Source organism: Mytilus galloprovincialis, chromosome 11, assembly GCF_965363235.1.
Source record: "Mytilus galloprovincialis chromosome 11, xbMytGall1.hap1.1, whole genome shotgun sequence".
NCBI classification, from domain to species: Eukaryota; Metazoa; Mollusca; class Bivalvia; order Mytilida; family Mytilidae; genus Mytilus; species Mytilus galloprovincialis.
The window spans coordinates 26576094-26648182 of NC_134848.1; the positions used below are offsets into that span (position 1 = coordinate 26576094).

The following is a 72089-nucleotide window of genomic DNA, read 5'->3' on the forward strand; positions in this document are numbered from 1 at the left end:
AGCAAATAGACCAATGCAACAGAAGATATTACCCTCATGACAAGAACATTAAAAATCACCTAGACAGAGCTATGTCATGCACCAGGTATTTTTCAATCTGAAAATAGAAAAAGTATATATTAACTGTTCTTATTAATACACAACGAGAATGTGTGTCAAGTACATGGATGCCCTACTCGAACTATCGATTATCTATGTTCAGTGGACCGTATAATTAGGATAAAAACATTAATTTGGAATTGAATTAGACAAGATCATATCAAATAAAACATGTGTACTAAGTTTCAAGTTGATTGGACTTCAACTTTATCAAAATTACCTTGACCAATAACTTTGACCTGAAGCGGGACAAATGGACGGAAGAACAAAGGAAAAGATGCACAGACCATGTAAATGTAAATTTCACTTGTATTTTTAATGATTAAGTAATTTTTTTTCACCCGTTTTCCCTGCGTCTTTTGCCGTTTTTGGGGATACATATTTTTCGGTGTAGGAAGGGGCCTTTGCACCAATTAGGGATCATTCAAGGATACAGCAGCCATACTGATTACATGAGTCAAATTTGGTTAAATTATGTCCTAATGTACCACAATAACATTTAATGTGTATTCTAATCTTCTACATTTTATTTCCATCAATGACAAACTTAGAAACATGAACTACTGCAACTTTTCAAAGGTTATTTTGGCCAGATCAATAAAAGACAGTGCAGCAATTGATTATTTTTTTTTAATAATTATGATAATTCCAAAACTACATCAAAGTTTGTAAAAGCAAAGTATATAAATAGTTTGTCAATTCAGCAGAGACATGAAACCTACAACATTTTTATGACAAAATAAAGAAATCTACAGATACCATTATATGACATATTAAAAACCAGCTCCCTAAACTTCAAAACTATGTAACAAACAGCAAATATTTTGTGCATAATGGCAAAGCTGGTGAAAAAATGAGGTTCACTGATAACTTCTCTCTATTCAATTGGCTTAAACTTCCACAAAATGAAAAGTAAAGCCACAAATTGCAAGATTGCTCCACCTGTTTGACCACCCATGGCAGCATATCATCTCTGCACAAGTCAACAACATCAATGAGATTATTGTGCCACCGTCTTCGTCAATTGGAAAAAAAACCAATTCAAAATGTTATAAAAGTTTTAGAACCAATTATTGAAACCCAATATAACATTAGTTTTAAGTAAACGTTGGCAGATGTTATGAACATGTCACCTAAAGAATCGGCTGTTGAAAAATACAACAAAGTTATGACATCAATTCGAGAGACAACCCAACAAATAGCGGAATCAATAACTGAACATGATGATGACATTCAAAATTTGCTTGTCAGTGGGAAGTCTTTTCTACAGTATGAAAGGGAGCGACTTCAAACCTGTTATGTTACAACCGATCAAACTGAAAGACAAGCTGAGGACCTACAGACCAAACTTGCCTCAGGTAAAAAGCCAAAGACACACATAGGCAAATACACCAATTATAGTTTTAATCGACAAGAATTTCTTGAGGAAGTAAAAAATTGTAAATCTACCATCAGAAATTGGACCAGAATGGCTATCAAATACAACGTCAAGTTAAACGGAAAGCTTGCTGGCAATGGGGGGCAAATCCGTAAGCAATTTGCATAGGACAACAATAGTGACGTCAACCAATGTAATCCACATTTAAGGATAAGTGGAAGGGACCATCTTCAAAGAATTAGGAGGTCAAAAAAGCGAGTCTTAAGGGGAAAACTTGCTATTCCAAATAAAAGAACAGCTAAAAAACTTAAATCCATCATTCAGCATAAATTGGAATCAAAAATTTACGACATTCGCCTAAAAATGTCATGAAGGGGGGAAATACTCAAAAGTTCACAAGTGCAAGTTTAAGAATACTTTTGATTATTTACGTTTAATTAATAATTTACATATACTAGTAATAAACATAAAAAGCAATAATGATGTTTGACAATGTTTTCCATTTTCGTTTATATGGAAAATTCTAAAAAGAAAGAAATCTCATTTTCATTCATGTGGAGGGCAAAATTTCCCATTTTGGCATAAATTTCTGAAAAAAGAGTCGGAATACTTTCTAGTTTCTTTTCTTTTTGGGGTAAGGATAACAAGTTGAACAACATATACCAACATAAAAGTGTCAATTGGTTTTTCACTCAACAATTATTTTGGGCCTTTTAGGGCTGCTCGATGTGTTAATGACATGTTGGCAATCTCGTTGTGACCTCTCGTTTTTGCTTTTTGCTGTAATAACAGCATGTATTTGTTGCATTACATCATATCCGTTTCAATTTAACAATGAATCATCCTGTAGTTTTAAGACTTTACAGTTTTATTTTATATAGACATCACAGATGAAGTTGACAGTGAAAAATAGCAGGATATTCTAAATCTAATTTTTAGATTACCTTTTGAACCCATGATGTATTTATCAGAATCAACTTTATTTTCTTCAAAATTTCTTTTGAGTTTTCAGACATGTCATCGTACTTTCTTTTTCTAAAGCAAACAGATGCAGTTTTGTTTAAGGAGTGGATCCTTGTTTCCACTTCTCCGAATCCTAAAAAACTAACCTGCAAATGAAAGCATAAACATTTAAGATAATCATAAGAATCCAGTACAGAAGTTAAACGTGCAGATATCACATCTTCTCATGTTCCATATTTAAAAAAAACATATCAGCTGTAACTTTCTTATTTATGTTATTCAAAAGGATACACAAAAGGATTTTTATATTTTCACGATACTACAAAGATACTGATAACATAAATGCTCTACATCCATCTGGCAAGATAGCAACATATGACTCTTGTGAAGAACAAGACGGAAAAGGATTATGTGATCGAACTACAGCAACAGTAAAGTGTGCTGTGAAAATAAATGATGTCTTGAATACTGTACAGCTGAAGAAGGTAATATATAATTGTAGTAAAATAAATGTTATTTTTTCTCTCTGAAATCCTAACAATTAAGTATTATGAATATCTTCTCATAACATTAAATGCCTTGTTGCAATGCATCTCCACAATATGTCAATTGAACAAATTGACTTCTCTGCTTTACACATTTTGTATTTCTATAAGGAAAGGTAAAATTAATAGGTAGCAAATACCAGTGTTAAGTCAAACATTTTTCATCAATCTCCACATTATCATTTATCCTGAAAATGCCGGGAACAGAATCATTTCCTACAATTGTTCATTCTGTCTCTTGTAAAAATTTAATGGTTAAATGGAAAATCTAAAAGAAAGAAAATGTTGATTTAAAAAGTTTCAGATCTATTCACCGACATATAATCATTTTCTGTCTTGACTATGCGATCACGTTCAAGTTATGATGAAACTATTAAAATGATGGAGAATCTTTACTTCAGTAATGGAAGAAACTTTAGGGGAAGATTGTTATCAATGGTTACAAACCTCAGTAATAGCCATGGGGAAGAAATGCCAAACGTTGTTTTATTTCTTTCAGTACGGGGTAAGATGTTCTACACAGAAGTCCATGATCTATCTATTAACCAGGAAGAAGGTAGGTCTGTAAGAAAAAGAACGATTTGTTGTCTGAACCTGCATCACCTTCACATGTTTTTCAGTGAAAAGTTAATCAATCAATTAATCAATAGATATCCACTAAATTGAAGTGCGGGTTTGGAAGAGGGAACCATGCGGGTTTGACACCCCTTACTGTGGCCAGTATTCGGACTCTCAGATTTCAAGATGTAGTAAATTTGCAGGAAGTCTTAGTTTAGCAATAAAATACATGTTCAAGGCAGCCATAATGGATAAATATGTGCATAAACCGAAAAGCAATAGTTACAATAATTCAGAGAGTATTGCCAAATGTATCAACACATACATAAAGGAAGACCGGTTTCAAAAAATAAACACCGTAGACACGAGGGATATGAAAATTTCAAAAACGTTATCAATGTAAAAAACATGAATGCATTGCATAACAGATTGATAAAGTATTCTATTGAATTAGAAAAGGAAATCTTTGTGTTAGAAAGTTAACCGAAATTGTTAAAGGACACCGGCCACTTCACAATCATGTGTTAATAAAACCCTCATATCAAATCGATATCTTCATGTTGTTTTGTGAATTTATTTTATCAGGGAATGTGATAATCAATAGTGTAAACACAGATGGCCTTGATCGCCCTTGTATGCACATTTTCAGACATGATAACGAGACTCACCGCTTAAAATCGCTAAGTCAGCTTGTCTTTTAACATATCCACCCGCAGCATCTTGAGAGCCTACAGTGAAAAATAATTGATTCAATTACCGACAGATATATTGAAAGGATTAATGTCATATACCTATATTGAAAACTTACCAAAAAATTTCTGAAAAGTCGTGTATTCAAATACAATCGTTGGCAGAAAGGTTCGATATAATAGCCTTGAGTTGCTGGTTTTGCCATGCTGCTCGGAATTGGTGTGAGGGAAAGGTAGATAAAAGCTCCAGTAGAAATTTGAAAAGTGTTCGTATTTTTGTTGGTTTTTTTACTGGCATAAGTTTTTTTCTTTCCAGATTCCCCTTTGTACAAACATTAACATATTCAAACTTTTCCCATGTCACCTCAATAGCTTCATCAGTTGCGTCATTTTCCTCTGGCATTAAAAGGAGATTTGCAACACCACAGTTTTGGCATTTTCTGTTCAAGCATTCTGTTTTATAATGCTCTTTATTTGTACCTTTAGGACATAAAGTTTCAGCAAACATATCTGCTTGACTTTTGAAAATGGGATAGCGTGCCTCTACAATAGCGCGATCGTGTGTAGATTCGAGAATCAATTTTCTTTGTTTCATACATTCTGAAAAAATAGTTCTGAACTCAATATGGTACCGACAGCAGGATGTTGTGCGATCCTGTTCTCTAACAGGGCGTATAAAAAAAAGGTTTGCATTTCTCGAAAAACCTTTGGGACATTTTTAAATCAGGATACTCGGCCAAGAAAGCAGTATACACTTCAGTTTGTGTTTTTTCTTAGATATGAATCATATGACTCGCATATACAAGGGGCTCTAGCCTTTCTATTTTAACGTCTTTTTTATTTCCTGTTGGTCTAGATATTTCCGTCGACAGCCAAAAATTGTAAGCTAATCGCTTGTCCTCATCGGATATTGCGTCTGATCGCACTTTTCGTTTTGTTATTGTCCAGCAGGACTGCTCTGAACGGAGAACGTTTGTCCGTATCCGCTTAACCCCCCCGACAATTGCCTTATCGGTACTTCAAGTTTAGAAGCGAGTTTTTTCTTACATCTGTTTTCCGTCACGCTTTCACCACTTACAGCTGCTAAATTATGTGTTTGGTCACTAAGGAATCTTTTGATCTTTGAGCTTTTGTATGAGTCAGGACTTTTTTAACATCAACTAAGACATGTTTTGCTATTTCATCATTTTCAATTTCGTCAGGGGATTTAACAATGTTCATTTGCCTTAATTTTGTCATTGTAGGTGACTGCTTAGATTTTTTCCCCGTCAAAAGGTTTATCAAAAGTTCAGCCTTTTTTCTAGGAGTCTGAGGAAGTGCTCTCTTGAGTTTTTTCATTGCTCTGGATTTTTGCATTCTATTTGTAAAATTCGTTACATCTTCAATTTCTACAATTTCAAGATTTTTTTCACCTTTTCTTTTTTCCCTAAACCTTCTGACATTATGCAAGTTTTTTAATATCCTAGCTTCAGCTTTTTGCTTAAGTGAGTTGTGTTTTTCCCTTTGTCTTCTCTTTTTTTACAGCAGTTATGGAATTTTTGTATTCTTTTATTCTCTCATTTTGTTTCATTTCGTAGTATAATTTATTTCTCTCACTTTTTTGTTGTTTTTTCCTTTCTTTATACATTTTCATATTGTCAATTTTACCTTTTGATTTCATGATGGAACCTACAGTTGCAAAAATATCTTAATTTAAAACACATCGCAAATTAAATACGTCGAATTGACGCATAAGGTGACGTTAAAAAAGAATAAATTTACGTTGAAATACGAAAAAAAGACGTAGGGGACATTTTGTAAGTCTCAGAAAGTTAGAAATATTATTAATTAACTAAACGGCTATACCAATACAATGGGTACTATCTTAACGCTTAATCCATGAGCAATCTGATAAGCATAAAGTACAAAGTGTGAAAGCTTCGCATTCTGAACTGAGATGATACAATCTAAGAAAATGTGTAAGGAAACGTTGAATGTAGAATAAGGGGACATTTTGTAAGACTGAGAAATATGGCTTGTTTGGTTTTCAAAACAAACACGATTTTGAGCAAACTTTTATACGTTGAAGTATAGTTTATGAGCCGTCTTTCTATATTTTTAAATAGTGTTAGTCATCTAAAATATTGCAATTATTTAGAGAAGAAACTTTTATATGCAAAGCTAGTGCCGTTAAAATCAAATGATTACAATGCTTACCTTTATTGTTTTCCGCCACCATTTTGCCTATTGACATGACTTTTTCGCCAAAAAAAGACGTCACAATTAATTTGTTAGTTATGACGTTACTGAGTGAAATTTGGCGGAATTTATGCAATGTTTGCAATATTTTTAAGAGATAACTATTTTCATAACAATTTTGGTTTAAACAGGCGGATTGACAAACACACATTTTATAAAACGACTATCTAATTTAATAATGATAAAATACAATTAAAACGGAATATTTTGGTATATAATGATACAGTTTTGTTTTACTAACTGAAGTACATATTCGCCATCCAAATGTTAATACACGTCAAAGTAAGAAGTGACACCAGTATCGTGCGTAACGTCACAAATGCTCGTAAGGGAATAAACCAAATGAAACACCTATCACATATACAAAAGAAAAAAAAACATTTTTAAGATGGACAACATCTGGGGTTGGTATAATCTGATTATAACATGCCTAAATATTCATTATTGTGTTGATGAAAAGGCCAAATACATTAAAGAGCTGAGTGTTGATAAACTCAATTTGATATTTGCTTTAGGGGTGAATTGGAATTGATAATGCAATTAAAAAATTGTATCACTCAATTACACTAAAAATAGTGGGAGAAAAATTGACAACACGTTTAATAATTTTTGAACTTCAATTTGTGATTTCTTATCTCGAGCTGCAAACGTCTTCTGCGACAGGTGAAAACAGTGTTAATTCATTTCAATCATTTATCTGAACTACGGTCTAAATGTAGTTTATAAAGATCATGCAATTATCAAACCTTTCCATCTTGTCTTTGTGGAATCCTGCATTTGATCATAAAATCAGTGTTCGTCTTTTCCAGAATACCTACAACATCTGTAGACTTTCGTTTTTTAACTTCTCCTACACTAAGTGCGATTTTTATACCTTCTCCCTGTTCAATTGTACTCTTAATTTTAGGTGCTGTATTTTCATTTTCTTCCTTTTCTTTGGAGTTTCTATTATTATCTTTATTTTGAATAATTCTTTCTTTTTCAATTGTATGAAGAAGGTATGCAAGTTTGACGTTTGCTTTCGTACCGTGCATTTGATCAAAATATACTTTTAGTCTAAAATATTTAGTTTCCGATCGTAACCCTCGTGCACCTGCACTATCAAGTACTTCCTTCCACCGCTTTTTCAGATTGAAGTACTTGTTGATAGCCTGAGTTCCTGAAATGTTACATTTCAAAATGCTACTAATTTCTCCTTCAATTTCCTTCCAAAATGTACTATTATTTCTTATTTTTTCAAACTCATCACAATATATAATAACAAATAATAAATGTCCAAATGAAAATATACATATACCATATGAGCAAAGGGGAATAACTAAAATTCATATTTATTTCTTAAGATATCTATTTACTGAAATAAGTCCTTTAAGCACACACATCTAACTCTCCTATACAATATTCATATGTAGCTCATAATAATAAATAATTACATACATCTGAAATCTATTAATGATTTGTCCATTTTATAAATAGATTTGTATACAAAAATTCTTTTTATCTTCCAAAATAACAACGTCATTTTCCATTTTCAGATGTTCGTTTCTTGTAAAATAAAATCTTCTAAGAAGACAAAATAGCATGATCACCTGAAAAACTTACCTATATAACTAATTGGTGATGAAATGACACAAGTTTAATCGTCTTAAATAATAAATTTCTCGAAAAATCACACGTACACGATGTAAACAAATTACCGAGATGGCGCGATACTGTCGCCCTCTATGTAAAAATTGCGATTGTCGCCCTTGATTTTGTGGCCGTCACGACATATGGAAGGAGGCGCAAAATCGATCCGTGGCTTTCCCACTGATTGTTTTTATTTTTCAACCATTGCCGTTTGTTGGTATCTTGATGTTGGTAAATCGAAGATTAGTTCTTCTTGAGTACTGCTCTTGCTTTTTAACCCTTTTTTTTAAGATCAGTTACTTTGGTTTGCAGCTTATTGGTTGTATCCTTTGATCTTTTATTTTTTAAGGTTTAATTTTGTCAGATACTGTTTGATCGAACATGGATTTTATATCTAGAAACACTTTTTCTAAAACCATTGGAAATATTGCCTGGACGAACTGAGGGTTGTTTATTACGGACAATACCTCTTCTGATAGCTGAAGCACAGACACAGAGCGGAAATAATTATGGGTTGTGACATCTCAGAGAATTTTAATGAGATATTTGGAGATGGTGAATCTGGAATTGTTTTTGCTGATTTACCTACTTGTATCTCTTAAAGTAGCAATGATATATTCTGATATAACCAGTTGAGTTGAAATTTTAGGTTTAAAAAAAATCATCTTTAGAGCAAAGTAACCACATTTTAAAGGTCAAATCATTTTATACTTTTATTATGTACTGTCTACTGCACCATTATTAGTTGGACAAGCTCATCATAATTTGAGAAGGTTAAGTTATATTTTTCCTGTTATTGCAACTTTTTTTCGAAATCATGTACCCATATTTTTAGCTCACCTGGCGTTCGTCGTCGTTAACTTTTACAAAAATCTTCTCCTCTGAAACTACTGGGCAAAATTTAACCAAACTTGACCACAATCATCATTGGGGTATGTAGTTTTAAAAATGTGTGGCGTGACCCGGCCAACTAACCAAGATGGCCGCCATGGCTAAAAATAGAACATAGGGGTAAAATGCCGTTTTTGGCTTATAACTCAAAGTCCAAAGCATTTAGAGCAATCTGACATGGGGTACAATTGTTTAAGAGGTCAAGATCTATCTGCTCCAAAATTTTCAGATGAATCGGACAACCCGTTGTTGGGTTGCTACCCCTAAATTGGTAATTTTACTGAATTTTACTGTTTTTGGTTATTATCTTGAATATTTTTATAGATAGTGATAATCTGTAAACAGCAATAATGTTCAACAAAGTAAGATTTACAAATAAGTTCACATGACCGAAATTGTCAGTTGACCCCTTTAGGAGTTATTGCCCTTTACCGTCAATTTTTAACCATTTTTCGTAAATCTTAGTAATCATTTTCAAAAATCTTCTCCTCTGAAACGACTGGGCAAAATTAATCCAAACTTGGACACAGTCATCTTTTGGATATTTAGTTTAAAAAATGTGTCCGGTGACCCGGCCATCTAACCAAGATGACCGCCTCGGTTAAAAATAGAACACAGGGGTAAAATGCATTTTTTGGCTTATGACTCAAATAAGGCAAATCTCACAAGGAATAACATTCAATTTGTTGATAAGGTCAAAATCTAACTGCCCTGAAATTTTCAGATGAATTGGACAACCCGTTGTTGGGTTGATGCTCCTAAATTGGTAATTTTAAGGAAATTTACTGTTTTTGGTTATTATCTTGAATATTATTATAGATAAAGATAAACTGTAAACAGCAATAATGTTCACCAAAGTAAAATCAACAAATAAGTCAACATGACCGAAATGGGCAGTTGACCCCTTTAGGAGTAATTGCCCTTTTTAGTCAATTTTTAACAATTTTCATAAAATTTGTAAATTTTTACTAACATTTTCCACTGAAACTACTGGGCCAAGTTCATTATAGATAGAGATAATTGTAAGCAGCAAGAATGTTCAGTAAAGTAAGATGTACAAACACATCACTATCACCAAAACACAATTTTGTCATGAATCCATCTGCTTCCTTTGTTGACATGTGAATACTACCAATAAATTAATTTCCAACAATTTCCAAAAAGTAAGATGATATACCACGACACAAAATTGCAGCTACATTTCATTATGTTTGTAAGAATGCTATAAATAAGTGTATGCACGATGCAACGTATTATTATTTATTTTAACCATGATAATTGCTTCGTACCTCAAGATACACGTATTTGAAAACTAGATTGATTATTGAATTATCTGGACTATGGACTTATATTGGGCTGCACATCCATCTGTTATAATAAATGTATTGTCAATTTTAATCTTTTGTTGCTGTTTACAAAGGATGGTTTATTACTCACAATATCAATACATTCATCTAATATTTCTCCATCTTTTGGGCACCTGTATTAAGCAATGCAGGGATAGATTGTGACATAGTCTTTTGCCAAGTGTACCTCTTGAATTTCATTTTGGCTGAAACAAGAAAAGTTCTTAACAAAGTCTATAGTTAGAACAATAGAATTTTCAGGGATATTTTTACTCAATTCAGCAAATTGCTCTTGTTGCCAACGAGCCTCAAACAAGTGGGGTGAAAAGGGGGCCTGTTCCAGTCATGTTTTAAGGCTTCTCTTTATAATCAACAACAAAAACCCCAAAAAGGGGGGGGGGACCAGGCCACCTTCCACCGCAATAGAGCAAGGTCATTGCTTAAAAAAATGTAGAAGTAGCTCTAGATGCTGGTAATATACATAAGGTTTAACTTCCTGGCATTTGAGAATATTTGACTAAATCAAAATGCCGAGATATACATGCATGAGCATCTCAATTGTGCGTTTAGGCAACCTCTGAAATATGTAAAAACTGTAGTTCAAAAAATGAGGAAGCAGGACAAAACATGATATCTCTCCGCATTTTATAAGAACATATATCCAACTACCTTGCATTTTGTGGATATTTTCTATTTTTAAATTTCTATTTGCTGTATTAAGAAGAAGCTAAACATATTCCTAAAAAACTCTTTCTCCAGAAGACCCTGGCTCCAGACACAGATAGACCATGAGTTCAAGGTTAGTAAAACTGCATATAATAATTATGGAAATCAATAGAATTTAAAGGAAGAAGATAACAAAGAAAAAGATAATAAAACATTGATTTGAAAAAGAAAAGATTCTACACTACATAAAAACAAGGAAATGTGGTTATATGAGTGCCAAAGATGCAACTAACATAACAGAATTTCAAATTTCAAAGATTCTATCAATGATATAATAGGTCCAAACAATAAGCAATAAAGATAACCAATTCATTTTGAGCATTTAACTGTAGATTAAAAAGTTGCCAAAGGTGAAATTGTCGATCATTCTGACCGACCTGTCAAAATCTTGGTCTTTCTATGAAACATTTGGGTTTACTATTTGTCAATTCGTAAATTTAACTGGTATTATATTAGTCTCAGAATGATATGCAGAGGTTATGTGTTTTGAAGTTGTTTTTGTCTGTCATATACCAACTGTCCATAACCTCATTAAAATGGTTAAAGTTGTTGGCTCTTATGAGTTTTGGTTTTATCAGATATAAGAGTAACAATATATCAAGTTGCAGATTTGAGACCTCATGTATTATATAGAGATTAATACATGGCCTTTTCCATATTGCCCTCGGTATCATCCCGAGACCCTAATATCAGCCCGAGACATAGTCAAGGTGCTGATACTGGTCGAGGGATGAAACCCGGGACGATATTGAAAAGGTCATGTATTAATCTCTTTATCATATCCTTAAGACAATTGTTTTATGTATGAAAAATAAACAAATAAAATAACTAAAACAGTTAAAATGTTTATAAAAAAGTTCAATTATGAATTTTAAGTTAAAATGTTTATAAACAAGTTTAATTATGAATCCAACATTTGCACTTTACCTCCATATTTATTTATGTTACATTTCCTATAAGAGGCATTTCAAAACATTGGAAATTTGGAAAAGTTTTATGATCATTATTAAATCCATGTTTGTTGTACAGCTATAAAATGATTCATAATTGTCAATGGCATTTGTAAGCAACTAAACTACGAATGTATCCCCACCAAAGTTCCCGTAAACTTTGACGTCGTCATAAAAAATATCTGACATTACAAAGGAAAAAGTAAACAACCGATACCGGAGGTAACTTAGACAAAAGGCATTATTATGGGTTTTGCGCACAAGATGCCCCTGATATGGGTTATCAGCTCTGGTGGGAAATTATGGCTTGTGTACTTCTGCTCATTATACATATGGAAAAGCTATCATATCAATGCTTAGTATATGATGATTTTACTTTTTATCATCATTTTCTTTGGGAATAATAATGTAATTCCCATGACGTACGTCTTGTTAAAACAATATGATGTATATCGTAACTCTATCGTATTCCATGACGTTCTTTTTGTTAAAACAATATGAGGTCTATCGTATCTCTATCGTATTCCATGACGTTCGTCTTGTTAAAACAATGTGAGGTCTATCGTCACTATCGTATTCCATAAAGTACGTCTTGATAAAACAATATGAGGTTTATCGTATCTCTATCGTATCTCTATCGTATCTCTATCATATCTCTATCTAATTCCATGACGTTCGTCTTTTTAAAACAATGTGAGGTCTATCGTATTCAATGACGTTCGTCTTATTAAAACAATGTAAGGGCTATCGTATCTCTATCGTATTCCATGACGTTCGTCAAAATTGGAAAATCACAACAAAACTTGCCAGCTCTGAACCCCATGATCGAATTATTTGGTGAGACATTCCAAACAATCCCGATACCGCATTCTGCCCGCTATACCCGTTTTCATTGGTCGAAGTACAAAAGGTTCGCCGGACAGCGTTAATGACATGTATCGTTTTAAAACGAAAGCGTTAACACCCGCTTAGGATTAATATAGATTAATCTATAATTAAACCGTAATCGACGAGACGCTAATCGATCGATAACCGGGATGATCTGCATCTGCAACTTGTCACCTCATATCTTTTTAACTTTTTTAACAATTTTAATGAAATTTTGCAGACAAAAAGAATAAATACTGTATACGTAGAAATCGATAAAAGTTGTGAAAAAATACAATGAGTAGAACTTTACTCTAAAACTACCGCTCCCAGATTTCCTGTAAATATTTAGATATGTGGATGGGTAATCAACGAGACGCTAATCGATCGATAACCGGGATGCTCTGCATCTGCAACTTATCACCTCATACCTTTTTAACTTTTTTAACAATTTTGATGAAATTTTGCATACAAAAAGAATAAATACTGTATACGTAGAAATCGATAAAAGTTGGGGGAAAATACAATGAGTAGAACTTTACTCTAAAACTACCGCTCCCAGATTCCCTATAAATATTTAGATATGTGGATGGGTCTCACTACTTATATCAGAGAACGGTATTTTGGACTTGTATTGACTAGAACAGCCATCTGTTAATTGAATACATAGCTTAAGTGACCAGTTTTTTGTTCGCAAGAAATTCACACAGTTTATAAAACAATAATCTACAAAATTTGCATCGCGAGTGAGGTCATTCGATATGTATACTGTATACTGTTTCCCGTAAAGCATCACTGTAATAGCACACACTTGGATGTATTGTTATTTGATCATAACACCAATGAGTACTCTGGCATTCATCTTGATATCTTTTTTTTTTTTTTTTTTTATTCAACAATATATTGCTTGCTGTTAACAATTGACTCCACTAGTCCAGCCTCCTAGTGAAGAGTACCTGCATTTTAATATAATTTCTCTCTGTGTAACAATGATAAAGTACAATTTATCTAGACTATAGTGTATATAATTCATTTTCAACCGTAAAATAAATAATTATATATGAAATTCTAATTTATCAATATGTATATCTAGTCTGTTTAGAAATAAAAAGTTTCCGGAAATAATTCACACTTGCCGTTATCGGTTTCCTATTATTGAATTGATATCTCTTCCTGGTTTGGAAATACCAGTTTTAATAATGATTTATGATTTATATAAGCAATTCACAGGTACGTATAAACAAATATTACAATATATGTGTATCGATTCTGATAAAAATAGAATGTAAATAATTTTTTTCCCATTTTTTTAACGATAAAAAAAGTGGAGAGCAATACCGTTATCTCCACGCTTATCGGTGAAAGGTGAAAATATTTCTCGAAATCAGTTCCTGATCTGGACATTTTAAATTATTTATCTTTTTCTATTCTTATTTTTTGCTAGATTATACATTTGCAAACATAAAAACTATTACAACAATTTGACAACTTTATCAAGTAGACATTTATTCTTAGTATGTTTACTAGTTGCCTGCATTTTGTAGCTGTACATGAATTCTGTTTTAAATACAGTATATACATCTAAAGATTTTGTTTTCTGTTCAGACATATAGTTTGCCTTGTATATACAAAACATTATAATTGTAATCAAATAATTAATTTCATAGTATTGTTCATCATTTATTTTATAACCCCAAACTAAATTTTTTAATGTTAGAATATTATTATTAATATTCAGTTTTTCTAAGAGTGTTTTTACTTTTCTCCAGAAATTATCAAGATAGTGACATGTTAGAAACATGTGATCATAATCCTCTGTGGTGTTGCAATAATGACAATTTGAAATATCGCATATCTTCCACTTTTTCAATAAAACTTTACAAGGTAAAATAAAGTGTAGCAATTTCCAACGGAACACTTTGTATTTATTATCTTTTAAAAAATAATGAACAAACTTTAACATATTACATGAAAGACTCTTAATGTATACAAGGTTAAGCTTTGTCTTCCATTTATAAAAACCAACAGGTATTTCAATTTCATTCTCAATTAATATATTATAAATTTTTCTGGTATCTACATTTTCTAATTTTTCTTTTTTATTGCAATTATCAATAATATGTATTGCATAGGGCGTTTTTACTTTAGTTTTCTTTGAGTTTTCCTGTTTTAAAATCTTTAACCATTCTCTTGGAAAAGCTTTCTTTAATTGGTAAAATTCTGACATCCAGTTACTTTTTATTTTAAGCTTTTGTAAAATAAAATTTTCTTCTATATTACCATTTTCATCAATGATGTCATTAATAAAGATAAAATTACTATTTATCCAGTTTTGGAATAAAAGGCATTTATTTTTTATCTTTAAGAAACGATTTCCCCAAATAACTTCTTGACGTATAGATCTAAAGTTTTTTGGCTGTTGTACTTTTTTATTATTTATCCATGCTTTTACAATGTTGAAATAAAATTTTGGCAGCTCCTTTAACTCTGGAATAGAGTCAGTGTTATCAATATTCATGTGAAAGATAAGGAAATCTTTTCCAAACTTATTAAAATAAAAAAGTGGAATAATTTTCCAATTTTTTAAATCTCCATTAATTAACCTTTTGATCCACCCAATTTTGATAGATTCTATATATTTATCTATGTTAATCATTTTTAAACCCCCATCTAGTTCACAAAAACTTAGTACTGTGCGTTTAACCTTTTCTCTTTTGCTTTTCCATAAAAAATTATAGATAATTTTTTTAAATTTAACAATATATTCTTTTTCAATATGTGAAACAGACGCTAAAAAGGTAATGTTTGGTATGATCAATGATTTGATAACTGTTATTTTACCGATCATTGTTAAATGTCTTTTCTCCCAATTTTTTATGATATTTTCAGACTTTGCTATTTGTTTTTCTGCATTTAGTTTTTGGCATTCATTTTTGTTACAACCGAAAAAAATTCCTAAACATTTCACTGGTTTGTTTGTAAAGTTGATATTTTCATATTTTTCTCTGCAATGTTTGTGTTTTCCTAACCAAATTCCTTCTGTTTTTGATCTGTTTAATTTAAGCCCTGACAAAGTGCCAAAAATTTCAATCATGTTTAATACTTTTGAAATGTCTTGTTTTGTTTTTAAAAAAAGTGTGGTGTCATCTGCAAGTTGACTGATTTTTAAAGAATGTGTTTTCCCATCTATTTTGATTTCAAATCCTTTAATATTATTGTCTTGTCTTATTCTACATGCTAATATCTCGACAGCAATAACGAAAATTAAAGCACTGCACGGACATCCTTGTCTAATCCCTCGAAAAATGTTGAGGGGTTCAGATATCCACCCATTATTGATCACTGAGCTTTTAATATCTGTATACATAGTTTTTATCCATTTGAGCATAGAATCTTGAAAGCCAAATTTTTTTAATGCTGAGAACATGAAATCCCATTCTAAAGAGTCGAATGCTTTTGAAAAGTCTAAAAATAATAATGCTCCTTCTATATTAAATTTTTCTGCATAATCAATTATATCCTGGATCTGTCTAATATTATAACCTATATACCTATTTTTAACATACCCATTTTGATCTTCATGGATAATTTTTGGTAAGACATTTTTAATGCGCTGAGCTAATGAATATGCTATTAATTTTGTATCAATATTTAATAAAGTAATTGGTCTATAGTTATCTAAACTCAGTGGATCATTTTTTTTATGGATAAGAGAGATAACTCCTAATTTCTGAGAAGTTGTTAACTCCCCTTTTTTATATGAAAAATTAAATGTGGATACAATGAATTCTTTTAATTCTTCCCAAAATGTTCTATAAAATTCTACGCTTAAACCATCAATTCCAGGTGCTTTGTTCAATTTCATCTTAAATAGAGAATCTGTACATTCATCTATAGTTAATTTGCCTTCCATAATATCACTCTCTTGTGTTGTTAATTTATGATCAATATTTGTATCATTAATATAATCATTTATAGATTTTATATCTGGATTTGTACTTTTATAAATATCTTTATAGAATTCTGTCTCTAATTGTAAAATTTTGGATGAGTCAGTTTGTATCACTCCTTCTTTATCTCTTAGTGCAGTTATAGTTTTTCTTGTTTGTCTAGCTTTTTCTAAACCTAAAAAGAATTTAGTATTTTTTTCCCCTTCTTCTACCCATTGAGTTCGTGACCTGATTTGAGCTCCTTTTGTTTTTATTTCATATATTTTCTTTAATTTATTCTCATTGTTAATTAATTCTTCATGAAAATGCTTTATTACCTCATCTTTACAATGTTTATTAATGTTTTCATTTAATTTTTTAATTTTATTTTCCAATACATGTATTTCACTTATATTCTGTTTTGCTTTTCTTTTACAGTATTCAATGGTGTATTCTTTGACCTCAATTTTGAATAAGTCCCAATGGTGTCCAATATTTTTGGTAAGTTTTGGATTGTTTTTATATTTATGAATTAGGCCATTTATTATGTTTTTATATTCAATATTATCCAAAATGCTGTTATTAATTTTAAAATATCCTTTCCCTTTTGATTGTGATCTCCCTTTCAACTTTAGTGATATAGCTTGGTGGTCTGTGTGAGATATAAGTGCAGGTCTTATATCTGCTGAGTATATATGTGATCTTATTTCTGGGCATATAAGAAAGAGATCTATGCGAGAGGCTTCATTTATATTGTTTTTGCGTCTCCATGTAAATTGTGTATTGTTACTATGTGTCTCTCTCCAAATGTCTATCAACTTTAGTGTTTTAATTAGATTTTTTAAACTGTTAACTGGTTTTTGTGTTTTTTTATTTGTGCTGTATTTTTTTCTGTCAATAATTGATAGCGTATCATTCATATCTCCACCAACAATTACCATCCCTAAGCTATTCTCTGATATCATATCCTTTACTTTTTTGAAAAAAACATTTCTGTTCTTTGGTAAATTTGGAGCATAAATATTCACTAAAGTATAAATGCTATCTTTAATTTCTACATTAAGCAAAATTATTCTCCCTTCTTTATCTTGAAATTTATCAATAAATTTATATTCTATTTGCTCATTAATATAAATTGACACCCCTCTTGATTGTGAATTACCATAGCTATTATATATATCACCTTTGAATTCTTCATTCAAATCTTTCTCTAAATTAACAGTGAAATGGCTTTCTTGTATAAATAAAATATTACAATGTTGATGCTTCATCCACATATGAAGTCTTTGTCTTTTATCTTTTGATCCTAGTCCCTGACAATTCAATGAACATATATGTACAGTTTCACTCATTATTTGTCATAAGTGTTTTAATAATAATACAATGTTTACCCAAATCTAATGTTAACAACATAATAATAATATATTCAAAGTCAATAAGCATTTTTGTAAATCCATATATTATACACCGTCTACATATACTTGTAAATTTAATAAAAAATATTTCATTATGTAAGCAATCCATATACAAACTGTAAACTATGCTATTAATGTGTATCTCATAATATTGTGACATTGTACTAATTGTTGTTTTATTGTCTATTTTCAGTCGGTGTTCGACCTTGCCTTTAAAAATAGGTTGACCCAATTTCACCTGTGAGGAATTTAAATTCCACATGAAGTTCTTAATTGGCCTGGTAGAAAATTTATGTGATAGTGGATGTGTAAAAATACGTAATCCATGTGTTTTGGAAACTTTAAATCTGCACGTATTATTCATGGATTTACATTGGAATACTAGAACTGTGTGAACACGTGTTACTATATATGGCCAGTGGTTGGCTAAAAATAGAATTGGACTTTCCCTTGCTATACATCTTGCACATAGCGAAGATTTGCGATACATGCTATCACATTTGATAACAAATGCTTTTTCAGTGAATATTTTAATAAGGAATAATAAGTATTGGAAAAAATGATTAATTATCAACTTCATATTAAGAATAATGTCTTGATATCTAGTGCTAAAATTTTCTGCATAGTCCATTATGCATACCATCACATTTTCTGAGATTTTTTTCTTTCAAATTAGAAAATTGTCTGTGTTGCCAGTTGTCTAGGAATAAGTGAATGGACATTTGCCAAATTTTGATTACTAGTATATCTTTTGTATGGGCAGTTGGCATGAAACACGGGGGGTTACAAGCTCAGTTTTTGGTGATACCCATGACATAAACAAACCTCAAAGACTGTTATGCTGTAGCAATATGCGAGGAGAAGAATTGTAGACGAACACTGGCTTACTTAATTATTTCCCCGTATTTTAAAGCAAATTTGATTGAAGATAATTGCTATTTTAAGGCAAAGTCAGTAGCGAAGGTATTTAAATACCGTACTGGTCCCCAATAGAAAATAAACGTTAAACGTTGGTTTCTTGTTTAAAGACTTCAACGTAGAACATTTACAAAAATTACTTGTAGGACATAATGTTCATATACGAATATTTTAAATCTTGATTGAATTGAAAATTAATATATCAATATTGTTGTTTTATAACGTTTTTTAGTAATGCTCAGTAGTAGAAAAAAAGTTTGGACCAAAAATGTTATACAAGGTCCTAAGGGAAATAAAGGATAACCGCAGGTCAATGATAAAAGCATCAGACTATTTAATAAACCAAAAACAACAATGAGTGACAAGAGTGTCAGGAAGTCAGAAAGAAACCGATGTTTAACAAAGAGGACGAGGGCAAAGTGTTTCGTACGCTGTAAAACGAGCATCCCTATGTATTGGGTTTGACAAAAAATACCGTAGGTATGCTGGACAGTAAGCTTAGAAAAGAGGGATCGTTTTTAAAAACAAGATTCCATCTGGCAAGTGGTAGAGACTTCGCAAAAAGAGGTTTCCTGGTACATTAGCTCTCAGAAAACCGGAGGCGACAACAGCTATCCGCCATAAGCTACTGAACCAAGAAAATGTGGGGTCATATTTTAATGCTCTAAAAGAAACCCAATTCAAGCATAAACTGATAAATAGACCAGAAAAAAATTGTATATGGACGAGACCTATTTTCCATTGACTAGATTCAGAAAAATTATTGGGTAAATTTGTATTCCAGTATATATATTCTTATATAGTGCACGTGATTGTAAGCAATTAATCGAATGACCTTCAACAACGAGAAAAATCCATACGCAATAGTCAATTATTAATTTTGCCCCCATTCGACATCAAAATTGTAAAAAAAAAACCAAGAAAACAAACAACTTTATACGAAAACAAAAATATATGACAGACAAGAACCAAGGACAATAGATATCAAAGGTACCAGGATTATAATTAAGTTCGCCAGACCAATAACCTAGCAATTTAAGGTAATTGTCCGAAAGACCTAAAAGATCCTGCCCAAGTGGCAGCACCCCTTCGAAAAGCGCGTCCCCCATAATTTTGAGGATTACAGCCAAGGTGTTGCAACATTAACAAAGGCATTGGAGAAAACAGTATAAGACAAACTCTTTTTGTCAGACAACCTAAAAAAATCATCTAAGCGATCACCAGGTAAGGCAAGTACGCAGGATAAGGCTACATACGGACAAAAAGTAAAATCACAAAAATACTGAACTTAGAGGAAAATCAATTCGGAAAGTCCATAATCACATTTAATGTTAAAAGCAGCACTTCTACCCTTCGCAAATTGATTTCTGGATCAAAACGACCTTTGACTAAAAAATTATTTGGTCGCAAAAAACCTTAAAAACCTGTAAGACAGCCTTACATACAATATTATTATAACATTCAAGATTTAAAATTGACATGTTCTGGCGTAAATAAAGGCAACAGTAGTATACCGCTGTTCAAAACTCATAAATCCATGGACAAAAAACAAAATCGGGATAACAAACTAAAACCGAGGGAAACGCATTAAATATAAGAGGAGAACAACGACATAACACTAAAATGTAACACACAAAGACAAAATCCCACGAGAATAACAAATATAACATATATATGTAACACTCAGAAACGTGTCCTTCCCCCCCCCCCCCCCCCCCCCCCCCAAACGTGTCCGATTCCCCCAAACATGTCTAGTTTAAAACAGCGCCAAATTGTGTCATTTGTATAAACGCCCAAACGTGTCCATTTCTCAACTAACCCCCAAACGTGTCCAATCCCCAAAACGTGTCCATATCAAGCGTTATTTGGTTATTGCTATTTTATTAACGTATACTAGTACTAATTTTACCATTTCATTAAAAATATAGATAAGGTACGTTTACGGTTAGTACTTTTTTAAACCTGCCGAAAAATTTTAAACTGGGTAAAAGTGGGGGCGTCATTTCGGCTATGTCGTATGTAAATTGTAAGCAAAAATGTTTAGTTAAACCGTACAGTTAACGGGTCAAAGTGTCCCTTTCTCTGCACATTAAAATTTGTATGTTCTCTCTAAATATCGTGAAACACCGGCAACTGGACAATCAACAGTCTAAAGTAAATGTGTACAGTAAAAATGTAAAAAATTAAAAACTTGTAACCGGATAACCAGTTTATGATTTGATGAGCTTTTGAAATACACACAAACTATTGACAAAAGTGAGAGAAAAAAATGCTGTTAAAAGCCCGCCATGCAATATTCGGATAAATATAAAAGGCATCATCGGAGTTTATAAGTACAAATAATTAACAAAGTTAACGATTAATTCAACTCCAGAATTATGTGTATGTTCGCTCTAAATGAATATGAAATACTTGAAACTGGACAATAAGCAATTTCAGTCAAAGTTAATTAATAGTAACAGATTAATTTTGCAATTATTATAATCATTAAAAACCTACATTGAACTAACTAAATCTGATAAATGACAACTTCATCACCTGTGTCTCCCATCATAAAATTGCCGTAAACGTTATTAGCGATTTTATTTAGGAGATACATGTATTAGCGCTAAAAGACGTGTGACGTTTTGGCGTTAAATATTGGACACGTTTTGGCGAATAACAATTATCGGACACGTTTGGGGGTTATGCAATCGGACACGTTTGGGGAATATTGTACATTTCGGACACGTTTAGGGAGAAAAGACACGTTTGGGGGGAAGGACACGTTTGGGAGTGTTACATATATATAACATCAAAACCAAATACATGAATTTGGGATAGACAAGTACCGTGACACGTCTTATCGCAATGTGAATTTACACTCAAAAATAAGAGAAAACAAACGACACAACGTTATAATGTAATACACACAGAAACGAACTATAATATAACAATGACCATATTCCTGACTTGGTACAGGGCATTTTTAAAGGAAAAAATGGTGGGTTGAACCTGGTTTTGTGGCATGCCAAACCTCGCACTTTTATGGCCATAAGAAATATAACATCAAAATGACAACACAGGACTACAATATAAATAAATTGGAGAACACAATTGACAAAGAATCACACGAACAACAGCCAATAAAAGGCAACAAGTTCAAAATTTTAATACGCCAGAAGTGTAACAGGTGCCTTACAATTTTGAATGGTACCAAGTTCCCGTGTGACACCAGTTAGTAAATACCGGACATTCCAACAGATTGCAATAGGGTCTGGTTTGTCGTGCGATTTAAGCAGCACAGAAATAATGTTCAAATACTATCGTATCAAGCTTAACGCAAAGTTGTTCACATCTACAACATCTACAAGAAAAGCAATGTAAAGTTCTTCAGTTTCGGTTGTGCATGGCACTAGTTTTTATGTCATAATTTTCCACGAATGCGAGATAAGTCTTGAAATGGGTACGGTAAGTTCCTGAAGTTGAACTAGCTCACCCCTTGCTTTTCAAGCGAACAACGCTTTTCTCCAACATTTGCGTTTCCATTGTTCCTCCATCTGGAATTAAAAAGTCAATAGATATGTGATTTAGAAGCTCGATCGTCGTAACCGTTACATATAAGTGGCTCACAAATTTATCATAAAGCCTAGATAATTGTCCTGGTTCATGAAGTCTTGACGCGGCGTCAGCAATCACATTATTACAACCACTGAAAAATGTTGCTCTGATTTCGAAATTGTGTGTAACCGACAACCAGAAAAGTTCTCTCAAATGAGTCATTAAGGTTTTGTTTTTGTTAATGATGCATTTTGTAGTCATGTTTTCTGTAGATACGACAACACGTTTATTAGTCCACATCGCGGACAACACAATAGCCATAGTCTCTTTAATATTTATGTGATAGTTCTTAAAATTCGGTAAATCTGTGTCCCAATTCGCATAAAAAAAAATCACCTTCATAATATCCAGCACAACCATGTAAACAAGCATCAGTTTGAAAGCAAGTAACTGGTTTAGAATCTAAAAATGTTACTGTTCCATTGAACACATTCATAAAATTAACCCACCATGCAATATCAGAAAAAAAATATGTAGAGTAGTAGTATTTTTACATTCCTATTTGTTGTATTTACATTTGATAGGTTACCAATTAATCTCCTTACACAAGTTCTACCTCCCTTTACCATCTGACAAGCCCAATTTAGTTTTCCACACAATGATTGTAGTTGTTTCACACTGGCTCGTTTGCAGTTTTGAAATGATAAAATGACATCATGGAATTGTCGTCGTTTTTTTATCAGGCATAGCGAGAGACGGAGAACAGGTTTTTGGCTAGGGACAGGTATAACCAGGAAGATTTGGAGTATTAGCGATTAGAAATAAATTAAGATCAGACAATTTATTACCATTAAAGTCTGGTGATATGACTCTCAATGAACGATTTAGATTGTTTATCGCAGCGTTGAGAATGTGGATCTGATGGAGTAAGTTATGGTCTTGTTCAATAACATCCTCAGGATTGGGTACCTTTAGACTTTCGTTGTATTTGAATATGGAGTATACTGGGATATACAGGATGGTAACCCGGCAACGATCAGATTCAAGCTCAAATATGAAAAATCTACCAAATATGCCAAAAAATGTCACTTTTCAGATGGTTTTTGTCCAAAATGAAAGTGGCCGCATCCGTGTTCATCCTCAACCTTTATATATGTTATGTATTATCATAAAATACAATTAACATTTCAATATTAAGGATGAACACGAATGCGGCCTCTTTCGTTTTACACGAAAACCGTCTAAAATTTACCTTAATTGCTAGAATTGTGAAGATTTCAGTAATTTAGCACGACTTAATGGTGCCAGTACCTGACATATGTGTATTGTATTGTCAAAAAGAGCCCATATTTATGTACCAGAAGCATTCTACTGTCTCCCCAAGGGTGACTGGGGTATAGAAATATGGTCGCTTGGTCTTCTCCCGACCGGCAGTAAAACGCTTGCTGAAGTGGGGCGTCCGTTTGGCTGTGCGGGATGTATCAAGTTCGCAGTCACGTCCGTCAGAAGGGGACGTTAAATCCGATGCCTCGTGTAAAGAGAGTGCCACGCTCTTTGCACGTTAAGAACCCTTGCAACAACTCTTTGAGGGGTCCGTAGGTGGCCTGTTGCAAGGCAAAATTTCTGTCCCTATCCAATATACCCTCATTTTCCGGTGGCAGTCCAAATTTCCCCGACCATCATCCTAGATGGCCTCTATTACAACAACTTACCTATTGTATTTATTGTGAACTTGTTCTCGTCCTGAATATGCATGAAATATTTGCCACTGGACGTTAAGCAACCAACAATCAATCAATCATTCTACTGTCAAATAAATAATTAAAAGTTTACATTTTAACAATTTTGTAAAACTTATTTTTTGGGGTCAAAAAGGGGCCTTACTGGACCTACTCCTTTTGTGGACTACCCAAAGAGAGATTTGAATCTGGAAGGATCTATTATGCTTGAGGCAACTTCATAATTTTTCATCAAAGCAATGTAGACTCAAACTCAAGTCATTCAAAGAAAAACAGCTGAGAAACCAAAACCTTAGCGACAAAAGTGGGGAAGGCTATCATGAAAAAGACACCATTGATGAAAAGCTGGATGCGTTATTGTCAAACAAGCCTGATGAAAATCCTGTACATGTTCTCCAAAGTGAAAACTGCTTTGTACTTCCAGTGCAGGAATCAATGCATGAACTGAAATATGCTGCAAGGTAAAAAATTCGATGATCATCGACCGGTTTAAACGGATGATTCCATAGTTTAATATGAAGATTGACGTTTCCAAAGGACAGCAAAAAAATGAAACAAAAAGTCCCTGTATAATTTATCAGTTTTATTGGGTCATTTCAGATGATCATTGTTATTTAGAGAGAGTTCATGGTCCAATATCAACATTAATACTAGCAAGATACCCCCAGTTTAAATCCTATGTGGCCTCTAACGAAAGAGATGCCCAAATATTTAAACAGAAAGTTGGACCACAGATATACCAGTAATAACCAAAAAAAACATTAACAAAGTTCATTCACAAATAACTGATGCCATCAATGATATCAATCCAAATTTGTTTAATTTGTTGATAGATTGGTGTCCCAATTTTGAGAGCTTTGTTAGTTCAAAACCTGTTCCAGGTAAATTACTTAGAATGTAATAAATGCAGGGTTTAGGTTAGAGGTATGGATAGGATAACAGGGAAGGTTAAAGGTTGGGTAAGAGTAAGAGGTTGTGTTAGGACTAGGGAGGGTAGGGGGCTACAGATAAAGATTAGCGGTAAAATTGAGGCTAGGTTATTCTAAGCATAATCTTAACTCTATTCCTACCTCCAGCCTTTTGTAGTTCATTTTTTAAAAAGGATTCACAGATTTTTCAATTATACAAGCAAATAAAATCAATTTGACACTATTTACACAATTAAAAATCAACAAATGTGGGTATACCGTTTGAATCACATTTAATATTTGTTGTTTGAAAACAAACCCTGAAAAAAATGATTTAGTCACTGTGCACTACCTATTCAAGTTTTTCATCTGAATGAGATGAGTTTTTCATACATTGTGAACCACAAACTATACCAAATGATTAAGTATTGTATGGTGTTGCTTTACATGTTCATATCATTGTATTCCGAAGACCAAGTACCATAGGGTTATGAATAACTTTTTCTCTAGAGAAATTTTTGGCCTACCAGCCTTGAATTTTAATTTATGTGCATCCAAACCACCCATATAACTTCAAAGGTGCCTCTAGTGAGTCGAAAATGCTGGCAACAATCTTGACATTTTTTCCTCATATTTTCATGTCGACAATGTTTAATTACATACAATTTAATTGTTTCGACTTTGTTTATCATTTTAGTGTTCATGAACACAAACAGCCTTTCCTTTATTAACGTAGGTATATTACTAACAACCCATTTATTGCATTGGTGTACTTGTAAATAAATACATTGAATTAACAAACTAGAACCTCCTACTTGAAGATAATGCGGGTGTAGCATAACGTTATTGTTCATATCTCTCATCAATCTATATTTGATTAATTGGACTAGTCAAAAAGTATATTAATTTAAAAGTTAATTAATTCCTACATTTGGAGAGTAAATAAATGTTCCAACAAAAATATACAACAAGCATAGCGTATTCCCATATAAGGAGATTTGTCAACAAACATAACTACATCGGTGATTTCTCTCATATTTAACGCACATGCTACGTATTCGGAATGTAAGTTCGAACAATTAACTTCTGCATGCACATTGGTACATTTTATTCGTGTACTTCATGACCCAAATGATTCATTTCAATTCATTGTGTTGCTATCATTACAGCCAGCTAACGAAGAGATCATTATCATAAAATATTTTTCACGTGATATGTAGAGAAGAAATTCCATCACTACGTAATATTTTTGATATTTTATGTTATGTCATAAACATTTCTCTGAGGTAACGACCATTTAACCTCAGGATAGTCCATGGAAATTTGGAAGAGATTTATCCTGAAAGGCGAGTCCGCTTCCAAGAGTGTGACGTTATAGTGTTTTAACCTCGAAAGTGTGTTCAAAAAGACGACATATCACGCTCCTAAAAGGTCACAAAGAATGTTTCGGAGACTCCAGCGGTATGATATAGAACTAATGTACAAGTAGGGCAAATATATGTATATAGCAAATATATTATCTAGCGCGTATTTGAGAAACACCGATTATACTGCATATAGTATAATCTGATCTTATACCTCTAAGTATAATTTTTTTTTACATTCCGAAACAAAATGATTTTGCTCTCCACAATTGTCGCATTTTTTTCAATGCGTGCTGGTGTTTTTGCCTTTGGACTGTTGAATCTAGTTTCAAGCGGTTGGTGATCGGATACCAATGTTAATGGTTGTCCGTACAAATAAAGTTGAGTATGTTCAATTACCCATACAATTGCCAATGCTTCCTTTTCTGTTTGCGAATAGCGTGTTTCAACGTCTGTCAATGATCGGCTTGCATATGCGATCATTTTCCCATTTTGTGTTAATAATCCTGCTAATTCAACGGGACTTGTGAATTATGATGGTTCTCTTCAAATTATTGGAGCTCCATTAGATAAAGTGGCAAAAAATAAAACTTTTATGTTTACTGAACAAAATTAAAAAGGAGGGGCTACGATAACCGCTACATCTTACCAGACAAATAGGCCGGATTTACTTTTGGAATATCAGGATGAAGATAAAAGACTGCCAAATCCTAATGAGAGACTGTAAAGGTGTAAAGACTAGAGATGCCTTAAATTTTATAATTAATGAAGACAAGTTTGCATAAAGAAAACATTTCGACTACTGTATCTACCACTATAAATGAAATATATCCTTTCTGGTTGACACAAACACAATTGGAACATGGACAAATCTCCCGACTGATGACTTGACTTGAAAAACAACATGTGAAACAAATAAGTTTTATAAATATAAATCCATCCGAGTTGTCATAATCTAAGTTAACTTATCTTAAAGTAAGAGCAGTCCTAAATCCAGTCATAGGTTTATAAGTTTGGTCTAAAATTTGAGATCAGTTAGTTCAATTTTACTTTGAGTTATGATACTTTTTTCACGTTTCAAAAACCCCAAGGGTGACTGGGGTATAGAAATATGGTCACTTGGTCTTCTCCCGACCGGCAGTAAAACGCTTGCCGAAGTGGGGCGTCCGTTTGGCTGTGCGGGATGTATCAAGTTCGCAGTCACGTCCGGTCAGAAGGGGGACGTTAAATCCGATGTCTCGTGTAAAGAGAGTGCCACGCTCTTTGCACGTTAAGAACCCTTGCAACAACTCTTTGAGGGGTCCGTAGGTGGCCTGTTGCAAGGCAAAATTTCTGTCCCTATCCAATATACCCTCCTTTTCCGGTGGCAGTCCAAATTTCCCCGACCACCATCCCAGATGGCCTCTATTGTATCAACCTACCTATTGTATTTATTGTGAACTTGTTCTCGTCTTGAATAGGCATGAAATATTTGCCACTGGACGTTAAGCAACTAACAATCAATCAATCGCGATTCAAAAGTCAAATTATTTACTTGTTAACATTATTAGAAGTTAATATTTGTTTTCTTTATTTTTATGCCCCACCTACGATAGTAGAGGGGCATTATGTTTTCTGGTCTTTGCCTCCGTTCTTCCGTCCGTCTGTGCTTCCGTTCGCTTCAGGTTAAAGTTTTTGGTCAAGGTAGTTTTTGAAGACGTTGAAGTCTAATCAACTTGAAACTTAGTACACATGTTCCCAATGATATGATCTTTCTAATTTTTATTCCAAATTAAAGTTTTGACCCCAATTTTACGTTCCACTGAACATAGAAAATGATAGTGCGAGTGGGGCATCCGTGTACTTGGGACACATTCTTGTAATAAAATTTACTACAAACTATCTTGACCACAGTGGATAAGATACCACACCAGTGGTCGGATGAACTCAAAATTTATGTTGCATCTAGAGAGTCATTATTCCAAAAGAAAAACGCAAACTAAGAATTCGAGTAGATTTTAGAGGCTTAAATCCAATGACCAGAAAAGATGCCTACCCATTACCTCGGATTGATGAAGCGCTCGACGCATTAAATTGCACAAAATACTTCTGTAGTCTTGATCTAGCACAAGGTTCCCACCAACTTCCGGCTGCTTCAGATGTCTTGGAAATGACAGCATTTATAGTAGGAACAAGGGATATCCATGCCGTTGGAACAAACTGGGAGTTCTGGGACGTTATCCTGTTAATGGATAAATATGTCGATGGAACCCTAGAACGTTTAGAAAGGATATTGTCTAGAACATAGTTTGAAAATCCGACCAGAGCAATGTCAATTATTTGAAGAACAGTAAAGGTACTTTGCCCATTTCATCTCTGAAATATGACGAAAAGATAAAAGCTATTTGAACATTCTATTTAAGATGTAGACCGATGTTTTCCTGTATTTCAAATTCAAGATGGAGAAAGACACCCTATCTATCTTAAAGGGGATTTTTCAGATTGTCAGGTTACTTAAGAAGTTATGTAACTCAGTTTGTAAACTTTTGTTTTCATTTTTTATTGCTTTTCTTTTTATAAAACGGTATTCTAGATTTTCGACCTCGACCTTATACGTGATCATTTTGTTACCTAAATGTAAATTGATTAAGCTTTATCAATTACTACTATCTTAGTTTAAGTCTTCCAAAACAGTTGTTATAATTACCAGAAATCACATATCACGCTAGTTGCTGTCCTAGATTTAATTAAATTTGTAAATATTTTTAGATGTTTTTGAGTTTGTTTATTTTTCTTCTAGGGAGGCGGTACTTAACGCAGTGAAAAAAAAATGTAAGTTTCCACTATTGCTGGTACTGCTACTGTTGTATTGACTGGTTTGACATGGGTTTAGACTTGCGTTTTCACTAATACCGAAAACTGATGAGTCTTATGTAGACGAAACGCGCATCTGGCGTACTAAATTGTAATCCTGGTACCTTTGATAACTATTTACACCACCGGGTCGATGCAACTGCTGGTGGGCGTTTCGTCCCCGAGGGTATCAGCAGCCCAGTAGTCAATACTTCGGTGTTGACAAGATATCAATAATGTGGTCTTTTTTTTATGTTTACAAAACTTAAAATTTTTCGAAAAATTAAGGATTTTTTTATCCCAGGCATAGATAACCTTAGAGACGATGGGACAAATGGTTCAGAAATTAACATTTAAAGGTCATCGTACGACCTTCAACAATGAGCAAAGCCCATACCGCATAGTCAGCTATAATAGGCCCCGAAATGACAATGTTAACCAATTCAAACGAGAAAACTAACGGCCTTTAATATTTACCAAAAAAGAACAAAAAACAAATATGTCACATATAAACAAACGACAACCACGGAATTATAGGCTCCCTACTTAGTACAGGTACATACATACATAATGTGGTGGGATTTACCTTGTTAGCGGGATCCAAACCCTCCCCTAATCTGGAACAGTGGTATAACAGTACAACATAAGAACGGAAAATCAGTTGAAAAAGGCTTTACTCATCAGATGGACAAAATTAAAAGTGGACGTGGCCGGATTTGAATTTCTGAGGAAATTACACTTTATATCATTTCTCCTACAAGTTGTAGCTTTAGTATTTGCCTTTAAGTAATAATTAATACAAAAGGTAGGTCTATCATAATAGAGGACATTTGGAATGATAGCCGGGGAAATTTGGACTGCCACTGAAAAATGAGGGTATATTGGATAGGGACAGAAATTTTGCACCATCTACCCGTTGTTCATCTGACTGACTGACCATAGTACCCTCTATGTGTGGTTTATCTGTGTGACTGACCATAGTACCATCTGTTTGTGGTTTATCTGACTGACTGACTGACCATAGCACCATCTAGTTGTTGTCCATCTGACTGACTGACCATAGTACCCTCTAGGTGTGTTTCATTTGTATGACTGACCATAGTACCATCTACTTGTGGTTCATCTGATCACAACTGCTTGACGATAAAACAGTCCATCATCAAGCTTTTTCATCTGGGAATAATGTTTCTGGAATTTGTATCCTCCAATAATTCTCGAGTCACACGGCATATTAAAAATAGCTTCTCCCCTTTGAATACACAAGACACAAGATTGATTTATGTCCATTAATTTCAGATTCCTGTCTCGCACCAACAACTTCACAAGTGTGATTGTTCAAAACAAAAGCATTATATGGTTTCTTGTTGCATATATTGGGAATAACTGTTTCAACTTTTTTCGATTATAAATTATCACGCTCACTTATTCTTTTAACAATTTGGGATATCGGATTTTTTCAAGATCGTATCATTTTTTATACGACCGCAAATTTTTTTTTGCGTCGTATCATGGTATCATGTATGCGTCGTCCGAAGACACATTTCGTAGGCAAAAATATAAAGTTCTAATTTTCATTAAACCAATGAAAGGTCTGTTTTTACTGTCAATATAATTATCTATAGAATACGGTCGATTTCTAAAACTATTCAAAAACTTATCAAATTGATAGGCAAATGTAGAAAAAAATATTATTAAACCAATGACAGGTCTGTTATAACTGTCAATTTAAGTCTTTATAGAATATGGTCGATTTCAAAATTTATAAAAAAAAGGTATAAAATTTTAGGCAAATATAGAAAAAATATTGTTGAACCAATGACAGGTCTGTTTTTACTGTCAATATAATTATCAATAAAACTATCAAATAAGTTATCAAATTGACAGGCAAATGTAGAAAAAAATGTTATTAAACCAATGACAGGTCTGTTTTTACTGTCAATGTAATTCTCTATAGAATATGGTCGATTTCTAAAATTAACAAAAAAGGTATAAAATGTATAGGCAAATGTAGAAAAAATATTGTTGAACCAACGACGGGTCTGTTTGTACTGTCAATATAGTTATTTATAGAATATGGTCGATTTCTACATTTATCAAAAAAGATATCAAATTGTGTTGGTTGCTTAACGTCCAGTGGCAAATATTCATCTTCAACTACTATGAAAAGGGAAGTATCATCAGCATATACTTTTATGTTACAGTCTATGTCGTTTACAATGTCATTTATATATACTAAAAAAAGTAAGGGGCCTAATATTGATCCTTGAGGGACGCCAGCATTTACACCAAAAGTATTAGAGGATTGACCTGAAATAACAACGTTTTGTTTCCGATTTGATAAATAGCTCATAAACCACTTTAATAGGTTTCCTCTTATTCCAATATTTTTAAGTTTATAAATAAGACCTTCATGCCAGACTCGATCGAAAGCACGACTTATATCAAAAAAGACAACACGAATCTCTTTTCCTGCGTCAAGAGCTTTGCCAAATAAATCTGTTATGTGTAAGAGTTGGTTAATTGTAGAATCTCCAGGCATGAAACCTGACTGGGCACTTGTTATTATTTTATGTTTTGTTAAAAAGTTAAAGAAGTGCTTAAAAACACAACGTTCCATACTCTTACCAATGATCGACAAAAGTGATATCGGTCTATAGTTTGATACCAGTTCTCTATCACCACTTTTGAAAACTGGTATAACGCTTGCTAATTTCCAGGTTTCTGGATACACAGCTTCACGTATAGATTTATTGAAAAGCTGAGCCAGGGGCCTACTTAACTCTCGAGCAGCATACTTCAGAAGCCTACCGTTAATTTCATCAGGGCCCGTCGCTTTAGTGACATCTAACAAAGACAAGTGATCAAACACTTCCTCTTCGGTTATTATAATATTGTTTAAAATTGGTATATCATCGGACATGGGGGTATTAGGAAAAGACGCTTTAGAATCATCCACGGTAGCTTGCTTACAAAAAAAGAGATTAAATGCGTTTGATTTTTCATTATCGTCTTCTATATATTCATTATTTACTAACAAAGGGGGGTAATTTGACGCTTTCGAAGGCTGTCCAGATAAATTTCTTAAAAGCTCTCACCAATTCTTAACATTGGTTTCTGGATTCTCTAATATATTTATTTGTTTGTTGAAAAAGTCAAGTTTAGCTTTTTTTATGAAATTTATGCATTGATTCCTAACATACCGAAATTGTCGCCAAGAATCAGCAGTATTTTTCTTTTTTGCCATTTTATGAAGTCTTTTTCGGCGCCGAATTAGTTTTTTTATATGACCAGTTAGCCATGGCGGGTCTTGAGATCTAAACTTGACAAATTTACAAGGTATATGTTTTGCAGCTATTTTTAATATAGTTTCTGTAATTTTTGTCGCGGCAACATTTACGTCTTTATTATTAATAGTATCATCCCAATTAACTTCACTTAGATCAAATTTATATTTAGTTAGGTCTGCGTGGTCATAGTCCCAAATCTTCCTATTAAAAACTTGGATTAGCTTATTTAGGCCAGCGTCCTGAGACTTGTAACTGATTACAGATTTTTTCTAATTTTGTTTTTTTATTAAGAGAATAAATAAATAAATATAAATAAATAGATGTAGCAAACTAAGTTATTTTCTGTTAAAGCAGATTGCTATAGCCATAGTGAAGTAAAAAGAAAAGAATAATATTAACAAAATATAGAAAAAATCAAAATTGACATTTAACCTATTATAGTGCATAGCAGATAATAAGGATAGGACAAATTGTTATAATATTAAGAGAGAAAAAAAAACAAAACAAAAAACTTTATATTATTGAAGGAATCAGGGCATCAGAATTTGAGGTCAGCGTGGTATTCCGCGCTATACCATAACATTGACTGGTTATCCAAATACTGAGTAAGGTCAGTGTGGGACTCCGCGCGAAACCATTGTGCTCACTTGGAACAAGTGAAACTGCGAGCTACTGCTCACTGATGATACCCCCGCCGCAAGTGGATAATATTAATAGTGTAAAAATATGCAAGTGTTCGGTAAACAGGAAGTTGTCAAGTGATGAATCTGAAAACGCATCACACGGTATAGCTGACTTATATAAATCCTGAAACCAAATTTCAGAAATCCTTGTATTGTAGTTCCTGAGAAAAATGTGACGAAAATTTTCAACTTGGCTATCAGTGTAAAATCATACAAGTGTTCGGTAAACAGGAAGTTGTCGAGTGATGAATCTGAAAACGCATCACACGGTATAGCTGACTTATATAAATCCTGAAACCAAATTTCAGAAATCCTTGTATTGTAGTTGCTGAGAAAAATGTGACGAAAATTTTCAACTTGGCTATCATGTGTAAAATCATACTAGTGTTCGGTAAACAGGAAGTTGTCAAGTGATGAATCTGAAAACGCATCACACGGTATGGCTAACATATATACATGTTGATACCAAATTAAAGAAAGGGTGGATGTGTAGTTCCTGAGAAAAATGTGACGAAAGTTTCATGGGACGGACTGACTGACGGACGGACGCACTGATGGACGGACTGACAGACAGAGGTAAAACAGTATACTCCCCTTTTTTAAAGCGGGGGTATAATAACCTATTTAGATCACAGTCCTGAAGTCTTTGATAAATAAAGCAATTTCTAGTGAAATACTTATAATAGGTATTTGATTGTTTTAGTCAATATAAAAGACTTGCAACTTTGTTAGGTATTTCATAGTATAAGTCAATATATACAATCTAATTAAAATTAAATCTCTCACTCGCTCATTTTTTAACATGTTTAATGCTTGGTCGCTGACCAAGCATTAAAAAATGAGCGAGTGAGAGATTTAATTTTAATTAGATTGCAATATATAAGATTTGCGTACATATTGTAATGATATAATGAGAAGCTTTTATATGCTGTTTTTTTTTAAAGAAAGAATAGATATTTAGATAAGAAAAAAACAACACTTGAATATTAATATTTAAGAATTAAATAACAATAGGTAAAAATATTTTAAAGATGTTGGTCATATTTTAAAGTATTTAAGTATAGCTATTTGTAAGATCCAGGCAGGGGGTGATTCGTGTATGTCTCAGAACTGCTTTATTCTTTTATATAATAGACAGCTAAGATAGAAATAAAGGTTGCAGGCTAAATTTTTTGATTTTGTTGAACAGTTGCTATGGAAACATGCAGCCATTTTTTTGAGGAATTTATGATGAAATCAGTCATGAAAATTGAAAAATGTCTACTTTTTGGTTGCAGCAATTTTATGATAATGACAATTTCAAGAAAAAAAAATTTCAACATATAATTAGGCATTATTTGAAGTTTATATTTTGATGTTGAGGTTGTGAAATTTTTTTTTGATATAAGGCTAAAATGGTATTTTAAAAGGTGCAAAAATCTGTATTTTGACATTTTCTGAAAATAGCTTAAATATCATATTTTAAATCAAGAAAAATTGACATTGAGCAGACAAGTTCATTATAAAAGAGGGACGAAAGATACCAAAGGGACAGTCAAACTCATAAATCTAAAACAAACTGACAACGCCATGGCTAAAAATAAAAAAGACAAACAGAAGAACAATAGTACACACGACACAACATAGAAAACTAAAGAATAAACAACACGAACCCCACCAAAAACTAGGGGTGATCGCAGGTGCTCCGGAAGGGTAAGCAGATCCTGCTCCACATGTGGCACCCGTCGTGTTGCTTAAGTGATTACAAATCCGGTAAATAGTCCAATTCGGTAGGTCATATTCATGAAAGGGAAGGGGATTGTAGTTACGATGTAAGGAACATATCCGATATCATTTGTGAAACGGTTATTCCCTAACGGTCAACCAACTCGTGATGGCATCCGTAAAATTTACGAAGGGATGATTTCAACTTAACCATTTGGAACTCTTGGTTTAATAGCTTCCTTGTGAGCAGCAAACCTCTATCAAGAAAATCATGATAGGAAATGCAAGCACGGGAATATCGTATCAATTGGGAGATATATACCCCGTATGCAGGTGCTGCTGGAATGTTGCTACTTAGAAATGGAAAGTTCACAATTGGAAAGCTGAAATCATCTCTTTTGTCGTAAAGTTTTGTTTTCAACCGACCCTCATTGTCAATTTCTAGATGTAAGTCAAGATATGAAACCGACTTAACTGTATCTGTAGTATCCTTTATCTCTAGTTCGATTGGATAGATGCGTTCCACATAGTCACCAAATTTTGAATTGTTTAGTGAAAGAACATCATCTATATAGCGGAAAGTAGAGTTAAAGGATATTGCTAACTTCTTATCTTTCTTCCTAAGAAGTTCCTGCATGAAGTCTGCCTCATAATAATAAAGAAACAAGTCGGCGAGTAGAGGGGCACAGTTTGTTCCCATTGGAATGCCGACAGTCTGTTGAAAAACACGTCCTCCGAACGTAACAAATATGTTGTCAATCAAGAAATCAAGCATCTTGATAATATCAGTTTCAGAGAATTTTTTGTTTGAATCAGAGTGATTCTTTACAAAGTAGGATTTATCCCTCCCTAAGACAAGATACTTGTATCTACGTTGGCCATTCTTTTTTATGAAGCAAAGTAATATCAACTCTTTCAATTTGTCTTTTAGTTTGGAATGTGGAATACTTGTGTACAGGGTAGAAAAGTCAAATGTTTTAATACTGTTACAAGATGAAAGAGAGTTAGATTGTATGTACTCTAAAAGATCTTTTGAATTTTTAAGTATCCACATCTGATTCACGCCACTTCTAGAATAGGCAGTTTCACAAACTATGATTGCATCTAAAGTTCATACATTGAATTATTAAAAACAGGAAAAAAACATCTGGGTTTTTTTAAATTTTTTGTTACCATGGCAACAAAAATTGGTAAAATTCATAAAAATGACAAAACACAATACTTGTTCATTATCAAAGATTTTGCTATTTTTTTTATTAATGTAATTCAACAGACAATAAAACTTATAATATGTTTTGAAAATGATAAAAAAAAATGCATTAGCTTTAATTTAAATGGCTGAAAGACCATAGCAACATGAAAAAGCCCTAGCAACCGATCTGAAATTGCTGAATTAATCAAGAATCAGCATCAAATACATGGATTTCTAGGTATTAGATACATATAAACAATAGAGTTTGAATTCTATACTCAATAGTTAGATAGTTAACACTAGATCTACTTTTGGTAACCATGGGAACATCATCAAATTACAACAAGACATGCATAGTTACTGAAAATTAAGAAATTATTGTGTTGTTTTTTTTTGTCCAATTGGAAGGTGTAATCGGACTTTGACCTCTTTCGTGGTTCAGTGGTTGGTAAAGTTTTAGTTTTGGTATTTTTTTTGCATACTATATGTAATAGGTAATCTTTATTTGGTGTATGGAAATATTTTATGATAAACATGTCTGTCTGGCAAATATCATCGACCTTGACTTTAATTTCATGGCTCATTGCAATTGGTCAATGTAATTTTAATGGTTAAATTTGTTTCTAACATACTGAGAGAAATATGTCTATATTAAATGCATAGGTTGGTTGTTAGGTGTAAATGTCTGTCAGGCATGGATCATCTGACCTTGAAAGCTCGAACTCATTTTCATGGTTCATTGTTCAATTTACAGTATCATCCAGAAACAACTTTTTCAGTGAAAGATCCATTTTTAGATCTATATTGTGATTTTACTGTTGACCAATAAAACTAAAAATCATTATGTTCTTCCTAGTCATCTTTCAATTTTTATTTAAATCATTCAAGGTAAAATTATGACCAATTGGAAATTTTAGAATTCTTCCACCTAATAACACTTGTAATAATGTATGTATACTGAGTTACAACAGTGCACTTGTCATATATTATTTTCTCTAATTCCAGAATATTACCATTGTGTGAAACACAGGGGTGTCTGACAAGAAGTAAGTTATGCTTACTTTCTGGAGCACCTGATGTTGCCTAATTTTAACTATGAAATAAATTGAAGTCAATGACTTACTGAATATGTAAGGGCTTTAAATTCAATGGATACTATAAATCAACCACATAACAATTACCATTGACTTCACATTACTTGTTACCCTTACACTAAGCGTCTAACTATATAAATTTTAACCATGTCAATAAACCATCATGCATGACTTAATGTGTAGGCAAATCTTTTTTTAAGCATAAAATAAACATAGAATATATATATATATATGATGTACCTTATCAAATGACATATGAATTACAATTTATAACGATAAATTACCAAAAGCCAGATATAATTTGCAGCAGGCCAAGTTTACGAGCTTATTCCATCTTCGCCAGTGACTTACAACCTTACGACTTTTCACAGTGCGCCAGAGGGTTGCATCCTGTTCTGCAAATCACATTTTGCTTGCATAATGGTTTTTTAACCAAATGATTAAATAGACACATAAAGGTTTTTTCAGAGTAAAAAAAATGTTGCTGAACTTTCCAAAAATATATGTCATTTGATAAGATATAAATTTATTAAATATTGCCTTCAAATAATTTGAACATTCAAATCAGATAACAAATACTTCTTTTACAATAACACAATGCTTCAATGGACAGGAATAGAAATACACAAATGTACATAATTTCTAGATATTGCAAAAAAATCCCTTAATTAGCACATAGGGTTGTGAAAAATAGATCTTTATATGATATATTCAAGATTTTGATAATTTTGTGTAGAATTTACCCAAATCAATAATATAGGTCATTAAAATTTGATTTTTTTTAAATTGTCACCATTTTTGAATCATCATGCATATATAGGTTTAAATGTTGTTTTCAATTCAGACTTGTTTGTATATATTAAAATTATGGTAAAATCAAAATTTGAGGATAATTGTGGATTTCATGTATCTGAAATTTGTTTGGCTACTCTTAAAGTTTGCATAACAACAAACAAATTCTTATTTACAACTCAGTTTATATCTCTATCCTAATGAAACTTCTCTTTTCATGAATATATCTTTGAAAATGGCTATCAAAAATCTTCAAAATAGTGTCTTAAAAAATCATAGGTATAAATAATGGAATGTATACCTTGAAGTTGACTAATATATATTTAAAAAATTAACAAAACAAAGAATTTTGCATTTAAATGTTTTTTCAATTTCTTAACATTTTCTTAATATTTATAACCTAAAGTAAAAAAAAATAAACTTTGTTTAAATTTATACTTCTTGGGTAATTTGAATTTTAAAAAGGCAAACTTAAGGCAATATTGTTTGTAGTCATTTGTCCTATTCTGTAATTGTTGCTGCAATAAGGTTGCTAACATCCTGTTCTTCTATAGCATGAATGACAGAATTCAGATCGTCATCAATTTCTGTATTGTTCTCAATATCCTTTCTTCCAAAGATAGACAGGCGTGCAAATAAGAGGCAATCTGGGATGGTTGTAACCAATCATCACTGTTGAAGAACTTTTCCCCATTCTCTTTGCGTAATGATTTCATATCTTTAGAAATATCTGATGCATTTGCCTTTCTGCCAGATTTTTCACCTTCTTGAAATCTATTTTGTAAATACTCTTTTACCTTTTTACTGAAGCGCACAAATTTTCGATCTTTTTCAAAGCCCAGCCATACTCAGTAGGTGTTTCAGTTTCTTCTGAATTATTTTGTAGTTCATCTGAACAGTTAGTTGGTCTCAGCATTTCCTTAGATGTTAATAGATTGGCTTGACAGTTTGCAACCCAGCGATGCCTAATCTTATCATATGTTGACATTTTTTCATTTGAATGATGTGAAAGGTTTATATGATCCTGCAGAGATTGGTAGGATGAGAACTGACCAGTGCAACCAAGTACTGTACAATAGAACAATTCATCTGACTGATCTTCATTTTGTTGGGCCCTAGACTCAAACTATTAAGTTAACTTTGACAACTATGTTCCAAAACATTATTAAAATCCCACTAATTTTTTTTAAAAGTAATTGTACAACATGTTGACAGACATTATTATACAATACCATGTTCTCAAATGAGTACAATTTGAAAAGTATTGTTTACTTTAATTTATCACCAAACTTATTATCTTACCTGTTCGTTCACTGATACCATTTAAACTCAACCACAGACATCCGCAATGATAACAACCAGCATTATCTGAACTTAGAAAAACTTCCTGGATCTGTGGCATCTGTTCTTTTATTGTGTTCAAAGTATGCTCTAAAGCAGAGGCCACTGCAAACCAGTCTTGCTTTACTGTACCAAACAGATGAGTGAAAGTTCTATGCTGTAAAATATTAAAATTGCTTCAAATAAATGTGAAAAGTCAAGTTAGTTTCAGATTTTTAGTTTGTTTAATAAATATAAAAACAATATAAACTAGCTTTAGATGCATATATATGCAAAAACATGTTCTGAGTTACAAATAAACAAATGTGCCTGTCCCAAGTCAGGAGCTTGTAATTCAGTGGTTGTTGTTTGTTTATGTGTTGTTTAAATTGTTTTACATTGTCATTTCAAGGATTTATACAGCTGATTATGCAGTATGGGCTTTGCTAAATGTTAAAGGCCGTACGGTGACCTATAGTTGTTAATTTCTGTGTCATTGGGTCTCTTGTGGAGAGTTGTCTCATTAGCAATCAAACCACATCTTCTTTTTATATAAGAAAGAAGCTGCAGTGGTCGAGAACAACTTTCATGAAAATCAAAAGACAGTATTTTAACTGTGGAAATCTTCAAAACCCCTTACTTTGGGTCAGGGAAATAATTTGCTGATGTTTATCATATTATAACATGTATTATGCTTTAAGCTTACCTTTAATGATCCATCTTCAGCTTTGAAAATGGCAGCTGTAACATGCCAGCTCATGCCCTTCTGGCCGAAAATATCTGATTGCTTTTCCCTAAACAAGGCAGGCAAAAACTTCATGGCCCAGTCCATAACAATCAATGTCTGGTTAGATGCCAGATCCTCAAGAAGATGAAGACGACATTTTTACTGGTTGTTAGTCCTTAGAACATGCGCTTTCCATTCGAAGATTTTTTCAAAATCTTTAATGACTAAATCTAGAAATTCAACTCTGGTTTCATTGCCTGAAACATCAAAGAGATATTTAGTGGGTCTTTAAAAAAAAAAAAACATTTTATTGAGAAAAATGACCGCTACCATCTTGTGTACAATGCATAGTTATCATCATATTCTAATAATATTTTAAATTAAATTTGATGCTGATATTTTTGATAGTAATAGCATGACAAATTCTTGAAAATGCCAAATTCATAATAAATATAACAATTTCATCATTAAACATTACATTTTTTGTATTGCCATATATTCGAGTCTTCTGGAAATGTACTGGACATTTACAGACAAATATTGAGTAGATTTTGCCAATTTCTTTTAATAATTCTTATATGATTTGCATAAAGATCTACAAGTACAAAAATGTACTTGAATTACATTGGTCTGTTAACCTTTTTTTTGTTAAATTTATACTTCCATAAACAATTGAATGTTAATGAAACTATGTTTGTAACTTCATTGTGATCTATTCATACGTAATACAGTGAGCTCAAGAAAAATATCTTTAATCCTTTATTAGCTTACTAAATATTGAGAAAACAATCAAGAATATATGATCATTGTATTTTTGTTTTCTCAGTAAAATCTTATTTGGATTCTGAAAATGTCTGTATTTGCAGGAAGAAATGACCAGTCAAAAGAAATATAATCTTCTATATTTAAAAAAATACTTACATTGTATTTTCTGAATTTCATCTTCAAGCTGAGATCTGGCATTGGTCAACAGTAAACATTTGGAGCAGTCATTCTGATGTTGATGGTCACATTTTTCCTGAAGCAGAACATTTCCTGGATTGCTCAATGCATACTTGATACAATGGGTTTGGCATGAATTCGACATAGTTACATAGAACTTGTACTCTGTTTTTAAATACAATTTGAAATTTGTCAAGGCTGTTTTGAGGGACGAAAGTACTGTGATATTGGATCCCAACTCTCTTAGAGTTTTTGTCATTCTGATAAGATTTTCAATTGCAAAAGTGCCATCAGTAGTAATGTTATCAAGTCCACATAAATTAGACCGTTTTGCTGCTGAACAAGTAGTTAAAATTTTGAATAGAGTACTGTCTGACAGAGGAGTAAAATCAGCTTCTGTGCATACTGTCATGTACATATGTATCAGTGCAGAATGACAAGTTGTTCGTACAACTTGGGGTATATTTATGACATCTCCATTATCAAAATGCAAGTCCTTATTTCCAAAGGAACAAATTTGTATAAAATTCTAATCCAGAAAAAATGCCATTGCATGCTCCAGTTTTTCCTTATCCATCTTATCTTGGTAGTTTGGAGTCTTTTCAGTTTGTATTGTCCCAACACCAAAGCGTGTTGCATGTGTTCTACTCTGGTCAACTTTCCATTTTGATATTCCAGGTATCAATTCTAGCAGCTGTGATTTACTGTTTAATGATGTGGTTGATATTATTGAAAGTAATTGGATTTTTAATGCATTACTGTCAGCTTCATCATATAATCTCAGTATCAACTTCATTAATTCATCTTTGCTCTCATTTTGCTTGTCAACAGCATTATTATTACAGATATCGTCCACGAGTAGATCAAGAAGTTTTGATGACTGTCCAGGTGCAATATGGTCAAGCACTGTACAAACTGCTTCTGAGGTTTTTCGTCTAACATACCTGCAATTGAAATTAAAAAAGAGATAGTATTACAAAATAAATGGGAATGGGTATATGGGACACAGATGATGCTCCTGCTTGCATATCGTATGCATATCTCAGGAACAGTTAAAGTGTTACCATAAAAATCATATTGTGGTCTATATTTTGTGGTACTAAGCATTGTGTATTCATAACATTTAGTTGAGGCAAATTTAAGTTTCATAACATTTAGTTGAGGCAAATTTAAGTTAACTCAGAGAACAGGTACAAAACTCTATTTTTTGATTTGTAAAGGGGCATAACTCTAGATTAATATAAGTGACATAACCAAAATTTAATCTTGATCTGTATGTTGTGGAAATAAGCATTATGTATAAGTTTCATAGTATTTGGTTGAGACAAACTAAAGTTAAAGAATGGATACAAGAATTCAGCAATTTTTCAATTTGTAAAGGGGCATAACTCTAGAACAGTTAAAGTGACACCACCAAAATTCAAACTTGATCTTGCGTTGATAAGCATTGTGTATAAGTGTCATATCATTTAGTTGAGGCATTGAAAAGTTTTAGAACGGAAATCAATTTTGGACAAGGGTGCAACCTAATGCCCCTCCTTTTGAGTTATTGTCGAAATCCCACAACTCAGAAACCTTAAATCTAAAATTAATAAAAATCAAAAGGGAGACTACATTAATAAATTTAAACAATTAACCAAAGTAATTCAGGACAGCGTGTATAGTTTTTTTCAATTAAAAAGACTGTTGTTATATTTGTTTATTTAATCCCTGGCTATTGCTCTGTTTGAAATTTAAATGTAATATATGCAGTCAATGGTTATATGATTTATATGCCACGAATTGTTTCTATAATGACCTCTCTATTGTTTAAGAACTCTTTAAAAAATACCTCTTAGTACTATCTTGTACACATTCCAATGGCTGTTGAAGTATGTATTTGATAGGACTCATGTTTCCACTACTTAGATTTTGCAGTGGCTCATTCAAAACATGTATTCCGCTGTTTAGAATTATTGTAATATTTAGGTACTTGTATTTTCCAGTTCTTGATTTGTACTTAAAATATTGGTAGAAAAATAATACCAAAAATGATCACAGTATTCCATGTTTGAACATCATAACTTTATGAGATTTGAAGAAACAAACTTTCAAAATGCTGAAAATGTAACCATGCAACAAAAAATCTGTAGTACTTTAATTTCAAGTACAAATCAAGTACTGTAAAATACAGGTACCTAAATATTACAATAATTTTGAAGTAACAAAATAGTACTGAATATTAAAAGTAGATTTCCAGTACTACAGATTTTTGGTACAGAAATAGTACCTATGCAAAAGTAGCTGTGTACCTACAGACTGAGTACAAGCTGCATCTTGAAAGAGGGAGTTGTCTCATTGACAATCATACCACACCTCCTTTTTTATGCTATATATATATCATATACCTTTATACAAAGCCAACTGATAGACATATATATGTTCACAGCAAATCATGCCATCTAAAAAATGTAAAAAGGGCAATTCCGTACGGTTTAGCATTACGATTAAGAAGAATTTGTGAAAATGAAAATGACTATCAAAACATAGACAAGAACTAAAATTACAACTGCGAAAAATAGGCTACAATGGAAAATTTATTGAAAACCAACTGAAAAGAGCAGCAACTTAAATAGAAAAGAGCTATTACAGAGAAAAAAAAATAAAAAAGCATCAGAACGCATACCTCTTGTTGTAACCTTTACTGATTTACTACCTGATATTCATGACATTGTGAAAAAAAGAATTAATATTTTACATAACTGTAACTTGATGAAAGAAATATTTCCAGAACCACCACTGATAGCTTATCGAAGAGATAGAAACTTAGCAGACATAATTGTACATGGAAAACTAAATAAGATCACCAAAAAAAGTACCAACTACAGCAGCAACAAAACATGTAAAGAAGAATGTGAAGTTTGCGATATAGAAAGAAATGAAGACAAAATTATACTCGGAGATAAAACATTCAACCTCAAAAAGAACATTCATGGATGTCAACTAGTAAACCTTATTTATGAACACTGTGAAAAATGTAACAATTATGTCTATGTTAGAGAAACAGAAAGATCACTCAACGAAAGAATAAAACAGCATCTTGAAGATATCAGAATAACTAATCCAAAAAGTGGTAAAATTTACTGAAAAAATGATTGTTTTTAATAAAGCTGTGGTTGGTTCACGTTTACTTCTCATACAACTGTATATACATATAATAAAATTATCTTGATCAAATGACCGATTTTAGGAAACATCAAATACAATTATCAAGAAATTTAAATTTACATTATAATAAGGAAAAAATTTCATTACAACGATGACCGGTTTGGTGTTACATTCTATACAAGTATCTTTAGATTATGGTCGTTTTAAGTTAATATCTGAATGAATTATCCAAAAAGTGGTAAAATGATTGATTTATAAATCACTTCAAATACTATTATCCAAAAATGGTCAAATTTATACTAAGATGTAGAAAATATCAATAATCGGATTGCAGGTTTCATACCCAAAAAGTGGTTAGATTAACTACAAAATGTAAAGTTTTCAACACAGCTATGATAGGTTCATGTTTACATCCGATACAACTGTCAGTACATGTAAGAAATTGATCTGGAACAAATGACCATTTTAAAAGAGGGACTAAAGATACCAAAAGGGACAGTCACACTCGTAAATCTAAAACAAGGTGCTATCAAATACAATTATCAAAAAGTGGTAAGATTTACAGAGATATGTAAAAGAATTATCAATAAACCGATGGTAGGTTTGGTGTAACATTCTATACTAGTATCATTCGAATATGGACGATTTAAGGTAATATCTGAATGAATTATCCAAAAAGTGGTAAAATTTTCTGAAAAATGTAATATTTTTTATCAAGCTGTGGTTGGTTCAAGTTTACTTCTAATACAATTGTCAAATTTTGCCAATTTTTGAATATTCATTCAGATGTTAAATGTACTAATAATTTTCAACTTTTTACTGTATAAAATTTGATAACTTTTTTGATAATTGTATTTGACTTTACTTTAAATCGGTAATTTGATCAAAATAATTTTCTTTTATGTATTGACACTTGTATAAGAAGTAAACTTGAACCAACTGCAGCTTTATTTGAAAATTGCAAACTTTTTTTTTCAGTAATTTTGCCAATTTTTGAATATTCATTCAGATGTTAAATGTATTAATAATTTTCAACTTTTTACTGTATAAAATTTGATAACTTTTTTGATAATTGTATTTGACGTTACCTGAAATCGATCATTTGATTAAAATAATTTTCTTTTCTGTATTGACACTTGTATTAGAAGTTAACTTAAACCAACTGCAGCTTTATTTGAAAATTGCAATATTTTTCAGTAAATTTTGCCACTTTTGAATATATTCAGATGTAACCTATATTGATAACTTTTCAACATTTAACTGTTAATTTGACAACTTTTTTAATTAATGTATATAGTGTTACCTTACCGTACGTTCCTATATCAATGAAATTAAGAGAAAAGTAAACTAACTTATGAAGGATTTACTTGATGTGGGGTTTATTTGAAAGGGTGGGAAAATGCCGAACAATATAAATTGCTAACTTAGACTTGCATTACTGGTGGTAATTTTTACAACCTTTGAAAATTATTTTTAGAGGTATTTTTCAGCCAGGATCTAAATTTAGAAGCTTTCCAGTGGTTGTTATTTCTAGCAATCTTTAGTGGTAATATCCTCAAGAAGTATGGTGGCTGTTTGGTCTTAATGGTTGTGTCAACCACATCGACTCTCTTCCCAATGTAATATGTTTCTTTGCTGTTCTTTAAATCAAACCACAAACTCATAAAAGAGGGACGAAAGATACCAAAGGGACAGTCAAAGTTTCTTTAAGATGCCCAAAAGGATAACATGCATGTAGTCAATTACAACATGTGTTGTGACATCAAAGTATGGAAGGCAAGACAGGACTGACTCTGTGTTTATACCATAAACCCTTTTCCACTGGCAAAATTGCTTCCTGGGCATTTGATCTGATGTTTTCTTTCCTAACTTAAATTTGCCTCATAAAAATTATAAAAAAATACTGCTAATTATGTGCCGGCTAGATGACCCAAAAAGCTCTTTAAACACATAGTTTTAATTCCTTGTTGAAACTGTTTCTGAATATGAATTAAGGTGTATTATCTTCTAAGAAGTTACTTTAATCTGTTGTACAGACAATAGCAAGCTGTCAATTTTGGACAGAAGTTATTCCTCATTATACAAATGCTCGTGATGCCATTATATATAGGTTTCTTTTTTGAGAATATTGTAATGTACTTCCAGATAGCAATATTTCTGAGGAATTACCTAAGGTTCTAAGCAGTATTCCTGAGGAATTACCTAATGTTTAAACCTTTCTATAGCTAGGAGATTGTGACTGTTGTAATTGTAGAAGAGCAAGTACTATAGCGGCACCTAGTACAATTGATTCATCTGATTCTCTGTTTGCATTAATCAACATGTTTTCAGATTCAATTGAACTTTCATGGCAATCACAGGATGTTCCTACTTCACCATCACATTTTAGTGATAGTGAAAGTTTGATAACCTCTGAAGTTCCTCACCAACATAATGAATCATTTGCTTCAGTATTTGTTGATTCACAGTTGATGAGGAATTAGATTTAGATCAACATTGGTTAACTAAGTCATCAAATATTTCAAAGAGTTATGATTTAGATAGCCAATGTTTGTCTGATGGCAAACACATGTTCAACCAACCTCTTTCAGAATCAATTGCTCTAAGTTTTGGTAATGGCGAAACTCGGTGCTCAAATGATTATTTTGGTACACCATATCCAAAACTAGTTAATGCGTGTTGCAGCAATACTGAAACTCATCCGTCCATTTATTTGAAGGATGAACTACCTTCAGCAGCAGGTGTATTAAGTTTCAGTGATGCTGAGACTCAATGGCCAACTGATTTTGAAGGGAAAATACTTCGTTTCCAGAGTTTGGTAAGTGAACGGGACGAAGATAGTGATACAGATGGTTCGTCCCATTCTGTTTCCCTAATCAAATTCAAGAAAATGAATTAAAGTGGTGCAATTTTATGTGTTCATTTTATAATTTAAAAATTACGTTTTTCAAAATGTAAGCAATTAGATATGTAATCAGTTTTAATTTCTTATTTAACTTATGATTACATTTTTTTTTTATAGTTTTTACTTTGAATTATTTTTTTCTGTAATTGCATGTTTGAACAAATTGAAGAAATAGATTTCTGTTTATTTCAGAACTCTTGTTTACATCTTATTTGTCTTCTATCAATGTCTATACAAACACTAGAGTATAACTATTATTGTGATAACGTGACATTTGGATTTAGATTTCTTTTACTGTACTCTGGTTTTTATGATGAAATAGCTACATGCAATTTTCCTACTATCACAACATCTCTTTATTTTAAATAATGGTTATGAAAATATTTTGTTAATTAAAATACATGTATTTATAAACATTTTTATGTGTTGCCAATCTTAGAAATCTAAAACCCAGACGAAGATATGAAGAAGCTGATGCATATGAAAAACATGTGTTCCCAATTCCCAAGAGATTTCACATTAAACCAACCAGCAATAGTGTGGACACTTAGCATAAACTAATCTCCCTGAAGGAGAAATTTTCGGTTTTATACATACAATTGGCGAATGAAAAGAAAAAGGTGAAAAGAAAACATACTAAAATAACAAATTTGAAGAACATACACACAGATGCAGTAAAAACAGTACCAACAATCAGCAGGGGCTTCCAGTGTTATTTGACAAGGCTAGACAGCATGAAAATAAAGAATTAAATTACTTACTGGCAAAATGAAGTCATCAAAATGAATGAACCAGATCAACCTGTAGCATCGTTGAAAGAAAACAGTAGAGGGAATCCATTCTACCATAAAATCAAGGAATGTGTATTGGCATGCTAATAAATGTGATTTCGAGTATATGCAAAATTCTTAATATAGAAGAAAAAGACACTTTTCCCTCAGTTGCATCAATTCATAACATTTCACAAGAGGCCAAAGCAATATGCAACTTGTAGAGGCAGTAAAACATTCTGAACATTTGACAATAATGAAAGATGCTACAACAAAACAATGGAGACAATTTTATTGTGCGAAATTAAATTGCATCACAAGAGAATTTACTTTAAGTAATTGATATTACTTGTTCATTTGAAAAAAAAAATGTGGTATGACTAGCAATGTGATATCTTTAATCTGCCATAAGATCCACACAATCTACAGTGCATAGATTAAAAATAAAATTGTTTAAGTAATACACCTGGCCATATATAGGTGAATGTGCTTTGATTTTACCGTGTTAAATAAAAGTAGTCTGAACAGTGATGAACAGGAAATGTCAGTGAAAAAGTAAATTCACAAGAAATACTGAACTAAGCGTAAAATTGAAAAAGTCCCCAACATAATGGCAAAATAAAAATGATAATTCACGTCAAACAAATGAACAAGATTTTTTTCAAATTAGAAAATAGTGGCTTGAACCTGGTTTCATAGCGCTAAACATCTTACTTGTATGACTTGCGTGAAAAAATTTCACAAGTATGGGTACAAGAACAACACGGACCCCCCAAAACAATGGGTAGTTTCAGGTGCTACAATGAGGAAATCAAAACCAGCTCCACATGTGGAACATGTTATGTTGTTGATGTGGTTACATTGATTGATTGATTGTTGGTTGCTTAACGTCCAGTGGCAAATATTTCATGCATATTCAGGACGAGAACAAGTTCACAATAAATACAATAGGTAGGTTGTTGTAAAAGAGGCCATCTAGGATGATGGTCGGGGAAATTTGAACTGCCACTGGAAAATGAGGGTATATTGGATAGGGACAGAAATTTTTCCTTGCAACAGGCCACCTACGGACCCCTCAAAGAGTTGTTGCAAGGGTTCTTAACGTGCAAAGAGCGTGGCACTCTCTTTACACGAGGCATCGGATTTAACGTCCCCTTCTGACGGACGTGACTGCGAACTTGATACATCCCGCACAGCCAAACGGACGCCCCACTTCGGCAAGCGTTTTACTGCCGGTCGGGAGAAGACCAAGTGACCATATTTCTATACCCCAGTCACCCTTGGGGAATGATGTGGTTACAAAGCATGTAAATAGTATAATTCGGTTGGTCACACATAGGGGTCCAACAACAACACCGACCCACCAAAATATAAACATAAACTGGGTGCAGGTTTTGCATGATTTTTAATTATAAAGAAATGGAAAGTTCATATTTTAAGATTTTCTATGTGTTCTGTCATATAATTTAGTTGTGAACTGTGAACATATTTCATAAAATTGATTAAAAATATGGGATAGAAATGAAGCTAATAGTTACATGTATCAAAAGTACCAGGATTATAATTTTAGACGCCAGACGCGCGTTTCGTCTACACAAGACTCATCAGAGACGCTCAGATCAAAATAAATAAAAAGCCAAATAAATACGAAGTTGAAGAGCATTGAGGATTCAAAATTCTAAAAAGTTGTGCAAAATACGGCTAAGGTAATCTACTCCTGGGGTAGGAAAATCCTTAGTTTTTCGAAAAATTCAAAGTTTTGTAAACAGAAATTTTATAAAAATAACCATACAATTGATATTCATGTCAACACCGAAGTACTGACTACTGACCTGGTGATACCCTCGGGGACAAAACGTCCACCAGCAGTGGCATCGACCCAGTGATGTAAATAGTTATCAAAAGTACCAGGATTATAATTTTATACGCCAGACGCGCGTTTCGTCTACACAAGACTTATCAGTGACGCTCAGATCAAAATAGTTAAAAAGCCAAATAAAACACTAAACCAGTAGCATATATTTCATGCATATTCATGACAAGACCGGATGAACACTAAGTATTATTTTGATGTGAGAATCACCAAACATATGCTTTGCAGGATTAAAAGAGATTTCAAGTGGAACAGCCGAAAAATATGTTAAAGCGACAATATATATGGTCAATGAGGCTTGAACCACTAAGGAATTTGTTGGGAAATTAACAAACTGCATCACAAACAGGAGTGCGACCGAGTTGAAATCCAACAAGCTACTTAGTGAACTAAAATCCGAGGAAAATGACAGTGAACTGAATGAGGTTGAGTGCTCCGTACCCCCATTGTTAAAATTTGCGGATGAAGTAGAACAAGTTGCAAAGGAAAGAAAAGAAGTACATGTAGGATGTGAAGTTTAAGAATTTATTCCGAAACAAAGGCGAATCTTACTCTCATATATTGTTTTTCCAAGTTATTTCATAGTGACAAAGTTGGAGACCCCCTTTTTGTAGAACATTTTTACGTGAAAATGATATAGTACATGTCCCTATATTAGACTTTGTGGGAAATAGGTTCAAAACTATTTAAAATGCTTGTAGTACTTTTTGCCTTAAAGATCTTCTGACAACATACATAACTTCTTCAAAAGATAAATCGACTTTTATGCTCACATCTAATCTGCAACTGTTTGCAATAATAGAATCTATTTGAATCATCTACATCAAAATTACTGCTCCTTATTTTTCTTTGGCATCCAGAACAAACCTGGACTGGAAATGGCAACTACTTACAACACTTTGGTTGATGAAAAAATCGTTAAAAATATCGGTTTACTTTTAGATATAGAATATATAATGTTTCCAGGTCATCCTTCTGAAATTTCTACTTTTCATATGGCAGTTTTAAAACCACTGGTAGTATATTCTACAGTTATAAAATGTCTTGGACAAATGGCATTGTCTAACTTAAGTAAATGTCGAAAAATGTTCACAAATTAAACATTTTAATTAAAATTAAAATTAAAAAACTTTCAAGAGGAAACTTTCATAATCAATCTCTTAAAACAATTCATGAGTCATCAACTTGTCTGTTTTAATAATATTTCTTTAGAGAGGATGATGGGACACCTTGACCGCCAAGAAAAAACATTTCGCCCAACATAAGTTTGACCACAATTAATGCGAAGTTGATGTTAAAAAACAAGACAATGGCTTGGCTAGGGGAAAAAATGAGGAGGATAAAATTATGATTATGGGCCAGACAAGAAAAGATGCTGAAATTTTAAGAGAATATAAATAGGAAATGGACATAGGGATGGTCCTCGAAATAGAGGATGTAACCCAGTGTGCATAAGGGGATACCAATGTCATACTGACTGCCGATAATTTATAAATTATAATCTTTACTGCAAAAATGTTTCTCTTTCTCTTTTATTGTTTTCAACCAAATTGTCCGAACAGTAAAAGTAAAAGAACACTCTTTTTTTTTTTCCTCTTAATAAGCTATGAATAAAAATCAATGTAAACTATGGTGTTTTTATTATCATGTTTTCACCTGGTACTGGCACCTAAATGATTATTTTTATAAACAATAAAATTGAGAATGGAAATGGGGAATGTGTCAACGAGACAACAACCCGACCATAGAAAAAACATCAGCAGAAGGTCGCCAACATGTCTTCAATGTAGCGAGAAATTCCCGCACCCGAAGGCGTCCTTCAGCTGGCCCCTAAACAAATATTTACTAGTTCAGTGATAATGAACGCCATACTAATTTCCAAAGTGTACACAAGCCTATTCAACATTATATAAACTTTCACTACTATTAAAAAATTAAGTTGGTATAACTGGTTTTTGACACAAAAATCAATTAATACAATGACAAACTTGTTCAGGTCGAGAATTAAAATGAGGACTAATTTCCTTATAATCAAAATTAAACATTTTATAAAATTTTGATTTCTCCTATGGATGTTTTTGTTGTTGGAACAAAGTTTAATCCTTTAGCAATAACTAGTGTTTCTGGTTTTGACAATGTTTTAGAGGATATGCTCAGCACAAATTATTATGCAATTTTAAGCTTGATTTCTTTTTTATGTAGTTTTATTTTATATTTAACGGCTTTGAATTTTTCAATGTTTTTATACTTTTCTTGTTTTTATTATAGTATTAATGTATGGACTTTTTCATATTGGCCCTGTAACATGCCCAAGGTGTTAATAATGGCCAAGGATGGTTGTAATGGCCCTGAGGCAACGCCGAGGGCCATTACAACTGTCCGAGGCCATTATTAATATCAAGGGCATGTTACAGGGCCAATATGAAAAAATCCATATATTGATACTTTTATTAACCAACTATAAAGGCAACTTCATTCAAGAACAGCCTTCGAGTCTCGGATCCAAAATTAAACAGCTATCCACAAACTACAACAGGACCAATACAGAAAAGCCCGTTTCATAAAATTTTTATTAAATGGTTTTAATTCTTCGATTAAACAAAGAGTAAAAAACTTACCGTGAAGAAGATACAGGAATTTCATAGCTGAACTTCAACTTGTCTTTTCGCATGGAATTTTAGTCAACAATGTGACTGTCAGATGTAATTTCTGATTTCTCATCCAAGTACTTAATTTTATGCTATTTAAATTCATTTCATCTAGCAAATAAAAAGTAGCTGGGAAGAATTAATCAGACAGTTTAACTATTCTAAAGTCTGCATTCTGAGGATTGAACAACGGAAATGAAACAGTGATAATAATCGAAAATCGTTCTCGAAAAAGGCTGTGAAATATTTCCGTTTCAAGTCGTTACAAAACAATGTTAATGAACATCATTTAAACTTATTTTTATGATATTAAGTTTAAAAATGAATACAAAAATGTCACACTTATTTAAAGAAATAACCGACATTTTGTTTAATCGATGTCCCGTTTCATCTGTTCATAATGCATGTCTGTGATTTCGTAATGCACGGGTGTGGTTTCGTAATGCATGACTGAGATTTCGTAATGCATGACTGAGATCTCGTAATGACTGGCTGTAGCAATTTCTCCGTTCATAATGACCAGATGTCGATATTTTCCTTTTATAAAGCATGGGCATTTCTATACATATTGTAGTAAGTTGGTTAATAATAAGTCTTCTATGTTTTCCCATGCTTTTCTTTTTGTATTGGTAATAATTTTATTTTGTAGTATCTCAATGCGGGTAAAATCAAAAGTAGAGTTTAGGTATTTTAGTGATCATTTGATAAAAGATAAAAGTTTGATATCAATTCTATACAATTTAATTAGTAATGATTAAAGATTTATCTCACATGAAATAATTATGAAATTTGTAATTACTGTTCGTTCAATCCATATGTATAGGAATGAGATATTTCCTTGTTTATTCATAATTACTTTTCACCTGATGCATGTAATCAGTTACTTGTGTTTTGCTAGTTCATTCAATACTTGTCCACTTCCATTCTTCTTAGTTTCGGGTTTCCTTCTGCTAGGAGTATTCTTTCTGGTTTCATATTTCAAGCTTTTTGAATAGTTTCTTAGGCGTTTTTCGAACTCATCATTTATTTCCCAAGACTTTCTATTTAACATATTTCTTGTGTCACCACTTTTTTCAGTAGTTACTCCAACGGATTTTATTGTTTCAGTATATGCATCACTTAGCATTACATTCAGTTTATAAAAATGTTCTTTTAGCATTTGTATTATGGAATCCTGAAGATTGTCTATTGCAGGTTTCAAATGTTTTGTTGATATCTGTGTTGACCTGATTGTTGGTCTTCGGTCCTACGTTTTCATTGAAGTGCACGGATATTATTCCAAATTTAATGGAGTGTTTCATTTGGAACTCCAACAAAGTTTTCATTGTTAAAAGAGAATATCTTCTCTTACTGAGTTCTGCACTCCCTCTTCATATTTAGGTTTTTGACTGTTTGGGATTTGACTCCAAGGTATGGTGAAGTCATCGTTTAAATCCAGATTTTCATCAGAGTACAGATTTTTTGTGGAAATTCATTACCAGATGATTTAATATTTATCTTTCCTCTTTGCTTACTTTTATTATACAATGTTAAACCTGTTAACATTCGAGATTCTGTTATATCATCTGACTTTATGTCAATAGTACCATCCCCTTGTATGGCAAAACCATGACCACCACTTGAATTTAATGGAATATCGTCCTTCTCTTCTTCAGATTCAATGTTATGGTTACCTATATAGCAAAAGAAACCAGTCCAAAATATTTATTGTTGCCTTTTTTTGGCTGTTGTTCGTGTGTTTCTTTGTCGATTGTTTTCTCCAATTTATTTATATTGTAGTCCTGTGGTGTTGGGTTGTCATTTTGATGTTATATTTCATGGCCATTTGTATATTATAGTTCGTTTCTGTGTGTGTTACATTTTAACGTTGCGTCGTTTATTTTCTTTTATTTTTGAGTGTAAATTCACATTGCGATAAGAGACGTGTCACGGTACTTGTCTATCCCAAATTCAGGTATTTGGTTTTTTATGACATTTTTTTTCTCGTTGGTTTTTGTCTAATGCTTGGTCCGTTTCTGTGTGTGTTACATTGTAGTGTTGTGTCGTTGTTCTCCTCTTATATTTAATGCGTTTCCTTCAGTTTTAGTTTGTTACCCCGATTTTGTTTTTTGTCCATGGATTTATGAGTTTGAACAGCGGTATACTACTGTTGCCTTTATTTTTCGTTAGATCTCCCATGCGACATATCAGAAAACGGGAGCGACGAGGGATCGGCTTTTAATTAGATTGGTGGAAAGAATGATTGTTGGCGTATTTGTGTTCTGCAGGATGGATGTTCAGGGACTGTCTGAGCGGTTGTATTATTTTGTCTGTTTTTGTGATTGCGATGAGATGGTATGTGATTTTGTAAAACATGACAAGGCGTGCATCTACCTCTTCAGTGTGCGAGGTCTCTCCATTTAAAGTTATCAATCATGCCACTAACACTCGAGTTAACATCAACCAGTAAATAAATAAAATAAAACAGGACTGTATTCGGATAAAGAATACTAATTTTAACAGGGAAGGTAAAGTAAGTACGTATATAACTTATAGATAAAACCTTCTGTAGGGTCAAACAATTCCTGTTTTGAAGTATCCAATAAAAGTGGGCTCTGCAAAGCGACGTCCTCGGAATGTAAGTCTGTGTCTATACGAAAATGAAACTTCAATGTAATATTATGGCATACCCCAAATTGTATAGATTTATACATATACTAAATACTTATAAGTATGCAGATGTACGAAAAGAAGAAAAAACTATGTTTAAAAGTATTCAATATTTAAATCAACGCACATTATGTTAAGACATTTGCTGGTAAATCTTATTATGTGAGTCTTCGTTTACTCATTGGTTTTGATTGTTTTTGTCCATTACTAAACTGGCAACTAAATTCGAAATAACACTTGCCGATCATTAAATGCCTTAACAGCTCTTGAAAAGGAGAACAGTGTGCATCCCTCATTTTCACCCTCTGAACATGAAGTATTGAGAAAACGCGACTACTTTTTTTCTAGAAAACTATATTAGATGTTACTATTAATCATTAAAATGAGCACTCACTCTCTAACAGACGTTTGAAGCTTGGACCTTAATATGCTGTCAAACTAAAAGCCTATTCCGATAATCCTGCCTACAGCTGTGTTTTTAATCCGATTAATGAAGATATTTTTGCAAAACATAAAAATAAAATGCCTCCGTTAGGTATACGTTTAAAACCACATTTAGCTTCTTTTGATTTAAAATCTGTTGCTCAATTTAAAACTTGCAAATGTCCTCCATGGGAAGGTCCCAAGCCAAAAATGATAACTGATCTCCGTGAACACAATAAAAATAAAACAAATCCTCTTTTAATTCAGCAACACTATGCTGAAATTAAAGCCGATTATCTAGATTTTTCAACTGTCTATACTTATGGATCAAAAGATGGTGACAGAGTTGCATCTGCTGCTTCAGGGACAGAGCCGCAACTCTCCGTTTGCCATCTGATGCATCCATCTGTACTACTAAAGCAGAAGCAATAGTTTTGGCTTTGAAATTTATTGCTTCTTCAGATAAATCAAAATTTACTATATGTTCTGATTCACTTTCATGCTTACAAGCTATACATAATAAAATTAAAACCCAACAATTCTCAAAATTTTATATGTCATGAGGAATTAAAAAGTTCTTCTGAAAGAAATAATATTTCTATCGGTTCCGAGTCATGTTGGAATTCTTGGAAACACAGCTGTAGACCTTGAGGCAAAGAATGCCCTAGATGACCCTTTATCTAACTGTGATATACCCTATACTGATTTTAAATCTAATATTAGAGAATATGTTTTTAAGATATTGAAAAATTAATGGAGTAATAAAGATGATAATAAATTAATAATCAGTATTAGTGATATTAATTCTAGTTGTATCTTTTTACAATTTCTAAACACCTTAAAAAATTATCTATTCCAAAGTTATTGCCATTCCTGATAAATAATATCTCTACACTGTTCGTTTATCAAGTATGCAAGAGATACAATGATGGGTCGTTCTCCATCTTCAACGTGATTTTGATCAACAATTCATTCAACTCCATAATTTTGAAGATTTGCTGCACCATCCAGCCTAACTGTGTTCTGCAGTTGCCCAGATGTCCACAAATTCAACGGTGAAGATCTTGCGGTACGAAGTCTATGGCCAGCCCAAGCGTCTCGCCAAAATTCTAGTTCTTTTGTTAATTTCTTATATAAATATATAGTGGAGGGTAGCTAAATGGATCTGATTTAGTGGATCAAGAATGCCCTGATCTTGCATGTGGTAAAATATGTTTTAAAAAAACTTAAAGACTCCATCATATATATCTCGCCATAGTCTCTCAATCCTCTGGTTGTGCGTGCTCTTCCCTGTGATCATAGATGGTCTGCAATGAGGCCCTTCCGGAAGGATGAGCATACAATTACTGTAAACAATCACCCATCACCTACAAACAATTCCCAGGAAACACATGACGTCCTTGCGACGTTATGTATTGGTCGCTGGAAGGTCATGGCTGACGTTACGTTAGTACGACGTAAAACCGACGTCAGGACAACGTTATTATTGTTTTAATAACGTTTATAATTCTTTATTGAAAAGCACTTTACGCCCATATGGACCAATGGCTTAAAACATTATACATAATATACAGTTTACATAAAACAATGAAAATAAACAATGGACACACTTTGAACTATAATTTGTCTTTTTTTTAAAATCAATATATATATAAGAGATTCAAATTATATCAAGGACTCCCTGCCCTCAGTCTTAGTGACTTTTTTAAAAAGGAGCCTAATTTGCAAGTGTCCTGTTTTGTTTCAGGATTGAGAATATGTTTTAATTTATCTATATCATTTAAGTTATTATATTTATTTTCATTGATAAATTCTTTTCTTAATTGTTCATTTATTTTACATTTAAAAAAGAAATGAAACTCATCATCTAGTACATCACAATGTGTACATAGTCTTAAATCTCTGGGAATTTTCCTGTATCTTCCAGTTTCTATTAATAAGCAGTGGTCACTTATTCGAAATTTAGAAATTAGTTGTCTATATTCAAAGTTTTGAGAAAGTAGGTATGGTTCAAAGTTATAGCTTTTCTTTATTTTTTTAAAAAGTTGGAGTTTGCTATTCTCTTGTAAATTTAAAATTTTATCATTATATAAATTTTCATAGGAGTTTTCTAGATTTTGTTTGTATATTAGCCTATTATTTTTATCCTTATTTTGGTTAACAATTTCTAAATCATTTTGACTTCTGACATGATTTACATAGGAGTACCAAGAATAAATACCTGCATTATGTAAAGTTTTTGCCAAATTTAGTGTCTCTTTTAGTAAGGGACTAGTTTCTTCCCTTAATAGTCTATCATGAAAAAGAAGAGTTTGTCTTTTTATAAAGCAATCAATAGGGTAGCTGCCTAATTCAGATCGAGCAGCTATATTGCAAGAGCATTTTTTTACTCCTAAAGTTAACTTATTAAATTTATTTAGTACTTTATCAGGTGGACTTTTGTCAATGAAATTTAGAGTATCTACTTTTTTGTTATTTTTATCTCCTTTAATTGAAGCTTTATAAAAGGATGAGTATGCATCCATATACCATATTTCACTGTTATAAGTTAATATTGGTCTGACGAGAGAGTTAAATACATGGTTTGACAAATTAACAGGAGTCTGATGAATCGAATTACAATATGTTTTTATAGAATACATTACTTTCATAGATTTTTTGGCTAATTCTTGTGCTGAATGAATAAGATTTCCATTCTGACTAATGATATTACCAAGAAATTTAAACTTTTCCATTTGCTCTAATTTATCACCATTATAATTAAAAGAATGGTTAAGATTTTTCCTATTGTTACTTGTGCTTAAAATCATAGTTTTAGTTTTTTTTACAATTTACAGTTAACTGCCATTTATCACAGTATTGAGACAAATGGTTTAAACTTGACTGAAGACCCTCTTTAGTTTCAGACATTATCAAAATATCATCAGCAAATAAGAGGCTTCCAATATTTGTCTGTTCTATTTTCAAGGGATCACAGTCATCCTGTTTAAAAATTTGAGGTAGATCATTTATGAAAATATTGAATAGGGTGGGACTTAAAGAATCCCCTTGTCTTACCCCTCTAGTTACTTCAAACCAGTTAGTGAGTTTATTATTAATCTTTATTGAAGATTTAGTGGTTGAATACATATTTTTATTACTTGATACATTTTACTGCCGATACCCTGGGACAAAATTTTATATAATAAAGCTGTTCTCCAAATGGAGTCAAATGCTTTACGTAAGTCAACAAAACAAATATATAATGGTTTCTTTTTTAAATTTAAATATTTATTAATCAAAGTTTTAAATACAAATAGACTATCTGTAGTTCTTAATTTAGGAAGAAATCCAAATTGTTCCTGGCTAAATTTGTTTTCCATATATTTAATTATTCTGTTATTTAAAATTGAGCTAAATATTTTGGCAATACCATTTATAAGAGATATTCCTCTGTAGTTATTTGGGTCTTTGGAATCTCCCGACTTAAATATTGGCACTAATAGAGAATATTGCCATGTTTCAGGGGAACATCCTGAATCAAGAACAAGGTTATATAATTTTGTGTAGCATTTAATAGTTACTGGACTACAATATTTAATCACCTCATTTACAATGGAGTCTGGTCCAGGGGATTTTTTCATATTAAGGGATTTTATAACTTTATTTACTTCTGATATAGTTATTGGGCTATCAGTTATTTCATTAAATCTATTTTCACTCTCTTTGTTTTTCAAAAAAAGGTTTATCTCATCTTCTGCTTTGTCGCAAGGTTTGTTCCAAAGACCTTGCTTTTGAAAATGGTTTGTTAGGTTATCTGATTTCATATTAATTTCTGTGGTATTCATATTATTTCTTAGAGATTTAAGTAGTTTCCAAAATTGTTGAGGGTCTTTAGTTTGAAGATTTGATAGTTTTTCAATCATTTGTTGTTGATATTGGATTTTTTTCTTTTTACTTGCTTTTTTTAAATATTTTGCAGTTTCAAAAAATTGCTGTTTTAAATTTCTATCAAATGGTTTATGTTTTAGTTTTTTACCTAAATTATTGATTTTACTTTTTAAATCTTTTAATTCATTGTCTGACCAAGGGTTCTTTTTTATTTTACTTTTCTTTTGCTTTATTGGAACATTTATTATACATGTTTTAGAGGCTACATTATCTAGAATTTCTGTTAATGATTTTGAAGCTTCATTTATGCCTTTTTCATTTCTTACAAAGTGGGTGATTTCAAAATTTAAAATCTTATTTTTCATTTTAGTTTAAATGAGATCTGTACATGGTCCGATAAAAAATTCAGATCAGAGGTACAAAAATATTCTACTGAGGGCAGGAGATCCTTGCTCAATATTGCATAGTCAACTGTGCTACAGCCATTTTTAGAAAAATATGTGTGATAACCCAACGAATCTCCTAAATATCTACCATTTAAGATCCTAAGTCTTGAGGATAAACACATGTTCAGTAAATTATTACCTTGTTGGTTTAAAATATCTAAATTATTTCTTTTAATAGGAGAATCTAGATCATAGTCTTGGGGTAACATATCCTGTAAAAATTGGCTACTATTATTTTCATTTTCAATGTAGTCAGCTTGTTCCCCAGTTCTGGCATTAAAGTCCCCAATTAGGGCTATATCCCCATATTTTGAAAAATTTGCTATCTCAGCCTCTAAATTAAGTAAATCATCTGCAGTGTGTGTTGAATTTAATGGGGGGATGTACACCGCACAGAGATATATATGTGTTCCTGTCCCAAAAAATGTTTTATTCAGTTTAAGCCACATTCTATTTGGTGACTGAGAGCCATCCTTTAGATATTCTATTCCTGGATATATCTGTTTTTTTATATAAACTATAATGCCCCCGCTATGTCTCTTAGACCTTTTATTTTTTTCCTAGATTTTGAGATTGATACAAATCCATTTATTTGTGTATCTGCACTTTCTCCTTTCCATGTTTCAAGAATTACATTTATATCAGATTTAATATTTTCAATAAAACTAGGGTCCATGTATTTATCCCCAAGACCATGAATATTCCAAGATGCTACTGATAAATGCTTTTGTTGAAAAGTCATAATTACAAAAAAAGTGAAACAAGTTTTAAATTCTGGTGGGATAGTTCCAAGAGTTTTACTAAAGTATAACAGTTATCTCCCTTTGTACATAATGTGAATATATTACACACTTAATGTTATTCAATAGTATACATACAAGTGAAAAATATTTTCATTTAAATATATATGTCAATTATATATAAATATTCTTAAAGTTTCAGAAAAAAATTTCAAGCTGTAACTATTTTCAATTAAAACTTTCTAGATGTACTTGTACATTCAAATGTAATATTTAAATTTTAGTGTAAATATTGTTCTCTAAGTGCTTAGCTTATATATATCTATGTAAACCGAACAATGTAAATAAATTCTTATAAAATACAGCAAATGTATTTCTTTGTCCTTATGAACCATAAAATATGAATAATTTGAAAGGAATCCTATTGATCCTATATACATGTAGATGAAGGAATTACTACTATTAGCTACAAATGTCAAAATAATACAAATGTATTGTCTTTGTTTTCTTTTTGTTTCAACAAACATATAAGCATAGGTCAAGCAAAACATATTGTACTTCCTGTACTACTAAAATAAATTCAAAAATAATTAAATCTTATGTTTTCTTTCTTTCTTTTTTTTTTTTTTTTTTCTGTATAAAAGAAAGTTAAAATATTAGAAGCCTTCAGCACCTCATCGAATCTTTCGACATCAAGTTATCATTAATTCTGAACAAAAATTTAAACAGTACCTTTCAAAATTTGATAAACTGTACTTGATAAATACAAAACAATAAATTGTTACAAAGCAAATTTAATTTTCAGAGTTATTCATGTTGTTTATGATTTTGCAAAAATATCTAATTAAAAGACAATTTTCTTAATAGTTGTTTCATCAGTATTTCCATGTTGTCATTTTCATGATTCACATTGTTTCTCTCCTCTGATTGGTACGGGTAGTTTTGATCCGTTTGAATGTGTCTATTTTGGTATTCCCTCTCATTTGGGTATCTTTGATATTCTTGTCTCAGATGTTCCCTCTCATTTTGGTAACTTGGGTATTCCCTCCCATTTTGATATTGGTTATCATTATAGTTTGCATATTGGTGTCCATTAGAGTATGACTGATGACTGTTTTGTATTCCATATTGGTGATTATATCCTCGGTTGTACTGGACTCTTTCTCTCCTTTGTTGATTGTTCCCGGAACTGATTCCTAGTATTGGGTTCAAAATTTCCTTTAAATTTCTGACGTACGTAGGGACCCCCTTTTCCAATGACGGATGTATTCCATCCCTGAAGTCATTTCGTGTCATGTTTTTCTGTCTAATGATTGTAAATCCATATTCTTCAGTGTGATTTTCAAGGATTTTATTTAAGTCTAGCCTTTTTTCATCAAATTTTCGTGTTTCTGTTCTATTTTGGTAGAATCTAGGCAAAATTTCTCCTACAAAGATGTTGCAGTCAGGGGGCATACTCTCTTTTGTTTCTTTCAATAATTTCATAAAAGGAGGAATAACTTGGTCTATACTGTCCTCAAAATCTAAATCATTAGAACCCACTTGTATTTTGCGTTTTGTTGCTTTGTGATTGTATAAAGCTTCTAGCCCCTTTTATTGTTTTTTCTTTCAGTGTATTAATTTTAACTTGTTTATTTCTGTATATTTTTCTTGGCTCTAGATCTTTTACCACTGATGTTCCTATAATCAACACGTCTATATTTCTTTGTGGTTCGTTTGATTTTGATGAATTCAATCTGTTGATATTTTCAATCCTCTCAATTTTATGTTCTGACAGTTCAGTTTTTTCTTTTGTTTTAGATTTATCACTTTTTTCCAATTTATCAATTATTTCTTTTAAGCATGTTTCATCAATTTTTTCAGTTGAATGTAGAATTTTGGCTGTATTTTTATCCTGTGTGGTCAATATTGTTTCACACTTTTCTTTGATACATTTTTGAGTTTCCATGGTAATATTGTCAACAGCTTTAGAAATATTTTTTTCTGTAACAATCAGAGAAGAGAAAAGAGGCTGCTTTATTTTTGGCTATAAATGTAATTACAGATTTAAATGGTAATTTTGAATAAAATTGTATAATATCTACATGATCTATACAACAGACCAATTTCACTAAGCCTCTGTACCATATTTGACTTAGGAGTTAAAAGCATTTAAGTTGTAAAAGGGGGCACTTTTAAATAAACCTTACCTTTTTCTTCCAAAATATTACTCTTATGGATTGTCGACAATTGCATTACTTCTGTAACGTGTAACCGGGCGGGGACGTTTAGATATTTTTATCCTCGGGTTCGTACCAGTTTCCTGGGATTTGAAAAGCAATTCAAAAGTTCTAAAGTCAATAAAAAGTTTACACTATCACTATCAAATATGAAACAAATACTATACTACATAAAACGAATTCCAACACCTATCAACCTAACCCGAACTTGTTGAATTGAAAACTGTTTAAAACACTTTCAGTCTAATACTGTTTAAAACTAACTGTTTTAAACTATAGTCTGAAACCTAAATGTATCGAACTGGTTTGAAGCATAAATGTATGAAACTGGTCTGAAACATAAATGTATGGAACGGGTCTGAAACATAAATGTATGAAACTGGTCTGACGGTTTGGAACTATTGTCTGAAACCTGAATGTTTGGAACTGGTCTGAAACATAAATGTTTGGAACTGGTCTGAAACCTAAATGTTTGGAACTAGTCTGAAACCTAAATGTTTGGAACTAGTCCGAGACCTAAATGTTTGGAACTGGTCTGAAACCGAAATGTTTGGAACTAGTTTGAAACCTAAATGTTTGGAACTAGTCTGAGACCTAAATGTTTGAAACTGGTCTGAAACCGAAATGTTTGGAACTAGTTTGAAACCGAAATGTATCAAACGGGCTGAAACCTTAATAAAACGAATGTATGGAAACTATTCAAACTGTTGTAAACTTTCGACGTATGAAACTTTATTAAAATATATTTATGTAACTGTTGGAACAGGGTAGCACTAAGGTATGGTTTAACAGCAAACACTCACTGTAATAGTGAGATGTGGAACGCAAAACCTTAGCACTAACCCTGTTTATACAACTTCTACGGAACCGAAACTATTTATATTTTCTCAACAGGTTTCAAACACTCCACTTTGTTTGACAAATCCTGCTTCTCGTCTTCAAATATTAACGGTCCTACCTTTCCAGTCTTCTTCTATCAACGTCTCTGATAAGAATGACAATTTACACTGAATAGCTACCCACTATTTATACTTCTAACGCGGACCTCGAAGAGAGCACCCTAGCAACAACTGTACAGGTAAAGCGTCTGATAGCAACCAAGGATAAAGGGATGATTTTAGATACAGTTTTCAACGATAAAAAGATGATATGGGAAACTAATAGAGATATCGGAAAATATATAACTGTAGAACTATTATTATATTCTTAAACAGTAAATTCGTAACACTTCTTACTTTGCTGATGTCTGGTTGTTGAATAGTTATTTTCTCCAAAAGACATGTTCTTACTCACTTTATTAAATGATTGATTGATTCTTGCTTGTTTAAATAATTTCTTGTTTACATTTCTTTTGTCAGAATCAGTAACGACAGAAGCATTTTCATCTTCTACTGCAACAGATAATCCAGCAAGTACAACGGAGAGCACTACAGGTAAGATAAGACCTCGTTTAAAATAACGAAAGTGAATGAGTGTTATAAAATTAGTTGTTATATTTAATATTTTATTCACGAAATATTTCGCTAAAGAAATTAGCTTCATCGGGCGTGGGCATCTATCTGGGTGAAATTGGATGCATGGCAAAAAATATCTTTGAAGCTTGAGCTACACAAAATTAGTGTAAAAGTTTTACATATTGATTGATGTGTCACTTCTAGCTAATACTCCAAATCCTTCTAGATACTGCAGAAAATTACGGTAAGCAAGACAATTGTAAGCTTCAGCCGACGAAATGTGCTGTCATCTCAATGAACATCAAAGACAAAGATTGCCAACAATTTAGTTTGGGAAATAACATTTTGCCGCAACCAGAAACCTGTGTACATCTTGGTATAACACACAACAGGAATAAAAATAAAACATTGTCCACTAACATGCAGGGCAACATAGAAAAAGCTAGACGAACACTATATAGCCTGATGGGGGCAGGTCTCTATGGAAAAAATGGATTAACCCCTATTTCCTGCCTACATCTACTACAAATATACGTGCTTCTTTTTGGAAAATTATAAGAAAATTCTGTCTCAAAAAACATTTACTTATGACCTACCTTACGAGGAACTACAAATCGAGGCTTTCTTAGAAAATATTTCTCAAGCTTCATTAGACCATGCTACACCGTGTGGTTATTTTTCAAATTCATCTTGTAACAAGTCATAAGTGTTCTCAGTTCGTCTTGGTAAATCTACAATACAACCACTTCCTGTATTCCAATAATCTTAAATTAAACTACTCAGCCATTGTACAAGGGACACATTTTCACTGGTATTTTTCAGTCTTCCTACATTGCCGACAATATTAAGGAGCCTTATAAAAATAGATGCAAAAAGGAATATTGTAAATGTCGATAGGGATGATGTACTGGATGGCGGAGTCCGTGCATTCCAGAGGAAGTCGTTTAATGATCTTGCTCCAATCAATGTCAAATTTGCATGAGAGCAAGGCATGGATAATGGCGGTCTAACAAGGGAATTTCTATAGTTACCTGTTACAGCAATTAAACAACCAAGGATTTCATTTTAAACACTACATGTTCATAAATGCTAGACATTGTTGTTATCTATGTCATTATTCTGATTTATATATTAAAACAAACTACATGCACAGAACAGTCTTTGATAAAACTATTTCCTCAAACAGACCTTGCCACTATCTTTTTGATGCGGGTACTTTCGAAGACCAAATGAAAGCTTAATTTACTTGAATATTAGTAGTAAATCAAAATATATGATTTTTATGCACTGATGAAGGTTTTTTCAACCTTGGTAAATCTGGAATGATATCCATTCATTTCGATGGTATTGTAAAACCAAAGACCAAGAATGATGGTAATGCAGATATCAATAAAACCTTGAAACCTGCAAAATATAATTTCCGGGATTCTACCATACAAGTGTTGAAAAGAATATTGATAAACTGAATGTGATTTTAAATAGTGCATATACTGAAACAATAGAATCTATTAGGGGTTATTACTGAAAAAGGTGGGGACGCAAGAAACCTGATAAACTGAAAGTAAAGGGAAATGGTGAATTCAAAAAACGTCCAAGGAACTACTCAAAGAGCTTGAAACATGAAACTAGAAAGAGTTCTCCCAGCAAAAGGAAACCCGATACTAAGAATGGAAGGGGACAAGTACTGAATTGACTAGCCAAACTGTTAACCAACCACAAGTAATTAAGAAAATGCATAACGTGAAAACTATCTATGAATAAACAAGGAAAAAGCCAAACACAAGTAACTGATTTTATGCATAACGTGAAACTAATTATGAATGTACAATGATAATATCTCATTTTTATTCATGTGGATTAAAACGAATAGAAAAGAACCATAAATTTCATAAATATTTCATGAGAGATAAATAAAGGCAAACCTGTTATCATTACTTATCAAATAAATAGAATTGGCATTAAACTTTTGACTTTTATAAAATACCTCAACTCTAGATTTGCTTTTACTTCGAATGTGAAAAACCAGTCAATTTGAGTAACATTATGTCAACATCTTGTGATATATTGCAAATTAATGACAGTAAATCAACACACCTGGAAATATAATATCTCTTGTTCGTTTATGTATTGCCTACTGCGTATTCACGATTGATCTAGATAGCAATTATAGTTACTTACCGAAACAATGATGAAAAGGACACACTTCTTGTGGTCATTACAAAATCATGTTTAAATATGTGAAATGATACAAATTATAATATGACGATTTATTATCGTCTACCAGTTTAATCACAATATATCTAGTTCTTGCTAAAGAACTAAACTTTGTTCAAGCAACAAATACATCCATGAACCAATAATAAAGTTTTAAAAACTGAAAGGAATTTGAGACTCATACTTTTTCCTTGAAAATATAAATATACAAAGCAAGTCATCCCTTCAAGGCAAATTTCATTAAATTATGCAAGATGACGGAATACTGGTGATAGTAAAAGCAACTACACTATATGTTAAAATAATCGGAAATAACTGAATGATCTTACACATCTTCACTGCAACAGGTACATGTTTCGTCCCCGAGGGTATCACCAGCCCAGTAGTCGACATTTCAGTGTTGACATTAATATCAATAATGTGGTCATTTTTATAAATTTCCTGTTTACAAAACTTTGAATTTTACGAAAAACTAAATATTTTCCTCTCCCAGGCATAGATTACCGTAGCCGTATGTGGCACCACTTTTTGGAATTTTGGATCCTCAATGCTCTTCAACTTTGTTCTTGTTTGGCTTTATAAATATTTTGATATGAGCGTCACTGATGAGTCTGGTGTAGACGAAACGCGTGTCTGGCGTACTAAAATTATAATCCTGGTACTTCTGATAACTATTTACACCACTGGGTCAATGCCACTGCTGGTGGACGTTTCGTCCCCGATGTTATCACCAGCCCAGTAGTCAACATTTCGGTGTTCACATGCATATCAATAATGTGGTCATTTTGATAAATTTCCTGTTTACAAAACTTTGAATTTTACGAAAAACTGAATATTTTCTTATCCCAGGCATAGAATACCTTAGCCGTCTTTGGCACCACTTTTTTGAATTTTGAATCCTCAATTCTCTTCAACTTTGTTCTTGTTTAGCTTTAAAAATATTTTGATATGAGCATCACTGATGAGTCTAGTGTAGACGAAACGCGCGTCTGGCGTACTAAATTATAATGCTGGTACCTTTGATAACTATTGGCCAGCAGAAAATTATCCTAATCTTGAATTTTAAAACTTCTTAAGACACCATTTAACAACTATTTGTTATGCTCTTGTCAAATTTCGAGCATTTTTGGTTAAAAATCAAGGCCAGAAATGTATATGTCCGTTTAACTAGCCACATATTTACCAAAATTGTTGCAAAAATCATGATTTTGACTAGGCACTATGCACCTCATTATGATATTAATATTTTCAAAAATACAATTAATTTGCATACCTACCTATACATGTATATTGATTTGGCCAAATAGTAAATTTATTAAATTTATTTAATTTAGAAAAGATGGACCAAAGATACCAGAGGGACAGTCAGACTCATAAATCAAAAATAAACTGACAACGGGCCTGGCTAAAAATGGAAAACAAAGTCAATCAATAATACACATAATGTTATAACAAATCCGGTAAATAGTCTAATTGGGTAGGTCAGATCAAAATAGTTAAAAGGCCAAGAAGACCATTCTTCATTCTTATACCAGTCAACACTCTTATGTCTTAGCAAGCTTCTGCAAGTACCGTTGTAGTACCAAAAATAACATAGGCTACACCGGTATCAGTGACCCAGCCAAAGAAAACAATCTACCAGTAGCTTCTAAATCCTTCAAAAAGAAAGAAAAATAATATCAGAAAGAAGAGAAAAGTTAGAGAAAACTCTTCTGAAATCAAGAAATTGAAACAGAAATTAAATGATAAGGAACAGTGAGAGTGTGCATTCCAGTTTCAATTGTTAGATGCCATTCTTCATTTTATTGATAAAAAAAATTACTGTGTTTGCTATTTGTTAAATCTCTATTGTTATGATTCTTAAACATGCAAACTTAATTAGTAAGCATCTTGCTTTGCCACATACCGTTATTGGCTAATTTGAATTGCATGTATAACTGAACTATTGAAAAAAAGTATATTTTTATATTTATTTGCATTGACAACAAATATTTTGCCTAAAAGGTTATTTGTAAAATTATCAGACTATTGCAACAAACTGAGAAACAACCAAGCACAAGCAACACACTACAATTTTGCAACTAAAAGCTTTACTCGGAACAACAAAAAGCTATCAATGAACTAACCAATAGCGGTAATTGTAATACAATCCGGGGTTCTTCAGAAAACTGCTGATCCGATTGCGCCGATGCAGTAGATAATAGCGGGAGAAGATGTTAATCCAAATAACCTTATTCATCTGCTTTAAATTTTATTCAATAAACATGCACAAATATTCTAAGTTTCAATTTGGATTAATCATTGATTGATGGTTGCTTAACGTCCAGTGGCAAATATTTCATGCATATTCAGGACGAAATCAAGTTCACAATAAATACAAAACGTAGGTTTATACAATAGAGGCCATCTGGGATGATGGTCGGGGAAATTTGGACTGCCACTGGAAAATGAGGGTATATTGGATAGGAACAGAAATTTTTCCTTGCAACATGCCACCTACGGACCCCTCAAAGAGTTGTTGCAAGGGTTCTTAACGTGCTAAGAGCGTTGCACTCTCTTTACACGAGGCATCGGATTTAACGTCCCCCTTCTGACCGGACGTGACTGCGAACTTGATACATCCCGCACAGCCAAACGGACGCCCCACATCGGCAAGCGTTTTACTGCCGGTCGGGAGAAGACCAAGTGACCATATTTCTATACCCTTGAGGTTATTCGTTTAAGAAGAATTAATTGTTTCTTGCAGGAAGGCACTGGATCTAACGAACCGCTGTCCATACTTATAGTTGATGCTAGGCCTAATGAATCAATACAAGATTCCATTGATCGCTACTTCCATCAGGAAATGAATCCGTGTAAGATATTTAACATATTCATCATGGTAAAAATATCAGAAATATTGAATTTTTCTTGATCATAAGGGTTCCTTATGACAACATAGTTAATCATAACAACATATAATTCTATTTGTAAAGTGTAAGATCAAGGTCACACGATCACTTCAATTAATAAACTAACAGGCATCTATGGAATTTTTTACAATAACATCTCTCTGAAGGGATGATGTTACAAGTATCCTGGCCGTTATTTTAAAAAGAGAAATAAACTGTTGTAGATTTGTTAATTTTTCATTTCATGTCTTCTAGCTGGGCCCAACAACTGGTTTAAAAAAATAAATGTCACTTCGAACATATAAATAATTTATTTCACATCATCTTTCTAACTTCGCACAAATCAATCAATATATTGCAATTGTATACGTTTTCATTTTACACTGCAAACATAAAACATAAATATAACAAAATCCATCATTTCAACAATTCAAATTTAATGCAATTATTTCATGCTGTTCTTTGCAAAGTACTTCCATTTAAATATTTAATTTAATTTAAATCTCTGTGCAAACTCAAGACGGACTCTGGTCAGGGATATAAGCGAATTTCCGAACAAAAGTTCAAATTCTGTTGCAATTTTGTCTATTTTTATGGCCCATTTATGGGCATAAATGGGCATTATGTTTCCTGGTCTGTGTGTCCGTTCGCCCAGCTTATAGGTTACAATTTTTAGTCAATGTAATTTTGGATGAAAGTGAAGTCCAATCAATTTAACTTAGTACACATGTTCCCTATGTTATGATCTTCCTTATTTAGTTTAGTTTAAACATGTTTATTTATAGTGAATTGGGAAACAAGTATTTCAACTTATATTAATCCCTTTCCACTTTGCGGGTGCGAGTGCTGCCTTGTAGCGGCATTAGCCTGCTCTTTTTCGAATCTACAAGGGTGTCTTTAACGTGCAGAGACATGGCTCTCTCTTAACACGGGTCAGCTATTTATCGTCCCCTTCCGACGGACTATTATCGTTTCCTGAAGACCATACTCGCAAAAAGGTGTCAAGGGAGAGCCGAAAATTTAGTCCCTGAAATATTCATCCCAGTCAGGAATCGAACCACACCTTTGTGTTAGTAGTCCAATGAAACTAATCACTACACCACGGCTCTCTTATTTAAATGCCAAATTAGAATATTTACCCCATTTTTACGGTCCACTGAACATAGGAAATGATAGTACGGATAGGGCGTACGTTTACTAGAGACACATTATAGTTAAATTTATATTTTTCTATATAAGAATTGTACACATAGCAAGCAGACAACACACCACATCAGAAGAATTTATGAGGAACTTTCAACCTAAGTCTTGCAGGTAAAAAAGTTTAACCCGATAAACTTCCAGAAGTCCATGAAACCAGTTACACCTTCAAGGTCAGTATTACTTAAATAACAGACTGTAAAATGGCATTCTTTCAGCCTGAGTCATTGAATTAGATACTATTTTAATAGTATTATAATTTTTACATGAAATAAAAATGTTCTTTAAGGGATTCTTTTGAAATGTAGAACAATTTCATGCTTCTCAAATAAGTAACCAGAACAGACAGTACCCAACATCATATTTCATAGACACATGCATATAACCAAGAAGTATTTGTCTCAATTTCTTTTACTCTGTTCTTGTGTGTTGTCATACTAAAATAATTCTTTTTCTGACAGTGCTTATGATCATCCACAAGAACTAAATTTTCAGTACCTCAATATTTTGACTCATTTTCACTTTTAACATTTCAGACAAATATCACTCCCAGTCCACACCAGCAACTCCTTGGAATTACGTGCTGTTATCGTAAGTAGTAGTAGATAATAATACAAAAAATATTGATACCAAAGCCAGGGCTCTACATTTTAAATTTCTGAATAATATCTGGTAACACTCCGTTATCAATAATTTATTGCTCGTAATATAAATGTACCACTACTAACAACATACTGTTCTCGGAGAGTTTAATGTTATTGTTTCACGCACACGCTTTTGTGAGAGACATAGCAATACTTGGCTGTCATAGGGTGAAACTTTGCATATTTATTTTCTCAGATCCGTATTTAATTGACCACATTAATTTTCTATATTAAAGAGTGTTAAGTATTGGTAGATTTATTGCTTTAGTGAACTTTAGCAGACCGTTAAATTTAATTTATGATGCAGCTGTGTTTTAACTGTAACCATTTCCAAGTAGAAGACGTATACTTTATGTCTCTGTTTGTTTATATTCTGTCCCTATAGTTGTGTGATCTGGGAATGAATGACGATTTAATGTGTGAGAAAGTCATGAAAGTAGCAAGGGCCTTTGCGATGATAAAAGTGAGTGAATGTAAAGTTTCGGGAGAATTGAAGATGGTTAGTGAAAGAGAATGGATGTGTCTCTGTTTTAACAATGTAAATTAATTGAAATATATGTGACGGGATTGCTTCCCTTAGAACATTTGGTAGATACTTAGTCAGCCGTAAGCGGTTGAGCTAAGGAAGTACTTTTTTTAGCTCAGTCGGTTAGCGCGCTGCCTCGTAACACAGAGGTCCCGGGTTCGAGTCCCGGTGGAAACAGGCAATTTTGTAATGAAATTCGTGCTCT

At 32.5% G+C, this 72089-nt stretch overlaps 1 pseudogene; it reads right to left on the bottom strand.

Moving 5' to 3' along the window:
• Nucleotides 1–38693: 38693 nt before the first annotated feature.
• On the bottom strand, nucleotides 38694–42201 carry LOC143052090 (uncharacterized; annotated as a pseudogene).
• Between the last annotated feature and the right edge of the window lie 29888 nt (nucleotides 42202–72089).